The sequence below is a fragment of the Stegostoma tigrinum genome, unplaced genomic scaffold (genome assembly GCF_030684315.1).
Source record: "Stegostoma tigrinum isolate sSteTig4 unplaced genomic scaffold, sSteTig4.hap1 scaffold_240, whole genome shotgun sequence".
In the NCBI taxonomy this organism is placed as follows: Eukaryota; Metazoa; Chordata; class Chondrichthyes; order Orectolobiformes; family Stegostomatidae; genus Stegostoma; species Stegostoma tigrinum.
Genome location: NW_026728174.1, coordinates 1 through 72089, shown reverse-complemented (window position 1 = coordinate 72089; position 72089 = coordinate 1). Strand labels below are relative to the sequence as shown.

The following is a 72089-nucleotide window of genomic DNA, read 5'->3' as shown; positions in this document are numbered from 1 at the left end:
GGGACAATGAGAGAAACAATCGGCTGGATTTTGTGGGGGGGTGATGGGTGAAGAATAACCCCAATATCCAAACCACACGGACCCACCCTGTTCAGTTCTCTCCCTCCACTCTGTGGTCTTTCTCTGAGGCTCTGTCACACCAGCAGCCAGCTCAGCATCAAAGATGTGCATTTGGCCCAGTTTTAAAATCCTTCTGTTTGACAACATTCTCTCCCAGACTTGCTGGCACCAGTTCCCAGATGCGGACCTTATTAATAGCCAAAAGAGTCTACACAGTTTTCCAATAAGAAACAACCTGCAATCGACTTCCAGGCCTGGCCTCAGAAGCCAATAATTGATTTTGCATTTTTTGGAGCACAACAGCTGCTCACAGTCCAGACGTCACCATTCAACTCTCAGATTCAAGCCAAAAATGACTTTTTAAAAACTCAAAACAAAACTCAGCGAGGGTGCTAACACAATACGCAGTGGAAAGACCTCGAACCAGTGAGTACACATTGGAGTTCTGCTTTACTGAGAACACCTCTCATTGCGGTAATCACATTCTGAAGTGGCTTGACAGGGTAAAAGCTGACAGGACTTTCCCTCTCACAGGGCAGTCTAGGCCTCTTTCAGGGAGGAAGCCTGAGGCTCTCTGAAAACTAAACGCAGCACTGGAAGACCCCTGTTTGAGACCTGAGACCTAAACTGAGCAATCACGCAGCCCTCTTGCTGGAATACAGCACCAAAGCTGCCCTCCCCTTTAACCTGTACTCACCGCTTGTGGCTCTCATGGAGAACCATTTCATTCCGGATATCCCTCCCAGTACGCATGCTCACAATCACAATGAGCTGTGCGCATGCTCCATAGCTGAACACGCCGGTTTGAGACAATGGGAACTGCGGAAGCTGGAGAGTGTGAGATAACAAGCTGTGGGGTTGGATGGACACAGCAGGACAAACAGCATCTCAGGGGCACAAAAGCTGGTGTTTCGGGCCTAGACCCTTCTTCAGAAAAGGGGGATGGGGAGAGGGTTCTGGAATAAATAGGGAGAGAGGGGGAGGCGGACCGAAGATGGAGAGAGGAGAAGGTAGTTGGCTGTTGATTTGTTCGCCGAGTTTGGCAAATGAATTGCAAACGTTTCGTCTCCAGTCGAGAAGACATCATCAGTGCGTAGCTGCTGCTGCGGAAGAGAAGATAGGTGGAGAGGAGGCAGGCAGGTCAAAGAGGCAGGGATGGAGCCAGTAAAGGTGAGTGTAGGTGGGGAGGTAGGTAGGGGATAGGTCAGTCCGGGAAGGACGACAGGTCAAGCGGTCAGGATGAGGTTTGTAGGTAAGAAATGGGGGTGTGGCTTAAGGTGGGAGGAGGGGACAGGTAAGAGGAAGAACAGGTTAGAGAGGCGGGGACGAGCTGGGCTGGTTTGGGATGCAGTGGGGGAGGGGAGATTTTGGAGCTTGTGAAATCCACATTGATACCATTGGGCTGCAGGGTTCCCAAGCGGAATATGAGTTGCTGTTCTGTAACCTTCAGGTAGCATCATTGTGGCGCTGCAGGAGGCCCAGGATGGACATGCCATTTGCAGAATGGGAGGGGGAGTTGTTTAGTTCGAACCGAGCATGGGTGATCTGCAAAGTTGTCCCCAAGCCTCCGCTTGGTTTCTCCGATGTAGTGGAGCCACAATGGGAACAGCGGATGCAGTCTAGCACATTATCAGATGTGCAGCCTGGGATCGAGGTGAGGGGGGAGGGTTAGGAGCAGCTGGAGCACTTTCTGCGGTTGCAGGAAAAAGTGTCGGGTGTGGTGGGGCTGGAGGAGAGTGTGGAGTGGACACGAGAGTCTCGGAGAGAGTAGTCCATCCGGAAAGCAGATAAGGGTAAGGACAGGTGTGAGGGATGAGTTGTTCAAAATGTGGGAGACGCGGTCGAGGGAGTTCTCAACCACTGAGTCGGGGGAGGTTGCCGTCCTTGAAAAACGATGACATCTGAGATGTACAGGGGTGGAACTCATCAACCTGGGAGCAGTTGCGGCAGAATTGGGAATAGGGGATGGCATTTTTGCAGGAAGGTGGGTGGGAGGAGGTGTATTACAGGTAGCTGTGGGAGTCATGTGCTTGAAATGGATATTGGTTTCTGGGTGGTTGCCAGAGATGGAGACAGAGAGGTCCAGGAAGGAGGGAGTGGCATTAGAGATGGTCCAGGTGAACTTAAAGGTGGGGTGGAAGGTGTCAATGAAGTGGATGAACTGTTTGAGCTCCTCGTGGATGCATGAGGCAGCGTCGATGTAGTCATCACTGTAATGGAGGAAGAGGTGGAGTTTAGGGCCTGTGTAAGTATGGAAGAGGGAGTGTTCCACATAACCTACAAAGAGGCAGGCACAGCTTGGGTCCATGTAGGTACCCATGGCCACCCCTTTTGTAGGTAGTGGGAGGAATTGAAAGAGAAGTTGTTGAGGGTGAGGATGAGTTTGGCAAGGCGGATGAGGGTGTCAGCGTTGGGGCACTGGTTGGGCCTGCGGGATAGGAAGAAGCATGGGGAATGCGGGTGTATAGGAACTGGACGTCCATGGTAAAGATGAAGTGTTGGGGACTGGGGAATGGTAAGTTTTGTAGGAGATGGAGAGTGTGGGTGGTGTCACAGACGTAGGTAGGGAGTTCCTGGGCTAAGGGTGAAAAAATGAATTCCAGTTCGGTGGAGATAAGTTCAGTGGTGTAGGAGCAGGCAGAGATAATGGGTCAACGAGGGCAGGCAGGTTTGTGGATTTTGGGAAGGAGACAGAAGCGGCCGTTGCAGGGTTGGGGAATGATGAGGTTGGAGGCTGTGGGTGGGAGGTCATCTGAGGTGATGAGGTTGTGGAGGGTTTGGGACATGATGGTTTGGTAGTCGGGCATGGGGTCATGATTAAGGGGGCAGTAGGAGGTGGTGTTGGAGAGTTGGCGTGTAACCTCAGCGATGTAGAGGTCAGTGCACCGTACCACTACTGTGCCTTCCTTGTCCATGGGTTTTATGGTGAGGTTGGGATTGGAGCAGAGGGCTGTACGTTCTGAGGGAAGAGGTTGGAGTGAGTGCGAGGGGTGGAGAGGTTGAGGCATTTGATGTCACGATGGCAGATGGCGATGAAGAGGTCGAAGGAGGGTAGAGGACCTTCGGATGGTGCCCAGGAGGAGGGGGTGCATTGGAGGTGAATGAAGGGTTCAGTAGAGGGAGGGTTAGGCTCACGGTTAGAGAAGTAAGCATGGAGGCAGAGGCGGCGGAAAACCTACTCAACGTCCAAGCGTGACCGGTATTGATTGATGTGTGGGTGAAGGGAGACAAAGGTGAGCCCCATACTGAGGACTGATCGTTTGTCCTCAGTAAGGGGGAGGTCTGTGGGGATGGTGAAGACTCGACAGGGATCAGTGTTTCTGTCTCCTCTGGAGCTGCTAGCTGTGGAGGCTGTGGGTGGAGTGACATCGGAGATGGTTGTGGGTGGAGTTGCATTGGCGGTGGGCAGAGTTGCATTGGCGGTGGGCGGAGTTGGATCGGTGGTGGGCAGAGTGCCGTTTGCGCTGGTGGTGGGAGGAGCCGGGTAGGAGGAGGCAGCTGCGTTGACGGTAGGTGTGTCCTCAGTGTCTATGGTGTTGGACATGGAAATGGAGGTGGTGGCATTCGCTGTCCCGGAAACGGTGTATTCTGCGGCGGAGGATGTGACGTCATCCCCAGTTGCTCCGAGAGTGGCCACATTGCCAAAGCTGGCGGGCACATTTTGGGCGAGTTCTTGTGTTGGGTTGGGGATTTGGGAGGTGTAGGTTGCCCGTTTTGGATGGGAGGCACCAGGAAGTTGACTGTACTTACGGTTTTTTGTCTCCACTGAAGCTGAGTAGAATTGTGAGTTCAGGTTCTGGATCCTATGAAGAATAAAAAAACAGGAGAGGTCCTTTGCAGGTCTGAGAGAGGGAGGCTCTGAGCTGGGGTAGGCTGGATTGCAGTGCCTGCAGTTGCCATCGCATTGCTGCGAGTGTGTTTCAGGAGTCGCAGGGAAAGATGCTTCTGAAGTGTCTTAATGTTCTGGATGTAGACATTGTCACATTTGGGGCCAAGTTGGGAAGGCTTGAATGTGGACTGTAGTCCAATGGGGATGATCTGGTTCCGTAGGCAGGTACTAAGGAAGGTGATGTGGCTGTAGTACCTGGTTTGCTACAGGGCATGGTCGAGCAGTTTCAAGGCCCAAGAGGACACTTTTTGGCCACTTTTCCAGGGTAATGGTGAGACTGCATTAGGCTGTGTGCATGATGAAATCAGAAGCCATCCGGGGATGATTCACCGAACTGATTCCTGTGAGAAGTATTTATCTTCAGAGGAAATCATGACCAGACTGGCCCTGGATTTATTGGACTTTAGGCGAATAACACACCATCTTGTTTAAACGCAAAATATTCCGAGCAGTCTTTTCAAGTTGAATGCTGAAACATTATTTCCATTTGTGCACGAGATTACCACCAGTGGATGGACTGTAAACTGGAGAATATCTCAGTTAGACAATGGTGACTTATTTCTTTTACCCTTTCAAAGGATTGTGTGTTTATGGAAATCTTTCCAGAGAGAGATGGAGGATAAATCATTGAATATTCCTTAGGGAGAGGCAGACAGATTCTTGACTGAGAATAACACACCAATGTTATAAGGGGTGGAGAGGAACGTTTATTTGAGGCCACATCATTCAAGAGCTCACCGCATGGAGGACTTGGTTTGATTTTTCTAATCACTTACTCCTGATCCAAGTTTTCACATGGCCACGAAGGCTCTGCCTTTCAGAATGATGGGTAGAACTTCCAAATACGATTTTTAAACGACACTATGAAAATACTCAGGAAAGCTTCATGGTTTTTCAGGAAGATCAGAGACATAGAACAATGTTAAAATCTCAATAAAACTGCTTTAGTAAACAGATTGGGCTGAATATATGTCTTTAATAGTACAGATTACTTTTATTTGTACTGTTGAGATGACTTTTGTTGGCAAGACCAGTATTTATTGCCTCTGTCTAATTTCCATTCAGAATATGATGGTGAAACCCAGGGACACTGACATATGTTTCATGGAGACGTTCAGGATTCTGAAGAAGTATCAGTGAATGGACAATGATATAGATTCAAGCCAGGATGCTGTGTGGTCTTGGAGATTGTAATCCTTATCACTTGATGCTCACAACATATGGAAATTGTGATCAGAGATAATGGGAACTGCAGATGCTGGAGAATCTAAGATAACAAAGTGTGAAGCTGGATGAACACAGCAGGCCAAACAGCATCTCAGGAGCACAAAAGCTGACATATTATGGAAATTGTGAGACTGCTTTTTCTGTTTTCAAAAATTAAGGTCAGAGAGCCACTCAGCATAAAAACAGGACCTTCAGCTCAACATGTCTATTCCAATCAAAAAAACAAAATTACATTAATCACACTTATCTTGAAGTCGACACCCACTAGGCATGGCATTTTGAGTGCTCTTCCAGCTGCTTCAAAAAATGCTGCGTTATCTTTAATGATCTGTGACCTGAGCTGTGATTTGTCTTTTTCTTTCATATTATGCATGAACTGCATTTTGCAAATATATCCCACAACCTCAAAGACAGCAATTAGCTCTATAGATCAATATTTTTTCTGGAAAATCAGACTTTCTTTTTAATTCATTTGGGATTTTAGTGTAGCTAGACCGGCATTATTTGACCTTAAACTTCCAGCTAGAATTTCACCAAATTGGAAATGTAGTGGACACTGAAAAAGGTAACTTCAGAGTACAATGGGATCTTGATCAGATGGGACAATGGACCAAGGAATGGTAGGTAGATTTAATTTGAATAAATCTGAGGTGTTGCATTTGGAAATCAAATTAGGGCAGCACTTGTACTCTAAATGGTAAGGCCCTGGGGAGTATTGCTGAGCAATGAGTCCTGGTGTGCAGGTGCTTGGTTCCTTGAAAGTGGATTCAGAGATAGATCGGATAGTAAAGAAAGCATTTAACATAGAACATGGAATATTACAGTGCAGTACAGGCCCTTCGGCCCTCGATGTTGAGCCGAAATGTGAAACAATCTGAAGTCCATCTAAACTACACTATTCCATTATCATCCACATGTTTATCCAATGACCATTTAAATGCCCTTAAAGTTGGTAGTCTACTCCTGTTGCATTTGGTACAACTTGCCTTTATTGGCCAGTGCATTGCGTGTAGTTGTTGGGAGGTCGTGTTGCGGCTGTACACTGGTTAGGCCACTTTTGGAATATTGCATGCAATTCTCGTCTCCCTGCTATCGGAAGGATTTTGTGAAAATTGAAAAGATTCAGAAAAGATTTATAAGAATGTTGCCCGGGTTGGACGGTTTGAGCTGCAGGGAGAAACTGAATAGGCTTTTGCCTGGAGATTCGGAAGCTGAGGGGTGACCTTACTGAGATTTATAAAATCAGGAGGAGAATAGATAGGGTATCTAGACAAAGTGTTTTCAGCGGGGTCGGGGAGTCCAAAATTAGAGGGTGCGAGTTTAAGGTGAGCTGGAAAAGATTTGGAAGGAACCTCCGGGGTAACTTTTTCACACAGAGGGAGGTGAGTGTGTGGAATGAGCTGCAAGGGGAAGTAATGGAGTTTGGTACAATTACAACATTTGAAAAGATGGGTATGTGATTAGGAAAGGTTTAGAAGGATATGGGTCAAAAGCTAGCAAATGGGACAAGATTTATTGGGTATATGTAATTGGTATGGATGAAGTGAACTGAAGCCTCTGTTTCCATTCTTCACAACTTTCTGACTCGATGATTTGATGAATTTCTGATGAATAGTTACACACAGGATATTTGTCACTAGAAGTTGATTATCTCATTGAATATCAAGGTGGTGCTTTTGGATTTCCTCCTGTTGGAGATAACTCCTGCCAGACAACGTTGAAGAACTATTCTAGTTAGCCATTCATCAGCTAAACCTGAATGGTGCCCACATATTTTGGAATAATGACATAGACTTTTGCAGGAATTGAGGACTGTGAAGCGGTGCTGAAGAATCGGTTTCAGTACAGTTGGATCAGTGATATTTTAGCCCCCTGTCAATATGGCCTGATTGTTTGTGAGCATTCACAATCCTGGCTCAAACAGAAACATTCTCTTTGGAAATGCATATTCGAGTGGCACAAACATGGAACCAGATCATGGAAACAGCACTGGAGGGGAGTGGGGATTAAGAACTGGCAGGAAAACAAATACATTCTCAAAGTGTGTACATGGGAAGAAGGAGTTTATTCTTCTTTTGAGGAATGACACCATAACAGCTAAAATACTTTATTCTAATGAAGAGAAAGCTGTATCCATTTTATTGGTTTCATTAAAATAATGGCGATAAACAGCTGGAATAATCTTGCACTGACCATGTGAAAAATCCTGGATGTTTTCAGAGACAGCTGGGTTGTCCAAGGCTGAGTAAGTGCTCATACTGTGTGAGTGATGCTATTTATAAAAACTTTCTGAACACAGTTGATGGAACAGACAAACAAGTGCCATTGGCTCGTACTTCGGAATATATCAGACCTTTCATGGCTGCTCCCGCATAGAATCATTCTGTCCCTGGCTCTTTCGTCCATGGGCTTTAATGAACAACATCATCGTACACACCACATTTGATTTTAGTTTTGGTCACTTGAATCAAGAAATGTAAATGTTACTGCTTTAAAGCACATAAACTGCAATGAAGAACTTTGTATCTTCAACATACAATGTTGTTTTATTACAGCAGTGAAAAATCCACACTTTCTCTGCAAGGCCAACCCAATTTTGCTCCAGCATTTTTTTTGTACAATCAGCACAGTAATGACATTTTTTTGAGGGCGGGTAGTGTATTGATGCAGGTGGTTACAGCATTGCACGTGGACAGCAAGGCAGAGCCACTTAACCTGCAAAATGAAAACATCCATCATTCTCCCTCACCACTACATCTTTAGAGCAATTGGTGATGGAGTATACGATAAATAGCCAACGATGTTAACATCCAATCCAGCCCAGTTTCAATTGTGAACCAAAGGTTCACTGAAGGTGTATTGAAAGGGGTTAACTGGAACTATTTGTTCAGTGACTGTGATTGATGTCAGTCTCTATGGATTGTAACTGCGTCACAGAAAGCTTTCCCTCTCCTAGAACTAAGGCGCTCTGTTCAATTACTTATCCCATAGTATAAGCGGGAGCATCAGTGACAGCACTAACAGGGATCGGCAGCTGCAGACAGAGGGGGTGGAGAGATCAGAATCTGAGGACAATAGACTGGAATGTTACAACAATGGATCAGAATCTGAGAACAATAGACTGGAATGTTACAACAATGGATCAGAATCTGAGAACAATAGACTGGAATGTTACAACAATGAATCAGAATCTGAGAACAATAGACTGGAATGTTACAACAATGGATCAGAATCTGACAACAATAGACTGGAATGTTACAACAATGGATCAGAATCTGAGAACAATAGACTGGAATGTTACAACAGTGGGCAGGGGTTTATCCTCGGGTCTTTATTATCTGACTGCATCTTGGTCAACGTTACCACTTCGAATACTAGGTGTACTGATGATTATTCAGGCTGGTTACTCTTCCATTCTCGCTGTTGTTGGTGTTCCTGGTAAGCCTTTCTATCTCTGTCCAGTCACTACTGCTGTAAGGCATATACAACTTTGTTGCCGTTTCTGTTACCTGTGTTTGGAAAAGCTGCCAACAACTATCTTCAGTTTCAATTAAAACCTCGCTTTATTGTCCATGAATTTTAGACTCATCCTTCACAAGCATCTGAGAACAAGGCTTGCTCACAACATTGAGGGCATTTTTTGATTTATGTCTTACTATTGTATCCATCAACAAATTTGTCAAACACCAGCTCCATAATATCTGCACTCTCCCCCTCTGCCTCTGCGCTGTGGCTGGATAAAACATTATCTATGCCTTGGTAAAATTAAGACTTTATGGTTCCAGCTGTCTTCTGACCAGTCTTTCAAGTTACAAATAATTTGATCACACCCTTGTTCTTGTTTTCAAAGTAACTAGCGATAGGGACACCATGTTAGAGTAGTTAAGTCACTCAGCAGGTAATGCAGAGACACTGGTTATTACATGATAGATACTGTTTCAAATCCTACCACAATTGGTGGTAGGACTTTCATTCTAATGATAAGAATTGTAACCAAGGCCAAATTCACTAATAGCAACCATAAAACCAGCAGCAATTTGTCAAAAAAACCTATCTCATTTCACTGATCTCCTCTGGTAAAGAAATCTAACGTTACTACCCGGGCTGGATTAAGGGTGAATTCAGACCCACAAAATGTGTTTGGCTTCAAACTGCCTTGTAGAATGGTCACAGCTAAAGGTAATTAATGATGGTCATCAAATGCTTCTTTTGCCAATGATTTCGTCATCCCGTGAAATTTATTCTAAAAAAAACAGTAAAACCAAAGAAAGAAGTATGTTCGAGATCTGAAACAAAAATAAATCAAAGTGCTGAGGAAAGTGAACAGTTTGGCAGGCTCTGATGAAATAAAAGCGAAGTTAACATTTCAAGTCGACTGAACAAACATCAGAACTGAAATCTGCTGGCAAATATTGTGATTTATGGTGGTGACAGGGATATTTGTTTTGAAGGGGGAAGGAATGAGTTGAATAAATTGAGAAAGAGACAGCGAGAGAAAAATATAAGCAAAAAAAGGGATTGTTGATGATCAGGTGGGATAGAAGTAAAATGTGAAATTAATTACTTTTTTTTTGCCTTTTCCCATATTCCTGAATATCATGCCCATGTAGATATACTTCTAAGTCCCTGCTTAAAGTAAGCTGTGTCACCTCAGTCTGTCTTTCCTGAATGTGGGCATCTTCTTTGTGCATTAATGGTTTGTGGGTGTGACTGGCTGGGCCAGCATTTACTTCCCTTTCCTCGTTGCCCTTGAGAAGGTGTTTATGAGCTTTTTTCTTGCATCTCTACTGTACACATGCTGTGTATTGCTGTAAATAGGTCTGTCCTGTGTCATTTCTGTGAGACTTTGTGGTGATTGATATAACTGAGTGGCTGGTTTGGTCATTCCAAATGGCAGTTGAGAGTCAACCACATTGCTGTTGGTCTGGAGTCACATGTAGGCCAGGCCAGGTAAGGACGGCAGATTTCCTTCCCTGAAGGCCATTAGTGAGCCAGGTGTTTTTTTTTTCCCAATGATCAATGATGGCGTAATAGTTTCATCATTCCAGGTATTTCAATGAATTCAAATTCCACAATCTGCCATGGCGGGATTTGAATTGGGGTGTGGTTCATTACCTGGATCCTTGGATTAATAGTCTAGAAATAATTCCACAAGGCCATCTCATCCCCAACATCCCCTGTCAACTCCAGCAGCAATAGTGGTGTTGCTGTTACTGTGACTGTGGTACAGAAAATTGTGCAATTACATTGTTAACTGCTTCTATTCAGTGTGGGCACATTAAAATTTCAGTTCATTGTGACCGCACAGAGATATAACGGTTTATCAGCCAGGAAAATAAACTAAGGAGAGGAAGGCATTTTCAACACTGAGAGAGTGCGCCATGTATGCACCAGGGAGAGGCCAGTACTGACAATGGCCATCAAGTGAAATGGTTTCATTCCAGAACTTCCTCAGAGATAGTAGGAACAGCCAATGCTGGAATCTGAGATAACAAGGTGGAGAGTTGGATGATCACAATAGGCCAGGCAGTATCAGAGGTTCAGGAAAGCTGAAGTTTCGGGATTTGAAAATGTTAGGTGCATATTCTGGCTGGGAGGTTTGCTGGTGTCACTCAGGAGGATTGAAATTAGCTTGGCAGGGGTGTGGGAATCAATGCAAAGTGAATGGACTGAAAGGGAACTGGAGAATAGGGCCAGTAAGACTCAGAGAAAGAACAGTCTGGGAATGGTTGCTGATCAAAGCGGATCGAGTGGACTGAGGTTCACCTGTTTCAATGCAAGAAGTGGAGGGCAGGTAGGGCAGAAGAACTTGGAGCTTGGATTAGTACTGAGAGCTATGATGTTGTTGCTATTACAGAGACTTGCTTAAGGGAGGGACAGGATTGATCGCTTAACGTTCCAGGATACAGGTGTTTCAGGCAGGATTGAGGCAGGTAGATAATGGGTGGGGGAGTTGCACTACTTGCTAAGGTGCTAATCACAGCTGTACCACGGGAGGACACCTCGGATGGCTCATACAGCGAGGCAATATGGGTAGAACTCAGGAACAGGAAGGGTGCAGTCACAATGTTTGGGGTTTACTATAGGCCTTCATACAGTCAGCAGGAGATAGAAGAACAGGTTTGAAGCCAGACTTTGGCAAGATGTAAAAGTACAAGGTTGTTGTTGTGGGTGATTTTAACTTCCCATACATTGACTGGGACTCACTTAGTGCTTGGGGCTCGGATGGGGCAGAGATTGTAAAGAGCATCCAGGAGGGCTTTTTAAATCACGATGTAGACAGTCCATCTTGGAAAGGGGCCGTACTGGACCTAGTATTGGGGAATGAACCTGCCCAGTTGGTCGATGTCTCAACAAGGGAATAGCTCAAAGACTGTGATCACAATTCAGTGAGTTTAAGGGTCTTGATGGATAATGATAGTTGTAGTTATCGAGTGAAGGTGTTAAATTGGGGAAAGGCTAATTATAACAATATTAGGCAGGAACTGAAGAATGTAGATTGGGACAGATGTTTGAGGGCAAATTCACATCTGGTATGTGGGAGGCTTTAAAGTGTAAGTTGCTGGGAAGTCAGGACAAGTACGTTACTGTAAGGATGAGGGAAAGTACGGCAAGTTTAGAGAACCTTGGATAATGGGAGATATTGTGAGCCTAATTAAAAAGAAAAAGGAAGCATTTATTAAGGGCAGGAGGCTGGGAATATACGAAGCGAGGGTAGAATATAAGGAAAGATGAAAGAAATTTAAATGAGGAGTCAGGGCGGCTATCAAGGGGTCATGAAAAGTCATTGACCAACAAGATTAAGGAAAATCCCATATATACATACAAAGAGCAAGAGGGTAGCCAGGCAGAGGGATGGCCCACTCAAGGACAGGGAAGGGAATTTATATGTGGAGCCAGAGGAGTATGGCGAGGTATTAAATGAGCACTTTGTGTCAGTATTTACCGTGGAGAAGGACGTGGTGGATGATGAGTCTGGGGAAGGGTGTGTAGATAGTTTGGGTCATATTGAGATCAAAAGTGTGGCGTTCCTCAGGAATCAGTGTTGGGACCTTTGCTATCTGTAATATTTTTCTATATAAATAATTTGGAGGAGAATATAACTGGTCTGATTAGTAAGTTTGCTGATGACACAAAGGTTGTTGGAATTGCGGACAGTGATGAGGATCGTCAAAGGACAAAGCTGAATATCGATAGGTTGGTGACTTGGGCAGAGATATGGCAGATGGAGTTCTGTCTGGAAACATGTGAGGTAATGCATTTTGGAAGGTCTAATCCAGCTGGAAAATATCCAGTAAATGGCAGAACCCTGAAGAACACCCATAGGCAGTGGGATCTGGGTGTCCAGGTACACAGGTCACTGAAAGTGGCTACGCAGGTGGAAAAGGTAGTCAACAAGGCATATGGCATGCCGACCTTCATTGGCCTGGGCATTGAGTCTAAAAATTGGCAGGTAATGTTGCAGCCTGTCCTGTATCAGAGACCATTGAAGAGTTCAACACGGGTCTGGAGTCACTTTTAGGACATACAAGGAAAGCACAGTAGATTTGCATCCTGAAAGTACATTGTTGAAGCCCATTGGTTTTTACAATCGATGTTGGCATCAAGGCCCACTTTTACTGACACCAGGTTTGAAATTTTGGTATTTTGTTAATTGTTCTTAACATCCCTTGGCTGCCAAAGCATTAGCCTGGTCTGGATCAGTAATCTAATGATATTTCCACAACAGCACCATGTCCACATGGAGACCCATCAGAAACCACACTGAGCAGGTTATTTCTGTGCTCTCTGACAGCTCTGTCAAAAACAACTTCCAACAATTCGACCACCCTGATGAGACTGAGGGTGTGGCAGTTGGTCAGATTGTAACTATTCTCCTCTTAGGGGACTGGGCACAGCTGAGTGATTGTCCACATTGCCAGGTCGGTGTCAGAGTTGGGGCTGGAATGAAACAGCTTCCCCAGGGGCACGGCTTGTTGTGCAATCAAAGTGGTGTCCTTCCTCATCGGTATGTAAGGATACTAGTGATAGTGGGTCATGTCTTTTTGTGGCCAGTCGATGTTCATGTATCCTGGTGGCTAGCTTTCTGCCAGTTTGTCCATTTGATTGTCCATTTGTCCTGTTTGATTGGGACAACACATTCATCCTAGGACAAGCCAAACAGAGACACGCATGAGAATTCCTAGAAGCATGGCATTCCAACTGGAACTCCATTAACAAACACATTGATTTGGAGCCAATGTATCATCCTCTGAGAAAAAGAACAGGAAATGACATCACCAACCCAAGAAAACCTAACCAGATAAATAGAAAGCGGGACATAACACCAGTGCTTCATCGGAGGCTTGCTGATGATGTTACCTAGAATGGTGATGAAACGTCTGAAAACTAACCTTCCAGCTCAGCAAGCAAACTCACATCCAGAAGATCCTCTGTCTAACCTGTCATCTATTTTCTAATGGTCTGGGTCCATTTTCCCCCTGCCCATCCATACACCTGTCCAAATATATCTTAAAAGATGCTAACGCGTCTGCGTCTACCATCTCCGCTGGCAACGTGTTCCAAGCACCCACCACCCTCTGTGTAAAGAACTTTCCACACATATCTCCCTCAAACTTTCCTCCTCTCACTTTGAACTCATGACCCCTAGTAATTGAATCCCCCACTCTGGGAAAAAGCTTTTTGCTATCCACCCTGTCTATACCCCTCATGATTTTGCAGACCTCAATCAGGTCCCCCCTCAATCTCTGTCTTTCTAATGAAAATAATCCTAATCTACTCAACCTCTCTTCATAGCTAGCACCCTCCATACCAGGCAACATCCTGGCGAACCTCCTCTGCACCCTCTTCAAAACATTCACATCCTTTTGGTAATGTGGCGAACAGAACTGCACACAGTACTCGAAATGTGGCCGAACCAAAGTCTTATACAATTGCAACATGACCTGCCAACTCTTGTACTCAATACCCTGTCCAATGAAGGAAAGCATGCCATATGCCTTCTTGACCACCGTATTGACCTGTGTTGTCACCTTCAAGGAACAATGGACCTAAACACCCAGGTCTCTCTGTTCATTCATTTTGCCTCAGATTTTTCCATTTACTGTATTGTTCACCCTTGAATTTGATCTTCAAAAATGCATCGCCTTGCATTTGCCCGGATTGAACTCCATCTGCCATTTATCTGCCCAACTCTCCAGTCTATCTATATTCTGCTGTAATTTCTGACATAGAACATAGAACAGTACAGCACAGAACAGGCCCTTCAGCCCACAATGTTGTGCCGACCATTGATCCTCATGTATGCACCCTCAAATTTCTGTGACCATATGCATGTCCAGCAGTCTCTTAAATGACCCCAATGACCTTGCTTCCACAACTGCTGCTGGCAACGCATTCCATGCTCTCACAACTCTCTGCATAAAGAACCTGCCTCTGACATCCCCTCTATACTTTCCACCAACCAGCTTAAAACTATGACCCCTCGTGCTAGCCATTTCTGCCCTGGGAAATAGTCTCTGGCTATCAACTCTATCCATGCCTCTCATTATCTTGTATACCTCAATTAGGTCACCTCTCCTCCTCCTTTTCTCCAATGAAAAGAGACCGAGCTCAGTCAACCTCTCTTCATAAGATAAGCCCTCCAGTCCAGGCAGCATCCTGGTAAACCTCCTCTGAACCCTCTCCAAAGCATCCACATCTTTCCTATAATAGGGCGCCCAGAACTGGACGCAGTATTCCAAGTGCGGTCTAACCAAAGTTTTATAGAGCTGCAACAAGATCTCACGACTCTTAAACTCAATCCCCCTGTTAATGAAAGCCAAAACACCATATGCTTTCTTAACAACCCTGTCCACTTGGGTGGCCATTTTAAGGGATCTATGTATCTGCACACCAAGATCCCTCTGTTCCTCCACGCTGCCAAGAATCCTATCCTTAATCCTGTACTCAGCTTTCAAATTCGACCTTCCAAAATGCATCACCTCGCATTTATCCAGGTTGAACTCCATCTGCCACCTCTCAGCCCATCTCTGCATCCTGTCAATGTCCCGCTGCAGCCTACAACAGCCCTCTACACTGTCAACGACACCTCCGACCTTTGTGACGTCTGCAAACTTGCTGACCCATCCTTCAATTCCCTCGTCCAAGTCATTAATAAAAATTACAAACAGTAGAGGCCCAAGGACAGAGCCCTGTGGAACCCCACTCACCACTGACTTCCAGGCAGAATATTTTCCTTCACAGACCCCTTCACTATCAGCTACTCCACCAATCTTAGTGTCATCTGAAAACTTGCTGATCAGACCACCTGCATCTTCCTCCAGATCATTTACACATATCACAAACAACAGTGGCCCCAGCACAGATCCCTGTGGAACACCACTGATCACAGGTCTCCAATTTGAGAAACTCCCTTTCACTACAACACTCTGTCTCCTGTTGCCTAGCCAGTTTTTTATCCATCTAGCTAGCACACCCTGGACCCCATGTGACTTCACGTTCTCCATCAGCCTGCCATGGGGAACCTTATCAAATGCCTTATTGAATTCCATGTACATGACATCTACAGCCTTTCCCTCATCAATCAACTTTGTCACGTCCTCAAAGAATACTATTATGTTGGTAAGACATGACCTTCTCTGCACAAAACCATGTTGCCTATTACTGATATGCCAATTTGCTTCCAAATGGAAATAGATCCTATCCCTCAGTATCTTCTCCAGTAGCTCCACTACCACTGATGTCAGGCTCACCGGTCGATAATTACCTGGATTATCCTTGCTGCCCTTTTTAAACAAGGGGACAACATTAGCAAGTCTCCAGTCCTCCGGGACCTCACCCGTGTCTAAGGATGCTGCAAAAATATCTGTTAAGGCCAAGTCTATGTCCTCTCTCGCTTCCCTCAGCAACCTGGGATAGATACCATCCGGACCAGAGAACTTGTCCACCTTAATGACTTTTAGGATACCCAACACTTCCTCCTTCCTTATGTCAACTTGACCTAGAGTAAGCAAACATCTATCCCTAACCTCAACATCTGTCATGTCCCTCTCCTTGGTGAATACCGATGCAAAATACTCATGAAGAATGTTACCCATTTTCTCGGAATCAGCACATAACTTTCCTTCTTTGTCCTTAAGTGGGCCAATCCTTTCTCTAGTTACCCTCTTGCTCTTTATATATGAATAAAAGGCTTTGGGATTTTCCTTAACCATGTTTGCCAGCAATATCTCATGTCCTCTCTTAGCCCTCTTAATCCTTTGTTTCAGTTTCGATCCACATTCCCGATATTCTTGCAAAGCTTCGTCTGTCTTCAGCCGCCTAGACCTCATGTATGCTTCCTTTTTTACTCTTGGCTAGTCTCACAATTTCAACTGTCATCCATGGTTCCTTCATCTTGCCATTTCTCTTCCTCATTTTCACAGGAACATGTCTCTCCTGCACACTAATCAACCTCTCCTTAAAAGCCTCCCACACACCAAATGTGGATTTACCTTCAAACAGTTTCTCCCAATCTACATTCCTCACATCCTCCGGAAACTTGGTATAGTCAGCCTTCCCCCAGTTTAGTACTCTTCCTTTAGGACCACTCCCATCCTTGTCCATGAGTATTGTAAAACTTACGGAATTGTGGTCGACATTTCCAAAGTAGTCCCCTACTGTAATATCAACCACCTGGCCAGGTTCATTCCCCAGCACCAGGTCCAGTATGGCCCCTTCCCGAGTTGGACTACATACATACTGCTTGAGAAAACTCTCCTGAACACACCTGACAAATTATGCTCCGTCTTGACCCCTAACACTGAGTGAATCCCAGTCAATGTTGGGAAAATTAAAATCTCCCATCACCACCAGCCTGTTTCTCCTACACCTTTCCATTATCTGTTTCCATATTTGTACCGCTATCTCACGCTCGCTGTTGGGAGACCTGTGGTACAGCCCCAACATTGTTACTGCATCCTTCCTATTTCTGAGTTCTACCCATATTGCTTCATTGCTTGAGTCCTCCATGGGGCCCTCCTTCAGTATGGCTGTGTTATCGTCTTTGACAAGTACTGCAACTCCTCCACCCCTTTTATCTCCCTCTCCAACCCCACTGAAGCATCGATATCCTGGGACAACTAGTTGCCGAGCATACTCTTCCCTCAACCAAGCCTCAATAATAGCAATAACATCATACTTCCAGGTACTGATCCAAGCCCTAAGCTCATCTGCCTTATCAACTACACTTCTCGCATGAAAACAAATGCACCTCAGACCACCTGTCCCTTTGTGTTCATCATCTGCTCCCCGACTACTATTCCCTTTAGTCACATTGACTCCATTAACTTGTTCCCTCCAGGCTTTCGTTCCTTCCTCTTTTCTGTCCAATATTCGGTTCCCATCCCCCTGCCACATTAGTTTAAACCCTCCCCCACAGCATTAGCAAAAGTACCCTCAAAGACATTGGTTCCAGTCCGGCTCAGGTGTAGACCATCCAATTTGTAATAGTCCCATCTTCCCCAGAACCGGTTCCAATGTCCCAAAAATCTGAACCCTTCCCTCCTACACCATCTCTCAAGCCACGCATCCATCCTCGCTGTTCTTTCATTTCTGCACTGACTCGCATGTGGCACTGGTAGCAATCCTGAGATTACTACCTTTGAGGTCCTACTTTTTAACTTGGCTCTTCACTCCCTAAATTCTGCTTGGATGACCTCATCCCATTTTCTGCCTATATCATTGGTGCCTATATGCACCAAGACAACTGGCTGTTCATCCTCCCCCTTCAGAATGTTCTGCAGCCGATCGGAGACATCCCTGACCCGTGCACCTGGGAGGCAACATACCATTCGAGAGTCCCGTTTTCGACCGCAGAACCGCCTATATATTCCCCTTACAATTGAATCCCCAATGACTATCGCCCTTCCATTCTTTTTCCTGCCCAAATAAATGAAGACAGCCCCCGCTCGAGGTAAGCTTTTTAAAGTGGGAACAAAAAACGTTACCTTCCCAGCAACCTCCTGGCGCTCTCTCTGTCTGGCTCTCGCTGTCCTCCCGCCTAACAGAAACAACTTAGTCTCCCCTAGTCTCCCGCCTAACAGAAACAACTTCTGAGCGTCCACCCCTTCTCAGCCATCCATTATTTTGTAAGTTTCTATTGGGTTTCCCCTCAACCTTCTAAACTCTAATGAGTACAATCCCAGGATCCTTAGCCATTCATCATACGTTAAAATTCCAGGGATCATCTGTGTGAATCTCCGCTGGACACGCTCCAGGGCTAGTATGTCCTTCCTGAGGTGTGGGGCCCAAAGTCCTGCCCTGCTTTACTCTACCAAATGCAAAACCTCTCATTTATCTAAATTAAACTCCATCAGCCACACCCTGGCACATTGGCCCATCTGATCAATGTCCCTTTGCACTCTGAGATAATCTGTCCACGGCGCCACTTTTTGATGTCATCTGTAAACTTACTAACCATGTCTCTGACATTCACATCCAAACCCTTTATATTAATGATGGAAAGCAGTGAACTCAGCACTGATACTTGTGGCACACCGCTGGTCACTCGTCTCCAGTCTGTAAAACAATCCCCTGCCTTCAAGCCAATTTTGAATTCAATTGGCTTGCTCCCCCAGATCCCATGTGATTACCCATGACTAATCTGTCTACCATTTGGAACGTTATGGAACACCTTCCTGAAGCCGATTTGGAAAATGTCTGCCACACTGCCTTCATCAACCTTCTTTATCACCTCTTCAAAATAATCAAGTTAGTGAGATGTGATTTACACTTCACAAAGCAATGTTTTCTATCCCTATTCACTTCTTGCTTTTCCAAATGCATGTAAATCCTATCCCTCAGAATCCCCTCCAACAACTTATCCAGCTCTCATGTCAGGCTCACTGGTCTCTGGCGCACTGGCTTGCCGGGTCAGTGTTTCCTTTTCCAGTCCCACCTCTCCCCAAATCACTACAAATTTTAAATGTAGCCAGGTTGGAGATGTGGCTGATAATATAGGTCTCAGACTGGGTCAGGGTCAGTGTAAGGAAAGAGTCAGACAGTTTTCTTGAATCTGCTAAAATGACACATTTATGACCAAACTAATTTTACTCAAAATATGATGCAAAGAAGAAAGACACACACACACACACACACACACATACACACACACATATTTGATGACAAGCTGAAATATTAATTTGAAAGAACTTTGTCCATGTAACAGTTGAACTCATGATAAAAGGAAAAATGTGAGAGATTGTCCCAAATGTTATTCTGCTTCCAAATTTATTCTGCTCGCACAAGTTGTTCGCAATGGGATTATTTCCTGGAACTATTAGATTTGGCTGAATTCCCTTTGCTACTGGCAGTGGGAGATTCCAATTAATCCTCATCATGAATCCTCCATGAGTGGTAAAGATGATTAGTGCATTTTCAGCTCTCATACATTGATGCGATGAGGAACAGGGAAGTAGAGAGGGAGCGATAGGCTGTTGCTTTTCAGGTAGGTTGCGTTTCTTTTCCCCTCTCTGAGTTGAATCGCGCAATAATGCTATCCAACCCCCAAACATGAACATGTGAGGTCCTCTTGAATATTGTCCGAGCTATTAGTTTCCATCACATTCCCTGCTCCATGTTGACGCATCATTGCTGCTGTCATACACAGAGTCATTTCCTGAGCAACAAAAGGGCCGACTTGATTTAAAGACATGTTTATATGTGCCTGCATAATTTAAAAATAACACGTCTTGATGTCTTCACAACATCTATATTAAAATGAATGTGTCTTACTCCTAAAGAAATACAGAAATTAGTGGAAAAATGTCAGCAGCCTGGCAGCATCTATGAAGAGAAATTAGAATTAATGTTTCAGGTCAAGTGAACCTTCCTCAGAATCTGTTTTATTTTTTAAATTATTTCCCCAGTTGTATTCTCCCAATCAAGACAAATTATCCATCAGGTATTCACCATTTACACTCTCCTCAAGTTCTAATATAGTCAAGAACATTTCTGGTTCTCAGAACTAAACTGTTAATCCTCCATAACATAATGCCTTCATCACAGGACAGTCTATGGAGAACCATCTTTGAAAAGTTTCAAAGGCCATTGTGATTCATTTTAGTTTCAGGCATCATACCTACAGACAGAGCATGAGTTGGATTCTCAGCAATGCCCTGTACAGAAGCAGGGAAACATGCCTAACATCATACCCAGCACCCTTTTCAAGAAACGGCACTGTTCCATTTACTTTCCAAATCACTTGCAACATCTTCAGACTAACTTTATATGATTTCTGTACGAGGACACACAAATCACTCAGTAGCACCGATCTCTGCGTTACTTCTCCAGTCATACAATTTACTGCTGTTTTATCCTTTCCCCAAAACACAAGTGTCCCATAACCCACACTGTACTGTTTTATGTGCATTGCCGGAAGTTTGCTCCCAAACAACCCCTGTCTACACACCAGTGTAGATCGCCTCCCTCCACTTGTCATCTTATTGGGTGACTATAATGCTGTACTAGCACATTGAGCTCCAATCCTATCAGCCCTTCATCGAAATTGTTAATCTGGGTTGTAAACTGTTGATGAACTCACAACATTTCTTGAGGAATTCCATTAGTCGCTGCTTTCCAACCTGAAACTAAACAATTATCTATATTCTGCATTTCTTCTTAATGAACCAGGACTCGCTGTGTAGCAGCTGGGAAAGGTTGCAGGGCCTCTCCTGTGGTGTGGTTGTCGAGAAGTATCTGAGCTCAGCATTACACCATTAGGGCCATTTGTTGTCAGATCATCAGGTAGAGGTTGTACTCTCAATGATTCTGATCCTTGAGTGTTTAAAAAACAAGCACAGGATATAGACTGACATTTGAGTAGAATGCTGTAAGGTCAGAAATGCTGTATTTTAGATGCAGCAATAAATCCCGTCTGACCTCTCAATCAGGAGCTCAATTTTCCCCGGACATGTATCGAGGAGAAGGGGAGGTTTCCTATCAGTCTGGTTAACATCTGTCCCTTTAAGAACATCACAAATATAGATAAGCTTATGGTTAATTTCATTTTTGGCTGTGGGTGCTGTGTGGAAAAATTGCCACAATTGGTACGCATTAAAAAAAATATCGTTGACGAGTGACCTTACAGACGTTTGCAAAGCCATAAGGGACACAGGAGTGTAAACAGCCAAGGTCTTTTCCCCGGGGTGGGGGAGTCCAAAACGAGAGGGCACAGCTTTAAGGGGAGAGGGGAAAGATTTAAAAGGGACTTAAGGGGCGACATTTTCATGCAGAGGATGGTGTGTTTATGGAATGAGCTGCCAGAGGAAGTGGTGGAGGCTGGTACAATTACAGCATTTAAATGGCATCAGGATGGGTATATGTTTTGGAATGGTTTAGAGAGGAATGGACCAAATGCTGGCAGTGATTTCACGGAGTTAGGATGGAAGCTGCAGAGCAGGACGAACAGAATAGTGTTCTCTGGTTTACTACCAGTGCCACGAGATAGCGAGGCGAGGAACAGGGAGCGGGCGCAGCTGAACACGTGGCTACGCAGCTGGTGTAGGAGGGAGGGCTTCAGATATGTAGATAATTGGGATGCGTTCTGGGGAAGGTGGGACCTGTACAAGAAGGATGGGTTGCATCTGAAATGGAAGGGGACCAATGTCCTGGGTGGAAGGTTTGCTAGAGTAGTTCGAGAGGGTTTAAACTAGTATGGCAGGGGGATGGGAACCTGAGCTGTATACCAGAGGTGAGAGTTGATGCAGGTGAGGCAGTAGCAAGAGGTAGACCAGCTAGTGGGAAGGATTTTCCTGGGAAGGAACCAAGGGATCGGTTAAAGTGTGTTTACTTTAACGCAAGGAGTATCAGGAATAAAAGTGATGAACTTAGAGCATGGATCAGTACCTGGTGCTATGATGTTGTGGCCATAACAGAGACATGGGTTTCTCATGGGCAGGAATGGTTGCTGGATGTTCCAGGGTTTAGAACATTTAAAAAGAATAGGGAGGGGAGAAAAAGAAGAGGGGGTGTAGCACTACTCATCAGAGAGGGTATCACAGCTACAGAGGCTTCCATTGTCGAGGAAGATCTGCCTACTGAGTCAGTATGGGTGGAAATTAGGAACAGCAAGGGAGTAGTCACCTCGTTAGGGGTTTACTACAGGCCGCCCAATAGCAGCAGGGAGATTGAAGAAAGCATAGGTCGGCAGATTTTGGAAAAGTGTGGACGCAGTAGGGTTGTTGTAATGGGTGACTTTAACTTTCCTAATATTAATTGGAACCTCCTTCGAGCAGAAGATTTGAACGGAGCTGTTTTTGTAAGGTGTGTTCAGGAGAGTTTCCTAACGCAGCACATTGACAGGTCGATGAGGGGAGAGGCCATTCTCGATTTGGTGCTCGGAAACGAGCCGGGGCAGGTATCAGATCTTGTGGTGGGAGAGCATTTTGGTTATGGTGACCATAACTGCCTCACATTCTACATAGCTATGGAGAAGGAGAGGATTAGGCAAAATGGGAGGATATTTAATTGGGGAAGAGGAAACTATGACGCGATTAGACATGAGTTAGAAAGCATGGACTGGGAGCAATTGTTCCATGGTAAGGGAACTATGGACATGTGGAGACTGTATAAGGAACAGTTGTTGCGAGTGATGAGTAAATATGTCCCTCTGAGACAGGGAAGAAGGGGTAAGATAAAGGAACCTTGGATGACGAGAGCGGTGGAGCTTCTTGTGAAAAGGAAGAAGGTAGCTTACATAAGGTGGAGGAAGCTAGGGTCAAGTTCAGCTAGAGAGGATTACATGCAGGCAAGGAAGGAGCTCAAAAATGGTCTGAGGAGAGCCAAGAGGGAGCACGAGAAAGGCTTGGCAGAAGGAATCAGGGAAAACACAAAGGCATTTTACACTTATGTGAGGAATAAGAGAATGGTCAAAGAAAGAGTAGGGCTGATCAGGGACAGCATCGGGAACTTGTGTGTGGAGTCTGAGGAGGTAGGGGAAGCCCTAAATGAGTTTTTTGCTTCTGTCTTTACGAAAGAAACAAACGTTGTAGTGAATGAAACCTTTGAAGAGCAGGTGTGCATGCTGGAATGGATAGAGATAGAGGAAGCTGATGTGCTGAAAATTTTGTCAAACATTAAGATTGACAAGTCGCCACGCCCGGACCAGATTTGTCCTCGGCTGCTTTGGGAAGCGAGAAATGCAATTGCTTCGCCACTTGCGAAGATCTTTGCATCCTCGCTCTCCACTGGAGTCGTACCTGAGGACTGGAGAGAGGCAAATGTAATTCCTCTCTTCAAGGAAGGAAATAGGGAAATCCCCGGCAATTACAGACCAGTAAGTCTCACGTCTGTCGTCTGCAAGGTGTTAGAAAGGATTCTGAGGGATAGGATTTATGACCATCTGGAAGAGCATGGCTTGATCAAATACAGTCAACACGGCTTTGTGAGGGGTAGGTCATGCCTCACAAACCTTATCGAGTTTTTTGAGGATGTGACTAGAAAAATTGATGAGGGTCGAGCTGTGGATGTGGTGGATATGGACTGCAGTAAGGCATTTGATAAGGTTCCCCATGGTAGGCTCATTCAGAAGGTCAGGAGGAATGGGATACAGGGGAACTTAGCTGCTTGGATACAGAATTGGCTGGCTAACAGAAGACAGCGAGTGGTAGTAGAAGGAAAATGTTCTGCCTGGAAGTCAGTGGTGAGTGGGGTTCCACAGGGCTCTGTCCTTGGGCCTCTACTGTTTGTAATTTTTATTAATGACTTGGATGAGGGGATTGAAGGATGGGTCAGCAAGTTTGCAGACGACACAAAGGTCGGAGGTGTCGTTGACAGTATAGAGGGCTGTTGTAGGCTGCAGCGGGACATTGACAGGATGCAGAGATGGGCTGAGAGGTGGCAGATGGAGTTCAACCTGGATAAATGCGAGGTGATGCATTTTGGAAGGTCAAATTTGAAAGCTGAGTACAGGATTAAGGATAGGATTCTTGGCAGTGTGGAGGAACAGAGGGATCTTGGTGTGCAGATACATAGATCCCTTAAAATGGCCACCCAAGTAGACAGGGTTGTTAAGAAAGCATATGGTGTTTTGGCTTTCATGAACAGGGGGATTGAGTTTTAGAGTCGTGAGATCTTGTTGCAGCTCTATAAAACTTTGGCTAGACCGCACTTGGAATACTGCGTCCAGTTCTGGTCGCCCTATGATAGGAAAGATGTGGATGCTTTGGAGAGGGTTCAGAGGAGGTTTACCAGGATGCTGCCTGGACTGGAGGGTTTATCTTATGAGGAGAGGTTGACTGTGCTCGGTCTCTTTTCATTGGAGAAAAGGAGGAGGAGAGGGGGACTAATTGATGTATACAAGATAATGAGAGGCATAGATAGAGTTGATAGCCAGAGACTATTTCCCAGGGCAGAAATGGCTAGCACGAGGGGTCATAGTTTTAAACTGGTTGGTGGAAAGTATAGAGGGGATGTCAGAGGTGGGTTCTTTACACAGAGAGTTGTGAGAGCATGGAATGCGTTGCCAGCAGCAGTTGTGGAAGCAAGGTCATTGGGGTCATTTAAGAGACTGCTGGACATGCAGATGGTCACAGAAATTTGAGGGTGCATACATGAGGATCAATGGTCGGCACAACATTATGGGCTGAAGGGCCTGTTCTGTGCTGTACTGTTCTATGTTCTATGTTCTAAATGGGCCCAGATTTATTTAGGATATTTGGATGGAATGGATGAGTTGGACCGAAGGGTCTGTTTTCATGCTGTCTATCTCTGTGTCTCTATTATAGCAACCATGACTGTTTGAATGGGGACATCCTTTTCCTCTGTAACAGCTTTGAAGTTTGGAGTGAGACAACAACAAACAGGATACGAGCTGCAGTTGGCCAGTTGGACCCTCGAGCCTGCTGCTTAATTTAGAAAGATCATGGCTGATCTGTTTGTGGCTGAACACCCCTTTCCTGTTTATTCTCAATAATGGACTCTCTTGTCCATGAAAGGTCAGTTGAGCTCCGCCTTGAATATCTTCACTAACCCAGTGTTCAATATTCCCTGGGGATGAGAACACCACAGACAGCACAATGTTAAAGAGAAAGATATATTCGTATCTCAGTCTTAATTGGGAGACTCCTTAAAGTGTGTTAGCCTCACAGCAAATTACCTCCTCTAAATATTCCCGATACCTTCAGACCAGACAGTGTAAGAAATTGGAGCAGAATTTGCCATCTGGCCCATCGAGTCTGCTCTGCTGTTCGATTATGCTTGACATATTTCTCAAAACAATTCCCTTGCCTTCTCACCATAACCCTTGAACTGCTTATTCATCAAAATGATTCCATCTCCACGGCTGTGTGCGTGTATGCAAGTGTGTGCATGTGCGTGTGTGCGTGTGTGTTTCTGCTTTATGGCAGGAGACAGGGTGGTCATGGAGGATTGTCCTTCAGACTGGAAGCCTGTGGTTAGCAGTGATCCACAGGGATCGGTGCTGGATTTACTTTTGGTTGTCATTTAAATGAATGATTTAGATGAAAATTATAGAAGGCAAGGTTAGCAAGTTTACGGATGACACTGAGATTATTTGAACCATGGACAGACAAAGTTATCCAAGATCACAAAGAGATCCTGAGCAAATGAATGAATCATAAAGATGTACAGTATGGGAACAAATCCTTTGGTCCACATGTCCATGCTGCCCAGGTATCCGAAATTGATCTCATCCCATTTGCCAGCATTCGGCCTACATTCCTCTGGACCCTTCCAATACATATCCCCATCCTTTGAAATGGTGTTTTCACAAGCCTCCAGCACTTTATCTGGAAGTTCATTCATATGGTTTTTAAATCTTTCCCGTTGTTCCATAAACCTGTGCCTTCTAATGTTTGACTCCCCATACTCTAGAAAAAGACGCTGACTATTCACCCTATCCATGCCCTTCATGATTTTATAAACATATATAAGGTGCACATTTTACTCCAGTCAACACGAATGGCTGTGCTTTCTGTTATCCCAGGCCTGAATTCTGAAATTCAACACTGGTCCTTCTCAATCAAGTCACAATTCTAGAATTCACAATTTCTATCTCTGGAAACCACCTGGAAACTAATATCCATTTGAAGCCTACCAACTCCCGCAGCTACCTAGAATACACTTCTTCCCACCCATCTTCCTGCAAAAATGTCATCCTCTATTCCCAATTCCTTTGCCTCCTCTGCATCTGTTCCTGATATGAGGCATTCCACTCCCAGACATCCCAGATGTCTTCGTTTTTCAAGGGTTGCAACTCCCCCTCCACAGTGGTTGAAAATACCCTCGAACGCATCTCTCATGTTTTCCGCAACTCATCCCTCACACCCCCTCCCCTCAATAAAACCAAAACAGAATATTCTCGTCCTTAGGTACCCCACCCGCCCCGACCACCCCCACCAACCTCCGGATCCAACACATCATCCTCCAGCAACTGCGCCATCTGCAATCTGACCCCACCACCAAAGACATTTTTCCCTCGCCACTCTTCCCTACTTTCCGGAGGGACCACTTTCTCCATGAATCTCTTGTCCGCTCCACACTCCCCTCCAGCTCCACGTCACCCGGCTCTTTTCCCTGCAACTGCGAGAAGTGCGGAACCTGCCCCTACCCCACCACCCCGTACCCTCCATCCCAGGCCGCAGGAAAACCTTCCACATCAAACAGATGTTCACCTGCACATCTGCTGATGTATATTGTATTCCCTGTTCCTGATGTGGCCTCCTCTTCATTGGGGAAAACAAGTGGAGCCTTCGAGACCGCTTTGTGGAACATTTACGCTCCACACCCTGGATGACATGTCCATCCTGGGCCTCATCCAATGCCACAACGATGCCACCCAAAGGCTGCAGGAACAGGACCTCATATTTTGCTTTGAAGCCCTGCAGCCTAATGTCATCAATGTGGACTTCACAAGCTTCAAAATCTCCCGACCCCCAACTGCATCCCAAAACCAGCCCAGCTCGTCCCTGCCTCCCTGACCTGTCCATCCTTTCTCCCACTGATCCACTCCTCCCACCTCAAGCCCCGCCCCTACGTCCTACCAACCAGTCTCATCCCTGTCTCCTTGACCTGCCTGGCTTCGCTTGACTGACCAAACTCCACCCTAACTCCCCGCCTACGCTCACCTTTACTGGCTCCGCCCCAGCCTCCTTGACCTGTCTGTCTCCTCTCCACCTACCTGCTCGTTTATCCATCTTCCATCTACCTCCCCCTCTCTCTCTCTATTTATTCCAGAATCCCCTTCTCCTCCCCCATTTCTGAAGAAGGGTCCAGCCCCGAAATGTCAGCTTTCCTGCTCCTCTGATGCTGCTTGGCCCGCTGTGTTCATCCAGCTCGATACTTCGTTATCTCAGATTCTCCAGCAGCAGCAGTTCCTACTCTATCTGGAGACTGCAATGTCAGGGAAAGAAATTCTGCAGACATGTTCTGCACTATGAAGAATCTCGATCAGCCATTACTGAACACCAGACATGACAAAAGAGCATAATTTCCAACCCCAAAAGATCATATTGCAGATCACTATTTCCCACCTCTAAGGTGTGACTGCCCTCCTCCTAAAAGCATTAAATGTTACACAGCAACAAATTATATTCTAGGATCAAAAACAAAGTTGCTGGAAAAGCTCAGCAGATCTGGCAGCATCTTTGCAGGAAAAAAAACAGAGTCAATGTTTGGGGTTCAGTGACCCTTCCTCAGAATTGATGGTGGCTGAGAAAATGTCAGTTCATATGCTGAAAATAGGGAGGTGGGTGGGGTAGAGATTAAACGAGACGCTCGGGCCCATAGAGAGAGAAAGAAGTTGGACAGACAAAGGAGTTAATAACGATCAGGCTGGGAGGGTGAGTAGTTGCTAATAGGGACTGTTAGTGACTAACAACAGGGAGTGTGTAATGGCAGGGTATGTGGTAACAAGGCCTGGTGTGTGCAGTGGGGTGTGGGACATGGGAGAGTTTAGGCCCTAAAATTATTGAACTCAATACTGAGTCCGGAGGGCTGCAGGGTCCCCAAGTGGAAAATGAGGTGTTGTTCCTCCAGCTCGCTTTGGGCTTCACTGTAACACTGCAGCAAGCCAGAGACAGAGATGTTGCCCAGGGAGCAGGGTGATGCATTAAAGTGGCAGGCAACAGGCAGTTCAGAGACTTTTTTTTCAAGCCGAGCATAGATGTTCTACCTCGCGTTCACCAAGTCTTCACTTCATTTCCCAATGTAGAGGAGACCACGTTGTGAGCAGCGAATGCAGTAGCCTAGATTCTGGGAAGTGCGGGTGAAGTGTTGCTTCACCTGGAAGGGATGTTTGGCGATACTGGAGAGGGAGGGAGTAAATGGGCAGGTGTTGCACCTTCACCGGTTACAGGGGAAGGGCCGTAGGGCTGTGGGGAATTGTTGGGGGTGAAGGAAGTGTGTACCAGGGCGTCCGGGAGAGAACGGTCCCTGCGGAAGGCAGGCCTGTGATGCTGCTTGGCCTGCTGTGTTCATCCAGCTTCACACTTTGTTATCAAGGGAGAGGTGGTCTGGTGGTGGCATCTCACTGAAAGTGGCAGAAATGGCGTCTGATGATCTTCTGGACGTGGATGCTGTTGGGATGGTTGGTGAGGCTAAGGGGAACCCTATCGTTGTTGCGGGAGGAAGGAGAAGGAGTGAGAGCAGAAGTGTGTGAGATGGATCGGACCTGGTTGAGGCCCTGTCAACAAAGGAGCTGGGGAATCCTTGGTTGAGGAGGAAGGTGGACATGTCGGAGGCTCTCTTGTTGAAGTTAGCCTCATCTGAACATATGTGCTGGAAACGGAGGAACTGAGAGAATGGGATGGAGGGAGTCTTAGCGAAAATAAAGACCGGAGTTTGTAGGCCTTCTGGAGCTGGGAGGGTCTTTCAAAACATGACAGGATTGTGTGTGGGTGCAGTGGGAATATCACTCACTGGGCTGTGGTGTGGCAGATTGTGTTTAATTTGCACAAATGCAAGACATTTACCGGATTTTATCGGAAGGTGGGTGTGAGGACATATAGCCCAGGTAGCTGTGGGAGGCACTGGATTTGTAATGAATATTCGTGGCCAGTCTATCCCAGAAATGGAAACAGAAATGTTGAAGAAGGGAAGGTCAGAGATAGACCAGGTGAATGTGAGGGCAGGGTGGAAGTTGGAAGCAAAATATGTGAAGCTTTCCAATTCCAGACGAGAGAGAGAAGCAGTACTGATAATATCTCAGATTCTCCAGTATCTGCAGTTCCTACTATCTCCGATGATATCATTGATACAGTGGAGAAAGAGCTGTGGGTGGGGGAGGGTAGCAGAATAGGACTGGGAAAAGGAATGTTCCACGTACCCAATGAAGAGACAGGCATAACTCGGGCCCATCTGGGTGCCCATTGGCAAACTCTCTACCCTGAAGAAAATGAATCTCCCCATCACAGGCTGGTCTGCAATCCACACTCCCACCACCACCACCCCACGCCTCCTGCTGCCCGCACAAGGCAAACCAAGCTCAGGGTCTTTGCCAAAATAAAGGCAGGAAAGTGTAGGCCTTCTGGAGATGGGAGGGTCTTTCAAAACATGTCAGGGTTGTGTGGCGGGTGGAAATATCACTCACTGGGCTGTGGTGTGGCAGATTGTGTTTAATTTGCATAAATGCGAGACATTGCTTTTGGTAAAACAAACAAGGGCAGGACTTACACAGTTTTAATTAGGGCCTTTGGTAGTGTTGCAGATCAGAGAGGAGGCCATCAGGTATAATTCTTCGAAGTCTGTGTCACATACAGACAGGCTGGTGAAGAAGGCATTTGGTGTGTTACCTTCTTTGCTCAGACCTTTGAGTTTGGGAGTTGGGATGTCATTTTCATGTTGTACAGGATGTAGGTGAGGCATCTTCTGAAGTACTGTGTCCAGTTCTGGTCGCACTGTTATAGGAAGGATAATATTAATCTGGAGAGGGATCAGCAGAGATTTACCGGGATGTCGGTGGGAATGGGTGGTTTGAGATATAAGGATTAGATTAGATTCCCTACGGTGTGGAAACAGGCCCTTTTGCAGAACAAGTCCACACCACCCCTTGAAGCATCCCACCCAGACCCATCCCCCTATACCCCACACACTCCTGAACACTGCGGGCAATTTAGCATGGCCAATCCACCTAGCCTACACATCTTTGGACTGTGGGAGGAAACCGAAGCACCCGGAGGAAACCCACGCAGACACGGGGAGAACGTGCAAACTCCACACAGACAGTTGCCCGAGGCTGGAATTGAACCCAGGTCCCTGGTGCTGTGAGGCTGCAGTGTTAACCACTGAGCCACTGTGCTGCCTGTGCCAGGACAAGGGGTGCCATGGGTGTCACTGCCAGAGAGAGATGGTCTGGAATCGGTTTAAATATGAACAAATGGGATGGGTTGGATATATAGATAGAGAGGGGCAGATAGAGAGACAGTGCCATGGAAGGATGTGTTCGCAAGTTTCAGAATGCTGTCATGTAGACATACTCCCTTACACCGAAAACACTGCATGGGTCCAACACTGTCGCCTGATTCAATCCGGATACATCACCCCTTCAGAGTGTTTACAGAGGCTGGATAGGCTGGGACTTTACTGACTTATGCACAGGGAGGATGAGGGGTGACCTGATTGAGGCTTATAAATCATGAGGTGCACAAATAAGTTGAATGTCAGTTACCTTTTCTTGGGGATGGAGGATTTCAAGGCTGTGGGGATGTTTCAAATTTTGAGGATCAAACATTTTAAAAGAGACATGAGGGGCAATTATTTTACAGACAGTGGTTCGCGTATGGAATAAAATTCCAGATGAACTGGTGGAAGTGAGTGCAGTTACAACAATTAAAAGACATTTAGATAAGTACATGAAGAAGAAATCAGTTTGGATGGTGTTGTGAGCTGCTGCCCTCCCAGTCCCTCTCTGAATAAATCCCTGACGGTCCCCCATCCTCTGCTGCTGCCTGTGCATTGGCTTGTGGAGACCAGCAGAGGGTGGCATTGCATCACATCAAACAGCACAGAGGCTGTCAGACCTGCCCCACACAGAGACACACAGATACACACACAAATACACCGATACTTACACAAATAAGGGGAGCCTATCAGAATTTCCCTGGGTCTGTGGTTTGTCAATATTTCATTCATTCCATCTGGTGTGTGTCAGGATTTCTGTTATTCCGTGGACAGCATTTCATTATTTGAGTCACTCCATGAGAGTACATCAGTTATTGCTCTCTCCAGTGAGTGTGACAGTATTTCTGTTGTTCCATGGGGACTGTGACTCTGTGAGATTTTCAATGCTTGATTATTGAAGATGTAAGGACAAGTTGGGAGACTAGTAAATATTACAGGTTAGCTTCAGTATCTGAGCTGTCTGAAGGAGGAGGTGTAGGAGGGAGACTCCGTGCTCCCTTCCTGGGAGCTGGTGGAGACGATGTGTTGTGAGCCCACCCTCCTGCCCACCGAGACCGTGGGGATTCCATTTGTACCGGCTCGATATAAAAGGGAGATGGCATCAGGGGCACGGTTTCTCAGCTGTGCCAGGTGGGAATGGAACTGACAGTGGGGTTAAAGTGAGAAATACCCTTCACTGAACATTGCTCCTTACTCGGTCGGTGGGGCATGTATATTTTGAAATCTCCACACAGGTCGCCTGGTTCTCTCCGGTTCATTCCAGGGCCCTCCCCATGCAGCCGGGGAAGGTGGGTGAGGGAACTGATGTGGGGAACACCACCGCCCTGCTTGGCCTTTTCTGTCCTATTCCAGGCTGCTCTTCCTGGAATGAGGGAAAGTGAGGGAGGGAATGAAGTTGAATGTGCGTGGCCCTGCTGTTAGTGATGGTGTAGGTGAGGGAGAAGTGGTGAGGAATCCGGATTGAATCAGTCGACAATGTTGATTCCATGCAATGTTTTCAGTGTAGGGGAGTATGTCTACATGTCAGCATTCTAAAGTTGTCAACACATCCTTCCATGACACAGTCTCTCAATCTCCCCGTCTCTGTCTGTTTATCCAACCCATCCCATTTGTTCGTATTTAAAGTGATTCCCCACCATCTCTCTCTGGCAGTGATTTTCACACCCATGGCACCCCTTGTCATGGCACATTGGAGATATGGAGCTGTCAACGGATGGGAGCCCCACACCCTGTCACTTCCAGCATGGGCTGCAAGTTTCCCCAGGCTGGGAGGTGATTTAACACAGCGTTACCAGGGACTGCACTGGGGTGGTCTGTACAGATCTACACGCTGGGAGAGTAACTGCTCCGGGTTTACAGATCAGTTCAGTGGTGTTCACTTCACAACCCCCTGTGCTGGAGAGATACCTGGTCCGGGTTTATAGATCAATGCACTGGTGTGGTCTGCACAGCTCCCCGTGCTGGACTGATATCTATTTGACTGGTGAGGCCTGCACAGTGTCCCACTCTGGACAGATTGCCGGGTTGTATTGAGCAGGACACTAGCCTGGTCTGCACAGTGCTCCATGCTGAACAGATATTTCATCTGGGTTTGTGGTGCCTGGGCTGGTTCTGTGAGGTGGATTGAGAATGTGGGATAACTGACAACTTCAGCTGATCTGGCAATGCCTTTAATTTGTGTTTGCCAGTTGTGTTGAGTTTGGGGAGAGATTTCTACTTCGAGGCTGAGTGGGTCTCACCAAAACTGATGGACAGAAGGGCCTTTGTGATGTGGATGTTTGTGACTCCATCACATTCTGTAACCGACATTCCCTGGAACATTCTGTAACGGACATTCCCCGGAACATTTTGTAACCAACATTATTTGTGAACGATTAGATGTCACTTAACTGAACAAAGGATAAGATCCCGAGGGAAAAGATCCCATTCCAGGTAGAAGGATACACTGTTTCAAAATCTGCTCAGGCAGTTAAAGGGGTGAGTACATTTTTCCTGTGTTCATGTTTCTTCACAACTGAAAATTTACCACAGTTTAGACTCAAAGACAGAAATTTCCAAACTCTGTTTGTCTTCAAGAAACTGGGAGACAATCCTTCAGGACTGCAACGTCTTCACCCTCTGTATCAGGAACTGTAAAGAAGTGACCTATGCCTGCTCTGGACCGATCGAGTGTGTGGGAATGTTTTAGAAACCATCTGTTCTTATGGATATCTGTTTGTGTCTTCAGGGAGGGAGAGTTTCTTGTGTTTTACATTACATTTCTTATGAGAAAAATGAGACATTACTATTTGTTATTTCAGCTTCATTTTCTTTTCAATATATCGGTGATACGTTTCAAAATGTGACTGGGTCTTCAATCAAACTGGTAACTTTGCCTCCAGACTGATGTGTAATTTATTTATTTTCTTTCCTCACAGTTAACGTAGTGACGATCTACATCCTGCTTTTCAAAGATTGTGGATTGTCTCCATGTGTCAGACGTTACCTGGGGGCCATGGCAGTGGCGGATCTACTGGTCATTATCCTCGACCTGATATTGAGACACATTCCCATTGTTTATCTGGAACAGTTTTATTTCCTGTGGTACATCCCAGTGTGTAATATCCACGCCGTCCTGCTTTTTGCAGCCACTGACTGTTCTGTCTGGTTCACCGTCACTTTCACCTTTGATCGATTTGTGGCCATTTGTTGCCAGAAGCTGAAAAGTAAATATTGCAGTGAGAAAACGGCGGCTGTGGTTCTGGGAACAGTGACTGTGCTGAGCTGTTTAAAGAACATTTTCTGGTATTTTATGCTCACAGCTCGCTATTGGCTGGCGAACCCCCGCTGGTTTTGTGAGGTAACAGACAGTGTTTATTCCTCTCGTGTCTGGGTCACAATCGAGTTCCTCCACCACATTCTAACCCCGACTCTCCCATTTCTCCTGATTCTGCTGCTCAATGTTTTCACCGTCAGACACATTTTAGTGACCAGCAGAGCCCGCAGGAGACTCCGGGCTCACACCAATGGGGACAGTCAGTGTGACACAGAAATGAGAAATCGAAAAAAATCCATCATTTTACTGTTTGTGATCTCAGCCAATTTCATCCTGTTATGGTCAACGTTAATGGTGTATTCTATCTGGGGCCGAATGTGGATGATTGGGTATGACTCTGTGTACCTCGATGCCTTTGTGCAGGAATTGGGCTTCATGCTGCAGCTCCTCAGTTGCTGCACAAACACCGCGATTTATGCCGTGACCCAGACTAAGTTCAGGCAGGAGCTGAAGAATGTGCTGAAATATCCCTTTACCCAAATTCATCAATCAATCAAATTCACTCATTAATCAATCCATCCAGGATTTTCTCATTTCAGTTCAATGTTTCAGCAATGAAGCAGCCTGTCGCTATGGTAACAGACTGAGGGTAGTGCTGGTTTATCCAACCTTATCCCACAGGGGGTCACAGGGAAACATGTCAATGTTTCTCTCAACTCACAGGCCGAAGAGAAAAGGCACCATTCCACTGACTCTATCCATAACTTCAATTTGTAATTTAATCAAGATATTCATTAAAAAGTGCCAAGCAGCATAGCAAAGAACATTGTTGTTTCTCTTTGTGTTGTAGAAGCTGAGCTGGAGAGAGACAGACCCAGCCCCAGGTCCTGCCCTCAGGGAAGGGGAGGGGAATGGGGTCAAGCTCAGGATTTGGTTTTAAGTCACTCTGTCCTTGCTTTCACCTGTGGGTCACCCATTCTGACCTGGCCTCTCCCTTGTTCCATCTTCCTCCATATGTCCCTTCGAATCTCATCATGTCCCTCTCTCTCCTCATTCTTTTTACTCTCCTCTTTTTTCATGGACCCTCTCTCCCGCATTCTCCTTCACACTCTCCCCTTCCCTATCTCCCTCTCTCTCAGCTTTTGACAGCGTCCATGGCTCACTTCATCTAAATCTTCTCTCACCTCCCATTGCAGGGGGATCAGTGTGGATTGGGGAATAGGATGGTGCTAGGGTTTGGGTGAAGGCCACGCCTGTTGTTAAAGGATTAGTGTAGTGGGGGTGCAGCAGGCCAGTGGTTGGGGAACAATGTGGGTGTAGTATCCTTGGCATTTTCCAGGGGAACAGTGTTGTTGTGTGGCTGAAAGTCATCTCCGTGTGGGTTACGAACAATGGACACTGCTGTGGGAAACATCTTGGTGTGGGTCCACATGCCATTGCCGTGGTCAAGGACTCAGTGTGTCAATCTGGTGGTATTAAACATAGGAGTTACTTAAGAATAAACAGTGAAAGCAGCTTGTGATTGGCACAGCTCAGAGACGACCCAAACAGCAGACCAGGTCTGAGCTATGCAGGTCTGCCAAGGGGGATTGTGAATGGAGGTGGGCAATTAGAGCCATAACAGGAAGACGCATCTCCATAAATATTCCCAGAGGCAATGCTGAGGGAACACAGGACATCATTCCACTGACAAGGCAGTACTGTTTGCTTCCATCCTCAAACAGAAGTTTTGAGTTGATGACCCACCTGTTTGATTTGGTTTGATATATTACTGTCGCATGTACTGCGATACAGTGAAAAGTTTTGTTTTGCATGCAGTACAGGCAGATCACACAGGTATATCTTTTGTATCTTCTTGTTGTGGCCACTTCCTGAAAACCTCAATGTCATTGATGTTGATCTTGAACTAATTTGACTCACTCCATGGAATATCGGGAAACAGCTGAAGGAACTGGATATGACAAAAGCTGTAGGCGCTGACAACCCTCCAGCAATAACACTGAAGGGTCATGCTCCAGAACTGGCACGGACACGAGCCAATCTATGCCAGTATATCTACAGCATTGTCATCTACCCAGAAATGTGGGCAATTGCCCAGCAACGTTCTGAGCGCAAAAGCAAGAAAAAAAACCCAGTCGAGTGAATTTACATCCAGTCAGTTGTCTCCCAATGTTCAATGAAGTGATGGCAGGGAAGTGGACAGGACTCTCAAGCATCACATTCTCAACAATTCGCTGCTCACTGACACTCTATACCTTCTAATGCTCGCTGTCTTTGTTCATAGTCTCAATTTGCTTCTCGTTTTAGATTTATCACCTTCCTTCCGGCAGGGAGGTGGCGTTCAAACACAATCACATCAAACATGAGCTTTCCGAATGGTGGCCCAGAGCCAAGGGACGAGACAGAGAGGGAGACAGAGAGAGAAAGAGAGAGAAATGTGGAGAGAAAGGGGGGTGGAAGAAAGGGGAGAGATGGTGAGAGAGTGGGTGAGGGGGGGGATGGAGAGAAATGGAGAGGGTGAGAAAGGGACAGAGAGAAGGAGAGAGAGAGGATGTGCGAGCTCAGAGATAGAGAGAGGGAAAGAAAAAGCCCCTGTCTCACCACTGACTGGTCCCTTTTGGTTAAAGTGACACAATGCCGACATCTGCTGGCGTCCCCCGCCACTACACAGGGGATGGTGAAGGGTGAAAAGCATCAGAGGTTCAGTCAGAGAGAAAGAGAGAGGAGCTAGCTCACAGCAACAGCAACACACATACAGAGTGTGCTGGTGTAGAGAGGATTGCAACTGTACTGAGACTGGTCTGAATAAATATGCTAATGTTCAGAAATGTTTGTGTTCCCTCTGCAAATGAGGAAATGGTTTGCCTTTGGGCATTGTTCTGACATTACACACAGTTAATAGAGTATTCCCTTTGCAAGTGTATTCAGGTACCTTCGAGTAAACAGTTTTGTGAGGAGGCATGGTGAATCTTAATGCACTTTCTGCAATTTGTCATGTTTTGGAATCTACTCTCCCAGATCCTAAGCGGGAAAAAATTCAAATGTGAAGGGAGTGAGATACGCAGTGGGTTTATTCATGCCTCATTCTGTTCATATCTCAAGGACAACATCTACCGGACAAAACTGCTTTGTGTCTCCAAAGACATTGGTTGAAGAACAAAACAACTGCAACCAGAGAGGTTCGGAGACTGTGATGCCTTGTGAAGCGAAAAAGAAAATCGGTGGCTTGTGTAGTGTCGTGGGGAGGCAAGAGGGAGCGAGAGAATGAGTCTTTGATTCATGACTTTTTAATTCCTTCATGATTCATTTGTTCAAATTTCCCCCCAGGGAGTCCCACTGCAGCCAGAGATAGAAATACAGATGCAAACACACAGAGACACACATTAATAGGACAGGTGTATCACTTTAAACAAAAGAGGGAGCGACATAATGAAAGAGGAGTGGGGGCAAAACACATTTCAATGGATTCACCCTCAAGACAAGAGATAGCCCATTGCACAGAGACACAGGCACAGAGACACACACAAACAGAGAGACAGATACTAATGCACATACTCAGAAACACTAAACAACAACTCATATTCCGCTTGGGAACCCTGCAGCCCAATGGCATTAATGGGGGTTTCACCAGCTTCAATATCTCCCCTTCCCCCACTGCATCCCAAAACCAGCCCAGCTCCCCCGCAGCTGCCTAACCTGTTCTTCCTCTCACCAATCCCCTCCTCCCACCTCAAGCCGCACCTCCATTTCCTACCTGCTAACCTCATCCCATTCCCTTGACCTGTCCGTCCTCCCCGGACTGACCTATACCCTCCCCACCTCCCCACCCATACTGTCCTCTCCTCCTATCTTCTCCTCTGTACGTATTCAGTCTGCCTTCCCCTCTTCCTATTTACTTCAGAATCCTCTCCCCATCTCCCCTTTTCTGATGAAGGTTCTAGGCCCGAAACATCAGCTTTTGTGCTCCTAAGATGCTGCTTGGCCTGCTGTGTTCATCCAGCTCCAGTCTTTGTTATATCAGATTCTCCAGCATCTGCAGTTCCCATTATCTCTCTCACACTCACACATACAGTTACAGAGACACACAGGCATATTTATACACTGACACAAACATACACAGACCTAGAGACACACAGCCACATTTATACACACAGAAAAACAAAAAAAAAACAAAAACATTGATAGACACAGAGGCACACACTGAGGCACAGACATACAATCCGATACTGACATCCACACAGACACACTAACACACAAACACACAGAAACATACACACATACAGCGAAACACAGCCACATATATACCGACACACAGAAACACACACACAGGGAGACAGAAACAAAGCATACACGGACAGATTCTATATGCAGTAACTGACACTGCGCTGAGATTAACCACCGTTAACATAGTTTTTGTTAATCAGATAATGCCCAGTTTTTCATGATGAAATGTCAATGAGAAAGTGGGAAAGCGCCTTGATGTCCCTTACTTTATTGTCAGGGCAAAAGTGAATGTAAACTCACTGACTTTACAAGATACCACGATGTGAAGCTGGATGAACACAGCAGGCCAAGCAGCATCTTTGGAGCAGGAAAGCTGAGTTTTCGGGCCTCGACCCTTTATCAGAAATGGGGGAGGGGAAGGGGGATCTGAAATAAATATGGAGAGTGGGGAGGTGGATCAAAGATGGATAGAGGACAAGATAGGTGGAGGAGACTGACAAGTTAAAGAGGCAGGGATGGAGCCAATAAAGGTGAGTGTAGGTGGGGAGGTAGGGAGGAGATAGGTCAGTCCAGGGAGGACGGACAGGTCAAGGGGGTAGGATGAGGTTAGTAGGTACGGAATGGGGGTGCAGCTTGAGATGGGAAGAGGGGATAGGTGAGAGGAAGGACAGGTTAGGGAGGCAGGGATGAGCTGGGCTGGTTTTGGGATGCGCTGGGGGGGATTGAAGCTTGTGAAATCCACATTGATACCATTGGGCTGCAGAGTTTCCAAGCGGAATATGAGTTGCTGTTCCTGCAACCTTCGTGTGGCATCATTGTGGTATCGTTGTGGTACTGCAGGAGGCCCAGGGTGGACATGTTATCTTAAGAATGGGAAGGGGAGTTGAAATGGTTCGCGACTGGAAGGCCTGGTGGTTTCATGGTGAGGTTGGGGTTGGAGCAGAGGGAGCGGAGGGCTGCAAGTTCTGCAGGGGCGAGGTTGTAGTGGGTGGGAGGGTGGAGAGGTTGAGGCGATTGATGCCTCAATACCTCCCTCACCTTCCTCGACCTCTCTGTCTCCATCTTGGGCAACCACTAGAATCCGATATCTATTTCAAGCCCACCGACTCCCACAGCTCCCTAGTATACACCTCCTACCACCCACCTTCCTGCAAAAATGCCATCCCATAATCGCAATGCCTCCATTGCATCTGCTCCCAGGATGAGGCATTCCACTCCGATACATCTCAGATGTCCTCGTTTTTCAAGTGCCACAAGTCACCCCCCGCAGTGGTCAAGAACGCCCTCGACCATGTGTCACACATTTCCTGCAACTCATCCCTCACGCCCCATCCCCGCAATAACAACTATTGTGATGAGAAAAGGGTGGGCATTGGTTCATAGGTCATTGCCAGGAGAAGAGATTGGGGTGTTTTGCACCCTGTAGCTTGTGGAAAAGAGTGAACATGAGTTCACACAACGACATAAGTCATAGCATGAAGGAAGTGTGAATGCTCTCACAGGCTGTTACTAAGGGAACAGTGTTGGGATGGTTTTGTAGACTATAGCAGGAAGAATATTGTGGGTTCCGGTTCGCAGCATGTTGGTAGGGGAACTGAGGAAGGATGCGTTCACAGGCTGTTGCTTGCAGAACAGTGGAGATGTGCTGATAGGCCGTTACTAAGTTAACAGAGTGGGGCACGTTCACAGGGTTTTGCTGTTAGAGAAGAGAGGGGATGGGTTTACTTGTTGTTGCTGTGAGAAACGATTGCGGATGGTTCACAGGTCAGAGAGAGGGTAACATAGACAGGATGGGCTCACAGGCCACCGCGAGGGTGTCCAAATGGAATAATTTCACAGGTACTTGCTGAGGAAATGGAGTGTGAACGTGTTCACAGGATTTTGCTATGAAAGGGAGTAGGGTGGGTTCAGAGGTTGTTGATTGGAGAACAGAGTGGGGAGGGATTAACTGGCTGTTAGTGTGAGAACAGATTGTGGATGGGATCTCAGGTCACCGTTAGGATGACAGAATGGGGATGGGATTATAGGTCACTGTTAGGATGACAGAGTGGGGATGGGTTCGCTGGTCACTGTTAGGCTAACAGAGTGGTGAAGGGTTCACAGGTCACTGCAGGATGATAGACTGGGGATGGGTTCACAGGTCACTGTTAGGATAATAGAGGGGGATGGGTTCACAGGTTACTGTTAGGATAACAGCGTGGGGATGGGTTCACAGGCCATTGTCAGGGGATCAGAATAATGAAGGGTTCACATGCTTTTTCTAGGGGATCAGCATGGGGATGGGTTTGCAGGCCGTTGCCAGGAGAACAGAGTGGGTTATCATCTCCCAAACCATTCACAACCTCATCACCTCAGGTGACCTCCCACTCACAGCCTCCAACCTCATTGTTCCCCAAACCCGCACCGCCCACTTCTATCTCCTTCCCAAAATCCACAAACCTGCCTGCCCCTGTCCGACAAAACTCATCTCCACCTATCTGGACTCCATTTTCTCCCCCTTGGTCTGGGAACTCCCCACCGACATACATGACACCACCCAGCCCCTCCACCTCCTCCAGAACTTCCAATTCCCCGGTCCCCAACACCTCATTTTCACTATGGGCGTCCAGACCCTATACATCTGCATTCCCCATGCAAATGGCTTATAGGCCGCCCCGCTTGTTCCTGTACTGCAGACCCGACCAATCCCCCTCCACCGACACCCTCATCCTCACCCTCAACAACTTCTCTTTTGATTCCTCCCACTTCCTACAAAGGGGGTGGCCATGTGTACCCGCATGGGCCCAAGCTATGCCTGCCTCTTTGTAGGTTATGTGGAATAGTCCCTCTTCCACACCTACACTGGCCCTAAACCCCACCTCTTCCCGCGTTACATTGATGACTGCATCGGCGCCGCCTCTTGCTCCCCAGAGGAACTTGAACAGTTCATCCACTTCACCAACACCTTCCGCCCCAACCTCAAGTTCACCTGGGCCATCTCCAACACATCCCTCACCTTCCTAGACCCTTCTGTCTCTATTTCAGGCAATCACCTAGAAACCAATGTCTATTTCAAGCCCACAGCTACCTAGAATACACCTCCTCCCACCCACTTTCCTGCAAAAATTCCATTCCCTCTTCACAATTCCTGCACTTCCGCCACATCTGCTCCCAGGATGAGGCATTCCACTGCCGTACATCCTAGATGTCCCCATCCTTCAAGGACTGCAACTTCACTCCCGCCCCCCTACCACCCCCCCACCCCGCAGTGGTCGAGAACGCCCTCATCCATGTCTCCCGCTTTTCCCACAACTCATCCCTCACATCCCGCTCCCGCAATAACCGCCAAAAGAGAATCCCCCTAGACCGCACATACCATCCCACCAACCTCCGGATACAACGCATCATCCTCCGACACTTCCGCTATCTGCAATCCGACCCCACCAACAAAGACATTTTTCCATCCCCACCCTTGTCTGCCTTCCCGAGAGACCACTCTCTCCATGACTCACTTGTCTGCTCCACACTCCCCTCCAACACCACCACATCCAGCACTTACGCCTGCAACCGCAGGAAATGCTCCAATTGCCCCCACACCTCCTCCCTTACCCCCATCCCAGGCCCCAAGATGACTTTCCACATTAAGCAGATGTTCACCTGCACATCCGCCAATGTGCTGCATCCACTGTACCCGTTGTGGCTACCTCTACATTGGGGAAACCAAGCGGAGGCTTGGGGACCGCTCTGCAGAAATCTATGCTCGGTTCGCAATAAAGAACTGCACCTCCCAGTCGCGAACCATTTTAAGTCCCCCTCCCATTCCTCAGATGGCCATCATGGGCCTCCTGCAGTGCCATAACGATGCCACCCAAAGGTTGCAGGAACAGCAACTCATATTCCGCTTGGGAACCCTGCAGCCCAATGGTATCACTGTGAACTTCACCAGCTTCAAAATCTCCCCTCCCCCACTGCATCCCAAAACCAGCCCAGCTCGTCCCCGCCTCCCTAAACTGTTCTTCCTCTCACCTATACCCTCCTCCCAACTCAAGCCTCACCTCCATTTCCTACCTACTAAAATCATCCTGCACCCTTCGCCTTTCCGTCCTCCCTGGACTGACCTATCCCCTCCCTACCTCCCCACCCATAATCTCCTCTCCACCTATCTTCTCCTCTATCCATCTTCGGTTGCCTCCCCCTCTCTCCTTATTTATTTCAGAATTCTCTCCCCATCCCCCTCTCTGATGAAGGGGCTAGGCCCGAAACATCAGCTTTTGTGCTCCTAATATGCTGCTTGGCCTGCAGTGTTCATCCAGCTCCAGTCTTTGTTATCTCAGATTCTCCAGCATCTGCAGTTCCCATTATCTCAGACAAGCCCAATAGGTCTGGCAGCATCTGTGAAGGAAAAAACAGAGTTAATGTTTTGGGTCCAGTGACCCTTCCTCAGAGCTTTGTTTTTGTTCTTGCTTCACAGCATCTGCAATTTTTTCAGTTTTTATTTAGTATTTAACTCACTGCCACATCTCTTCCAGGCATGCCCACCTTGAAGAATTTCTGCTCCTCTCTCTAATGGGATGTCTGTTCCGATCTTTCTTCTTGTCCACCGACATCAATTTCACTGTCACTCCTGGTGTTTGCCCAAGTATTTGCTCAAACCTCCTCGCACGGACATATCACATTCTTCAGTGACTACCTCCAGCTCAGACTTCCCTCACGTGGATTCCAGCTGAAGTTTTATCCATCATGTTTTGAATCCTCCCACTGTCATAGATCTCTGAGATGTTCAACGTTCCATAGATAGCTGCTGTTGCCGCACCCAGAGATCCACACTCACTGCCATGTGGTGCCACATACACACTCTCAACCTTTCTTTCCAATAGCATCGCATCACACTGGCTCAGGGCTGCACCACTCTGTAGTTCCACTTCATCCTCCGGCTTCTTCGTTGTGCTAATAAGAAACTTCTTCTTTTCCTTTCAGGCATCAAGGCCCACAAGATGCAACAACTCAGAGATACCCATGAGCCTTTGGAAACTTCCTCTCCTCCCCGTCCCTCAGCCTCCATCTCCTCCCCCAACTCCAGCTCCTGTCGAGTATTCACCATCCTGCCTAACCTTCTGCTCTCTGATGCTGAACGTTCTGTACTCAGCAAAGGCCTCAGCTTTATTCCTCTGCGTTCTCACCCAGTTCTGAGGAAGGGTCACCGGACCCGAAACACTAACTCTGTTTTTTTCGTTATAGACGCTGCCAGACCGCCTGAGCTTTTCCAGCAACTTTGGTTGTTCCAGAAAATCTTCAACTGTACTTTCCTGCCTTATCCCCAAAACTGCTGATTCCCAAATTAAACAGAAATTTGTTTAATATCAAGTGTGCATTGCCAAAAGAGCTTTTAAATATCTGATTGCAGGGTGTGGTGTGTGTGTGTGTTCTGTGGAGCTGACTTGCCAAGGTGCTCACATTGACGAGACCATTCAGGTGTTCTCACCATGGGAAAGGCTGGAGACGATCATGGGAATTCACTGTCCATCTGCAAATTCATACAGCAGGGAGAGAGCCATCATCTGTTCTGCGTGTGGCAAAGGATTCAAATCAATCATTTATCTCATTGTATAGCGACTTGCTCATTTTGATAAGAAAACTTCTCTATATTCTGTGAACATAGTCTTAAAAGCAAAATGGACTTGGTGTCCACAAAATCCCACAGACACTGGTGAGAAGCGGGTCACCTGCTTCGTGTGTGGGCCAATAGTCACTCAGTCATCTCACCAACTGAGATACTTGTGAGTTTGCTAGTGACTGCAGGGATTTAGATCCTGCAGTTAGTCGCTCCTAGAGTAAATAATGTTCTGATCGCTGGGTTTTGCTTTTGCTCATATTGACAATTCTTGGTATTCTAGATACATGGTTAGTACTTCAGTTTTACTGAATTAAAAACATTATTGTTGATATTCTTTCCCAAATCAGTGTTTAACATCATCTGTTGGATCTCAAAGGATAATCTGGAGAGGGAGCGTTGGTAGGAACAGAACCCGTAGCCTGGACACACTCCTCGGGGACACACTGTGAGAGGCAAATAGCACATTGGTCTTTCCCATCTCTCTGTTCTCACAGAAAAGTCCCCACGTGGGTTAACAGTGAGGTGTGCTGCAAATGTTTTCCAACTGTACTTTTTAATGGTTCCAACTCCTAGGCACAGAACAGAAGCCACTTTCTAAGTCTGTTTCGAGTCAGGAAAAACATGACTGAATCCTGGAAATGTGTGTCAGTTCAGATACTGATGTCAAACTGTCAACTGTTCCAGAATAAAAGTAAACATGTTGAAACTTCTAATCTGAAATTGACTGTTGCCATTACAATGTAACCATGCCTGGTGCTCACTTTTAAAATAGACCTGATCAAAGTCTGTATTAAAATAGATGGAGAATGTTAACCTCAGACACGATGATACAATTGGCATTTCATCTGCCAGGTGAGCAAGGACTTCTAGCATCTTTCTAGGATTGCTCTGTTTTATTTTGTTAAATACCAGAATAAAGAAAAGTACATTAAAAAACATTACAAGTCATAGCAACACGGGAGTAGACTATTCTGCCCATCAGATGCCTCTGCATGTGGGTTATAGTAAACAACGGCGCTTGTCTTAAATGGTATTACGTCCTGTCCAGTCTGTCCAAAGGCCTCAGAAACTGATAGTCAGACTTTGAGGCACACAGTGACTACACCTAGAGAAATGGTGGTTAGCAGCAAGAAAATGCCTGAGGTCAAGATCAGCAGCAGGACAGCAGTAGGTGAAGGGCTCAGAGGTGAAACCTAGCAATCAGACTGGAGGGAGGACTGTGGTGCGGACAGCCCTGACTAGACGAGAGAACACCTCGAGATTTGACTTTATTTATTTACTACCATATGTACGGTGTAAAACTTTGTCTTGTGACCACTGCAGGCAAATCATAGTAAGCAAGGACATACAGGTCAAAGGATGCTGGGACAGAGTGAGGTGTGTAGCTTACGTCACACAGGAGATGTGCTGAGCAAGATCAGCATTTGAACATGATTTGAAGTTAGATAGCCCATTCATCAGTCTAATAAAGTCCGGAAAAAAGCTGTTCTTGAACCTGCTGGTGCGTTTGTTCAAGCTACTGTATCGTCTGCCTGATGGAAGAGGTTGTGGGAGAGCATTACACAGTGGGAGGGGTCTTTTATGATGTTGGTAGCCTTTCTTTGTAGGCATGTAGTCCATGGGTGGAAGGTTGGCTTCCGTGATGGTGTGGCCTGCGCACACCATCTTCTACAGTTAGTTCAGTCCTGGGCAGAGCAGTTGCCGTACCAGGGCATTTTGAACCCAGGGCAGTATGCTTTCTATGATGCATCTGTAAAAGTTGGTGATGGTCCTTATGGACTTGGCAAATTTCCTAAGCTGCCTGCAGAAGAGATGTCATTGTGCCTTCTTGACCGTCACATCTAACTGGTAAGTCCAGGCCAGTTTCTTGATTTTTTATCATCACTCCTGGAAACTTAACTCTCAATTTCCGCTCTGTTGACTTAGATGGGAATGTGTTCTCCTCCCTTCTTCCTGAAGTCAATGATTCGTTCTTTTGTTTTGCTGACATTGAGGGAGAGGCCGTTTATCATTGCATCATGACACCATGCCTCCAGTCTCCTTTCTGTAGGACACAAACCTCAATTCAAGTGGGCAATATTTTCACACTTTGCCACTGAGCAACTTTACAGAAGGTCATGGGCCCAAACAGGCCAAGTAAGGGCAGGGCAACAGGAACTTTTTCAGGCCATTCAGCTCCGAGGCTGCAGAACAGAACTTGCACTGTGTTAGTTACAGGGAATTGCTGAACAAGCACTAGCCTCCACTCGACAGTGCCCCAATTGTAAGATGCAGAGGGAAATTGATACCAGTTAACAGTCTGCACTGGAGGGTTTATTATTGAGGGAGTGGGGAGATGGAAGCTGATGGTGGCGCTGGTGCTGGTCCCTGAGTCTCAAATCAGCAATTATCAATCCTTCAGCTACTTCCTGTAACATTCGGGTGACCACCTGACACTGAAATTCACCGAGTGACAATCTCCTCTTGTAAATCTCCAGTAAATCTGCCTCTACCACCCTCTCTGGCTGCACATTTCAGATAATAACCTTCCCCATTATTTAAGATTTTACTCTGACATTCTAGCCACTTGTGTGAAACAATGTGGAACGGAATGTTTGTCAGTGTTGTCATGGCGACCTATCTGCAGTGACATGACTGGGTTTCAAACTTCACCCTCTCCGCCGCTGCCTCCTCAATCAGCCTGAAACTATGTTCTTTCAAGCACTTGCCCAATTTCCTTTTGATTGCTCCTGAACCTCGGCATTTGAAAGATTTCTCCCCAGCGTAGATACTGGTGTACTAGCAGCTTGGACGAATTAATGAATCCCTTCCCACACACAAGAGCATGTGAAAGCTCTCTCCCCAGTGTGAATTCGCTGATGTATCGACAGGCTGGATGATCGCCTGAATTTCTTGCTGCAGTAAGAGCTTTGGAATGGGGAGTATCCTATGGGAATGTGCTGGCTCTCCCTCAGTCCACACGGACATTTAAAGCTCTTATCCCAGTCACAGCAATGACACTGTCTCAATTTTGCAAATAAAAATATGTACCTCTTCCCACACACAGAAAAGTTAAATGGCCTCTCTCCAGTGTGAACCTGCTAGGCCATCAGCAAGGTGGATGAATGAACAAATGCTTCACCACATTCACTGCAACAGAACAACCTCTCTCCTGGATGACTGCGTCAATGATATTCCAGCTCATATGAATAATTGAATACATTCTCACAGTCTCTACATTTATATGGTTTCTCCCCAATGTGACTCTGCTTGTGTTTTCGCAATCCAGATGATCAACTGTAGCCTCATCCACATCCACAACGTGCTGCAGTTTCTTCACTCTGTGAATGGGGTGCTTTCTGTTTCCAGGAATCAAGCATCACTGTCAGATCCTGATGTGATATTTGAGTTTTCCACTTGTACATGTTCCCCATCTAATATCTGGTGAAACGAATTGAAAAAAGGGAATGAGAGAGAGAGAGGGAGAGAGAGAGAGAAACAACAAAAATACAAAATAAAAACTGAAAGAACACTGGATGCTGTAAATCAGGAACAAAACTGGAAGCTGCTGGGAAAGATCAGCAAGTCTGGCAGCGTCTGTGAAGATAAATCAAAGTTAATGTTCTGGGTCCAATGACCCTTCCTCTGAACGTCCGGGTCACCAGACCTGAAATGTTAACTTCTGTGAAGAAAAATCAAAGTTATCAGATTTGCTGAGCCTTTCCAGCAACTTCTGTTTTTTAAACAAAAATTCAAAGCAAGATTGTGAAATTGAGCTGAATAAAGCTGCTCTTTCATGGGGTCAGCAGGTGAAAGGAAGAGTCTGAAAGCTGCCAGATTTTACCAACTTACATAAGTGTCCATCAGGAAGTGCAACCTACCACCAGGTTTTGGCCGACACAAGAGAAGTTGGGAAGTCAGCAAGGAAGGATTTCTATATTTGCATCTCAATGTGAGGTTTGATGGAACCTGTCACCTCCACAAGTTGGAAAGCCAAGAGCAGCAGGTCTGTGTAAACATTATCTCCAAATTCCCTTCAAGTCACATTCTGATTTGGACATAAGTTGCTGTTCCTGAATTGTTGCTGATGAAGATTCTATAAATCTTTATCAGAAAGCTTATGGTTGTACCTTCACCACCTTGTCTGCAACAGTTCAACAACAAGAATACTATCACCTTCTCAGTGGGGAACTTGGATTAGACAGATCTCCTCAAGTTCCATTTATTGCAATTTTTCTTTGGATTTGGGTTAGTAAGCAGTGTGTTTCCTGTGCATCTGAAATTAATAATTATCTCGTATTACTGTAGCCACAGCGGTTTACTTTAAAACAGGTTTTTGAGGCCTGGCTGTAAATTGGATATCTTTGCGAGCACCTCTTACGGATTTTTTGTTCTTCTTAGATTATTTTCTAACCCGTTAAGGAAAATAATGGGGCCTCAAGGTTTGATAGAGATTTACAAAACTTTCTTTTAAACAGTTGAGCAAAACGCTCATTGCTCAGAGAGGGAGACTTCAGCTTTCACTTTTACTTTGAGTTTTGAGCGGACTTGTGAAGTTATTGGATGAGGAATGCCCTGCAGTTCAGTTCTCTAAATAGTGAAGGAGATATCGTGAACTAGATAACCTTAGAATGAGGAGTTAGAGTTTGCCCACACCAGACGTGTTGTAACTAAACCTTAAAGCCGTTATTTTAAGCTGAGCATATTTAAGCTTGAGTACATAATAGCTCCAGGGAGAAGCTGTAACATTAAAGCATTAAAGCCAAAAGTGTGTTAAACCTACAAAGGTGCAGACACAGAGGCTCTGGTGTGAGTACTGCATAACTCTTGGATACAGGCTAGGCCATTTAGGACTGAAATGAAAAACACTTATTCATTGAAAGGGTCGTGAACCTGTAGAATTTTCACCCATAGAAGGCTGTGAAGCCAAGTCTGAATATATTCAACAGACAGATGGATTTTTTTAAGACTTTAAAGGTGTCAGCAAGTGCAGGGCAAAAGCAGGAATGTTGTACTGAGATGAGGATCAGTCACGATCACGATGAATGGCAAGGCAGACTCAAATGCTGAATGGTCTGTTCCTGCTCCCAGTTACTATGTTTCAATGAGTGCTGTATTGGGTAATGTACAAAAGCTATTTTGTTTCTTTTTAATTTATGACTGGGTTTTTGCAATTTGTGTGGTTATATATTTACTGTGTTTTTAAAAATAAATTACTCAAATTGTATTATAAGTGAATAGTTTGTTTTATTCTATTTTATATTCATCTCTTTTGCTAGTTAGTTTCTATTTAATTGTTAAAGCAAAATCTGCAGCACTATATGCTTATGTTTTAGTGAGAGATAACATTGTTAAACTATTAGATTTCTGCCTGGCTTGTCTAACAATGACTTCAGCTGGGATCATAACATGTGGAGGGTCATGCGGTCTCTTGATAGGATTTTGGAGTTCCTTAGCTTTAAAAAGTATCTGTGTCTTTCTTGTCCAAATAACAGCTACAGAATAGTTCCAGGGCATAAAGCAGAGTGTAGTGGGCATGTTCATTGCACAAAACCTAACAATGGTTTAGATGTGGCTAAGAGTTTTCCGGAAGTGAAAGATAATTCACTGATCAATCTAAAATCTTTGAAAACTAAACCAAGAGAATTAGAAAATAAATTGAAGGTAGAAGTACAAGTAGGATCTTGTGAGGATGAGAAACTTCAAGTCATTTTTCAACATTTAGAATTGGAAGAAAGGAAACTTTGAAGCAGGATATCACAGTTGGAATTGGCTGATATATAGTTATAAATGAAAAGAGACAGGACTTTGAGAAAAATATAAATACCTGAAATTATAGAAAATGAAAAATAGAGAGTAATGAAATTAGAAGGCAAAGTGAACAGGGAATAATGGAGACAGAAAAGCAAGGAGAAATGCAAAAGGAGGTGGATTTTAAAAATCAAACTCCAAAGAGATAAAGAAATTGGAGAACATGAGTTTGTCAAGGAAAAGGTGAGAATAGAGAAGGAAGAAACAGGTAATACCCTGACGGGTAATAATGATTCCATTGAGGGAACTGATTTACCCAAGAATCTATGCTTTGTATCTAAATTAACAAGGATGGAGCCAAGACATGCTTTACCCCATTTAAGAAGGTCGTTGCACAGATTAAATGACTAAAAGTGATTTGGACTCCCATGTTACAAAGTATTTTGGCATGCTATGACAGTATACACCAGCTCCCCAGGAGAACAGTCTGCAATGTAGGAAGCTTTCTAAGTGACAACAATGAATGCTTATCTGCTCGTCTCTAAAGCTTATGAATGGAGGGTGACATTTACTGATACCCCCCCGAAACCTCCATTAGTGTACATGCGCAAAACACACACGTGCAGTACACCAGCCTGTACTGCCAATGAATTCTTACCAACCGGTTGTTAATCTTCAAGCTTACTTGGGCCCCACCGCATTTTGTTTTGTAACTAGTAGGGTTTTCACAAAGTCTGCACAAGTAGAGCTTTCTGCATTGCGTATGTCAGGAAACTCAGCTTTAGTTGAAGTTAGAGAAACATTTTGAGAAGTTATGGGAAATTACCATCATGAAATAATTCAAATAGCAGTCTTTCAAATTTATAAACTTATTTTGATAAGCACCAAGTATTCACGACCAGTGAAGCAGCAAATGTGGCAGATACTGTTACTATCTCACACAGACACATATGTGGAGAAATGAATGTATGGCGATATTTCATCTCACCTGATTTTATGTCACTGGAGATGTTCTTTTCTCTCTCTTTCTCAGTCAATTCTTGTTGGAACCAAAAAGAATGTATTATTTCCTCAGCATGAGGAAATCCTTCTAACACACAGCCAGTATGTTATCACACCCAAAGTGATGGTACAGGATTTAGATGATTGGCACACATAAGAAATGTGAGAATTCAAACAGTGTGAAAAAGGTAGTATTTGCAAACAAGAACAAGGGAAGGTCTCAGACCTGAGAGAGTGAGGTTTATGGGCTGTCATAGAGTCAGATACACAAATGGACTGAAGCTGAAGCTCAAAATGCAGCTTCGATGGTTTGACAGTGACATCACAGGCAGTCTGGCCAGAAGGTGGCCATAACTGGGTGTTAAATATCACAAGTTACAATGAAGTTGAAATGAAAATAAAGGATGCAGCAACTGGATAGAAGGAAGACTGGTGCACTGGCACAAAAGAGCTGTAGATAATCAAAGCAGTATGGAAATTTCATTTCAATAAAACAAACCCCTGTGAACATTGGAAATTTTAAATTAAAACAGCAATCGGACAAATGCGGCAGGTCTGGTAGCATCTGGTGAGGAAGAATAGTTAACATTTCAAACCCTGTGACTGTAGTCCTGTATTCTTTGTTTCCAATTATGCAACGTCTGCAACATTTTGCTTTTATTGGTGGCATGAGGCTTTTCTCCTTGGAGAAGGGAAGTTAACTTGAGATCTGATTTGTGTGTGCAGAATCCTGAGATATCAGAACAGAGTCGATAGTGAGACATTGTTGACTGTGTTGGTGAAATCAGAAGCAGAGGATACCAGTTCAATGAGACTAACAAAGGAATTCTCACATGAGGAGGGTGAAACACCTTTCCCATTGCAAGTGGGAGAATGCATTGTCAGGTTCATTCAGCCCCTTTAGAAGAGAATTGGACAATTACGTGAATGAAAACGATGAGGGATTGGGACACGATGTGGTGCTCATGCACAGACACTGGGGGTCAAATTCTGTCCTTCGATTCTGTAACAAGATGCAGGGAATTCTGGGACTGCATGTGGCTCTCATAACCTCCCCGATCCCCAAACATTCAAATCAGATTAGAGAAATGAATGTGTGCATCACAGGCTGGTGAGAACAAGTGGGTTCAGGGCTGTGTGGGACCTGCACCAGCACCAGCACCAGCACCAGCATGGTGGGAAATGAGGAATTTAAACTGCACCTAAACTGGAAAAATCAGATGCGCTAATGTAGCCTTGATGAAGAGTTCATAAAATGTTCTCAAAATAGTCGCTTTGAACAGCATATTCTAAAGCTAACCTGAGAGCCAGTTGTACTGGACTTGATGTTGTGCAATGACAGAGGTTTAATTAACAACCTCACAGTGAAGGCACTCAGAGGTAGCAGTGACCCTAATCTGATGGAATTTTACAACCATTTTCAGGGACAGGAGTGGGTCTCAGACTATTATTTTAAACTTTAATTAGGGCAGTCATGTGGGTGTGAAATCAGAGCTAGAGTGAAGTGGCAATTTAGCTTCAGAGGTCGTTTGAGATACAGTGGCAAATAATTAAGGGGATACATCAGTATACACCCATCAGATACATTTGAGTGAGAAAGAAAAGTTCCAAGTCAATAAGTATGCTCCAGTAATCATCACACAGATATGGTTACAGGATGACATGGATTTGGAGCAGGATATTGAAGGATTCATGACATTGGAGGATAGGAAACTGGGAAAAAATGGAGGAAATACTACAGCATCTGCGGGTAACTATAAAATCCATTTAAGATGATGTCAACTACAAAAAAACATGCAATTGCTGAAGTATGGGTGGCAGATTAGACAAGACAGAGGGTATAAAATGGCAAAGAATGATTTCAAGATTAATAAGGAGGGAAAAAAAGAGTAGGAGACAAAGTTAAGCAAAATACGAAGACAGTTTAGCGGTTTCTCTGCATATTTCAAACAAAGTTCAGAAAGGAAGTGTCTGGACTAAAGGAGAAAAGCCTGACGAATTGCTAATAGAAAACAAATAGATGGTAGGTGAATTGAACGGGTATTTTTCATTGGCCTTATTCAATAAGCAGGAATTAATCAGGAAACGGAGGAACTGAAGAAAATTACAATCACCAGAGAAACATATTGAGTGAATTGGAGGAGCTACATGCTGAGACACGCTTAGTCCTGATAGACAGTATCCTGGAATTGAAAGGAAATGACCAGAGAGTTGATGTGTTAGTTTTGGTTTTGGATTTGAAAATTCCCTTGATTTGGGGAAGATTCATAGATTGGAAAACAAAGAAATTTAAATCCTTTATTCAAATGGGTATAGACAGTGAATGCAGGTAACTGCACACCAATTAACTTATAACGTATTCCCTGTGATGTATGTTATGATCAAAGATGACATAGCAGGGCATGGAGCAAATTTTAAGGTAAGCAGTCAGTGGTTCGGTAAGAAGAAATCAACTTTAAATAATTTATCGTCATCCTTTCAGGAATTAACACATTCTTGATGAAAAGGAGCCAATGGAGCATAATGGCACAGGTTTCTTGGGATAATTCAAGAGACACTGCAGAAATTCATTCCAAGGAAGAAGAAACTTGCTAAGGTGAGGGGGAGACATTCACTACCGCACGGGATGGTGGGTAAAGATATTCCCATTGGTGAAATTGTTAGCTATGCTGTGAGAGTGAATTGGGATGGCAATCAATATAACCTAAAACAAAATAGTATAGAAATAAGTGTAAAGTACAAGAATTCCTAAATATTTTCAGGGAACTGTTCAACAGCATTGTTTTATTCATTCATGGATTTGCACTTTATTAACTGGGCTAAGTTTTGCTGCCTGTCCTCAAATGATCTTGACATGGTGGCAGTGAGCTCGTGTGCGTTTGGTTTGGAGACACCCACAATGCTGTAAATGAGGATTTTAATCCAAAATATGTTTTCAGTCCAGCGAGTAAGGTTGTACGCCTAGACTTGGTTTTTGGAAATGACGAGGGCTAAGATTACGCAAGGGATCTAGTATTAATCCCAATGGTACACCACAGGACACTGGCCTCCAGTCACACACACAGCCTCCTCCCATCACCCACTGTCTCACCAGTCAGCCAATTTTGTATCTAACTTATCAAGTTACCCTAGATCCGCTGTACTTCGATCTTTAATTTTATCATGTGGACTTTCCTGTTTGGTCTCACTGGTTAGCTCCTTTTAATGGTTTAAATGTTACTTTACTGTCCATAAATAATATAAAGAATGGGTGGTTGGCCCTGGTGTATTAAAATGTGTAACACCATCTTTTCCACTGCCTGTACCAGGGAGCAAGCAGAGGTTTTTTGGAGGGTTGAAGAAACTGATCTGATGATCCTGAGTCTGATGAGTAGCGAAAGGGAGTGGGATCCCAGCCATGGGAACAATCTGATTTGGCCAAATTGTCTTGAGCAGTGACTAGAGAGTGAACAGGAGTGGAGAGCTTGATGATGAACGCGGCAGGCAAGACACTGATCTTGACCATATCATCAGCTCCCTGTCAACCATCTGACTGGAGTTTAAGTGTTTAGAGATGTACAAACGTTGTATTTCTTCAGCTGTTGCATTATTTCTGAGTTAACTTGGCCCCACGTTAATAATGTCATGGCAGGATATTGGATGTGAAGATTTATTGAATTAAACTCTGAGGTACTCTGTGATGAAATAAAGAGTGAATACTGAACATATGTTGAGTACATGGAGGTATTTGTCAATCTATGGGGTTGACTAGGTCTGAAAAGTAACCAACTGGAAAACCTTTTCCAATCACTTCTTGCATTACTACAGCAGACAGGCCTTGTTTTAACAGCAAGTCAATTGTACTACAAATGTTGTAGTAGTTTAAACATACTGTATGTTTAATATATTTGAATTATTTGACTTTTATTGAGAATATTAATCCCTATAACTGGAATGAGATTTATCCAATATTATCACAAACTGACCTCAATTAACACTGTTCATCCCCAAATGTGCTTAACAGCAAATTTCTGTCACGGAAGTAACTTGTGAATTGGCTGGTGTCTTAGCAGATTGGATGAGTGAGTGAATCTCGTTCCACACTTACACCAAATGACAAACAAGAAGCTGTCACATTTCAACCTCAGAAGTGCCCTGTGTACCTCAGATTACCCAGGAATGGCAAGGTATCTTAAATTTTTGGGCATTAAATGAAACCAGCTGATTCAAACTGCCCCTGCCATTCAGAATTACAGGACTGGTGTTCAACAGTACTGGAATGCTTGTTCTGCCATTCACATAACTATGTAATATGAGATATGTGTGATGCTAGGCATGTCTGCCATAATCCCAAAGACTGGCTGATCATGTCAAACAGCATTTCCTTTTGAATGTTTGCAACGGCAAGATACTGATCACACTCAACTAGTCCATGATTGTAAAATGCAAATGACAGTATGACATGCAATTGTGCAATTTGACAACATTTTCAAAATATTTCATAGTTATTAATTACAGTTGCTAATTGCTAAGAATTACACTGACAATCAATTTAGAGTTGTCAGTCCAGCTCACAGTGTGGTCCATTTGCATGCACTGGAATCTGTGTGTTAGTACACAAGACCCTGTTATTTGTTGACAGGCAAAACATGTACAGATGCTGTACCTGTTTCAACTCAACAAAATAGGCATCAGCCATTAGGTGGTTAATTTTTCAGGTCAATGCCAATCACAGGCAATCTGCCTGGTTTAAAATGTAAACAAAGCCGTGAAATGTCTGCTCCAGGCCCACAGGGTTCCTTCTGTTTAAAAATCACAAAAAGTTTCCAAGTGAGGCAGAGTTTCAGCCAATAGGGGAGCTCCAGATCCAGCCCCACCACTCAGTCACCCCAAAGGGTTGGAGGACCGGCTGTTCACGCTTGGTCCTCCAACTAACAAGAACATCATGAACACCCGATATGGGAGTTGGAAAAGATTCCTTCCCCAATCCTTATAAATTAATGGGAAAATAAATTATATTTGGTCTTTTCCATTATTTCTTAAATTCTCCCATTTCTTGGTGTTTTACTACTCGATTATTTAGTGATAATTAACTGAGCTTTTAAAACTTTTCACTTCTAAGTGACTGAGCATAGTTCGCAAACATTAAGAGTTCACTAGATAGTTAAGTACACAGTACTGGGAGGTGTTTCATTCAATAATTCTATTCTATTTTTAATCTTTCATGAGCTGTGTGCTCACAGTCAAGTTGGGGATGTCCTTACTTTCCAGGTGTTTGTTTTGCTGAGCTCTTCTCATTCTCAGCAGTTATGTTTGTATTTCCTCTGTGTGCATCAGTGACATTCAGTTCCGCATTTTTAAAAATATAAACTTGATTCACTGAGGTGTATGGGTTTGATTTAAAATGTTACCAGGATAAAATAGCACAAAGATCTAAAAGATGCAAGAGAAAAATTGGTTTTCTTTTTTAGTGGAATGTGCTTAGCTAATGAATGCTTGTTGGTTGATCGACAACAGTCGAACAGCAAACTCCTATGGTTAAGTGGTTACGCCAACAGACACAGAGAGAATGATGTAAATATAAATATTCCAATCTGAATCCCTCAGATCTGAAACATTTCTGAATGTGTCGTAATTCGCAAAGGCTAGGAAAGTAAAAGTTCAACCACAAATATCACATGAAGGAATAGGTTATACTCACTAGGAAAGCCTGAAGATCTTTTCCTTGGAAAAGAGAACGCTGAGAGATGCCATATTAGCAATGGAAGGTTTTGTTCCAGTTTTGTGTTTACTAATGTAGGGAAAGCAGAAATGTGCCCATTAACTTCCAGCCAGGAAAGGTCATCGTTCTACACCAATTTTGATTTGACTGCACATTTCCAGCTTTCATCATTGTTATTTCTGACTTTATACACAATTGTAAAGGGTTTTCTGATCAAGGGCTAGGATTTCTGAGCCATGGAAGAAAATGGCTGGAACGCACTTCTTGCTCTCCTCAAGATCGACTTGCTAGTTCAGTCCTGGCTGTAACGACCAGCAGCGATACTGTCAGAATCTGACTCCCAGTCAGTTGTGAACTCGCTGATGTTGCAGCAGATTGGATGACTCAGTGAATCCCTTCCCACAAACAGAGCAAATAAATGGCCTGTCCTCTGTAGGAGTGCGTTGGTGTTTCAGAAGGTGAGATGCACATGTGAATTTCTTTACGCACATGGAGCAGGTGAACGGTCGCTCCCCAGTGTGAATTCGCTGGTGTGTGACTAGGGTCGATGATCGTGTAAATGCTTTCCTACACACAGAGCAGGTGAATGGCTTCTCTCCAGTGTGAGTGCGTTGGTGTCTCAGCAGGTTATTGCTACTTTTAAAAGTCTCCTCACAGTCAGAACATTTAAAAGTTCTCTTCGCAGAATGAACTCGCTGGTGTCTCAATAGGTTGGATGAATTAATGAACCCCTTCCCGCATGCAGAGCAGGTATATGGCCTCTCCCCAGTGTGGGTGCGCTGATGTACACAGAGTTCAGATGATTTTCTGAATCCAGTCTTGCAGTGAGAGCACCTGAAAGGTTTCTCATTGGTGTGAACACGTTTATGGGACATCAGGTCCCCAGAACATTTGTAGCACTTTCCACAGTCTGAACATTTAAAAGGTCTGTCATTAGTATGAACCCGCTGGTGAGCAAGCAGGTTGGATACTCTCTGAATCCTCTTCCACACTTGGAGCAGGTGAACGGCCTGTCCCCCGTGTGAATGCGTCCATGCATTTCCAGCTGGGATGGCCAAATGAATCTCTTCCCACAGTACTCACATTTCCATGGTTTGTCCATGGTGCTGGTATCTTTGTGTCTCTCCAGGTTGGATGATTTGCTGAAACCTCTTTTACATAAAAAAACGTGTAATTTCTCTGGGTTGAGAATGGTGGAATGCTTATTCAGGCATCGTAATTGGTTAAAGCTCTTTACACAGTCAGTGCACGGTAACATTCTCATTTGGGTGTTTGTGTGTCTCACGATGAAGTTTTCCCCAACAGACAGAAGAGGCAAGCATTTCTATTTCCACATTGAAAAGCTGATGATAGTCAGATCTGACTAGTGATGTTTAGTTTGCATTTGCCATTCACAAATCAGCTTCGCCCAAACCTCTGTAAAAGAAATACAGAATGTCAGTATTTTGCAACGATTTGTAGCTCAGGTCGTGGGTGAGATTGTTGACTTGCTCACCTTGAAAACAAAAACAAGCCAGCTCGGTGAGCAAGTCAACAACCTCAATGCCAGGATCACGATCAGTCCATTGATGGCAATTCAGAGCAAATAATTCTAGCTTCTCAGTCAGTCAAATTGATATTGCGAAGAGCCAGTGCAGACATGGCTGGTCAAAAGGTCTCCTTCCACACTGTAACATTTCTGTGACAGAATGTTCTTTCCACTCAAACTAATAAAAGCAAAAATAAAGAACAAAGTCATGAGGAAATTCCCAGCGTCAATGAGACATTTTTTTTACTCCATATTCCTTCCTGGGATGAGGGCACCGCTGGCTAGGCCAACACTTATTGCCCATCCCTAATTGCCCAGATGGCAGTTATGAGTCAACCACATTGCTGTGGGCCTCGAGTCACATGTCGGCCAGACCAGGTAAGGATGGCAATTTCCATCCCTGAAGAACTTTAGTGAGCCAGATGATTTTTCCAACAATCGACAATGGATTCACAGTCATCATTAGACTCTTAATTCTAGCTATTTATTGAAATCAATTTCCACCATCTGCCGTGGCAAGATTCAAACCCAGGTCCCCAGAACATCACCTGGGTCTCTGGATTAACAGGCCAGTGAGAATACCACAAGATGATTGCCTCCCCTTATGCTGACATGTTACCATTGTGGAAGGTATCAAATGTAATGGTCGGCAGTGTGTGCCCAGGGACAGCTGGGCATGGAAGACACTTCTCATGGAGGGCAGGCAGGAAAGTAGAATTAAAGTAACAATCTGATCAGCCATGATCTTACCAGAATGATAGAGAAAGCTCGCTGGGCTGACGACTGTTCCAGTTTCTTAAATAAGAATGTTCAGTAATAATACATGTCCCACTCCTACGGGTTTACCCAAGTATTACAGAATGCTGTTTTAGCCAGAATTCCCTGACTCGCCCACTCTTCTCCACGCTGAGCAGCCACAGATGAGAAATCAGGGCTGAAGTGACACAAAACGAGAAGTTCAGCTCTTCTACGTATCAGGAGTTGCAGCCGCAGCCGCAGAAACTCAAGTGAATGTATCCAAGGCCCATGGCAACTCGAGGCTGCAGAGGTCAGCTGTGGCTGGGAATCGGTGAAGCTGCTGAAAACCCCATTGTTAATTACAGTTACACGCCTGGCGCTAGGACCCAGCTGAGACCGTTGGAACCCCACTCACGACAGGAACCCAGTCAAGATCGCGACCACTAAACCGGAACCGCTTCCTGGGCAACGGCCTGGATCTGGAAATACAGCACCTGTAGATTCATTTTTAGTTTTCATTACCTTCCAGAGGTGTTTAGAAACCCCTCCCGGGCCACTGTGGTTTCCATCGCTGCCGTCGCACTTTCAACCTTTACCGACTGCGAATGTGACAAAAGAGCGTCTTCCTCCGTCGCCATGACTCTCAGCGCACACATTCCAAAGAATTCAACGGCACGACGCCTGCGCAGTGCTGTCCTGTAATTGTTAATCAGGGACCTTTACCAGCGCGGGGGCTGCTGGGTACAGGCCCTTCCATTGAAATCCCACAATCAATAAAAATTTTACTGTGATGCAGCAGATGGAGAACGGTGCAGTACAAAAACAATACAGCACAGAAGCAGGCTCTTCAGTCCTCCAAGCATGCGCTGACAGGTTTTGCCCTTCCCTATTAAAACTGTGTTCTCTTACATCCCTCTGTTCCCTTCCTATTCATAGACAATGTATACATAATATTTACTTTTTTCAATATTTCAAGTCTGAATCTATAAATAAGGAACCTAAGGGGCATTTTTTTCAGGTCGAGGGTAGTACATGTATGTAATGAGCTACCAGAGGAAGTGGTAGAGGCTGGTACAATTACAACTTTTAAGAGGTATCTAGATGGGTGCGTGAACAGGAAGAGTTTGCAGGGGTATGGGCCAAATGGTATTAAATGGAGCAGGAGAGGCCTCGAGACTGCATTACCATTTCTCAAATCTCTAATGGGTTCCCAACCTCAACACCAATTTTGCCTCAAATCCCTGCAAAGTCTCCCATTTCTCTCAGGTCACCTCTCAAGCTTTTCTCTTAAGAAAAGAACTTTTTGCTGTTTAACAGAAAGTGCTATAGAAACATAGTAGGTCTGGCAATGTCTAAGATAAGTGAAATCATGTTAGTTTCAAGATCTTAGCACTATTTTTCTCTCTCTCTCTCACCCTCTCTCTGCAGGAATGGCCTCACTGCATCCTACACAGTTGTTACAATTTTTAACAATTATGTAGCAATTAAAGTTAAAATTCTATTTTCTTTCTTTATCATTTGCAGCACCAGCAAAGGACTTTAGACTCATTTCTGTCTTTTTTTATACCAATCCTGAATCAAAAAGAGCTACAATAACTAACTGAGAGACCTGCTACATTTATCCAGCACTTTTTTTTGGACAATTTGTGTTTCTAAATTAATTCCCCTCAATGTGTCAAATGCCTTAAATACTTGCTCACACGGTCTTGGTGTCTGTTGTTTGAACACTGCACTGTGAAGACTTCAAAGCCATTTTATAAGAAGCAAGCCCACAGTAACTGAAGTCCACATGTAAAAATACAAAAATATATTTCCTTCCTAATCTTTTAAGCCTGTTTATTTCTTTGTACTGCTTAGCAGTAAGTCATACAACTGCACCAGAAACCTCTGATCCTTAGAATCTTTTTAACCAGTGTCTGAACATGTAGTCCATAACATGAGAATTGGCAAAAGTTGTAGACACACAGAACAAAGAAAATGTTGTGTGAGACTCAGAAAATAATGGAACATTTCTTATACTGTAGCTGAAAAGAATTGGTTTATTGAAACAGTTTTATTCACCATTTGACCGAGTGACTGGAGTCATACAGGCAAACATCACGAAATTAATTTTCAATGTTAAATCATGGAGCAAGTACTGAAAATGGATTGCAATGTGAATGAGAAGAATACATTGGAACCTTGGGATTTTCTAAAGCAATTACCTTTTACTTCCTTGGACTGTGTGGCGTCAGTGAAAAACCCATTCATCACCTTATAAAGCAGGATTTGAACACTGACTGTGGGAGGCCAAGTTAGCTCAGTTGTCAGAACATACGCTGCTTAAGTGCAGGGTTGTGAATATGAGCCCAACACTGGGCACCACCTGTTTAATTATTTAGTATTTCCCCTCTGCAAATTCCCTTCCTCCAGCTATTCATGATAGGCTAACTCTTTCATCCCATGAATCAGCTTAGCGAATCTCTTTTGCACTGCATTCAACACCAGCATATCCTTTCTTAAATAGGAGTACCAAAACTGTTAATAATATACCAGTATGGCTTCACCAACATCCAATACAGTTGTTACAAGATGTCCTTATCCTCAAACACCAACACCTCGCAATTAAGGCCAAAATTCCATTTACTTTCTTCATAACTTCAGCAGCAGTTTAGGACTTAAGACCCGTCCTTGTCCTTTTCTTACAAATCCTGAATCGAAAAGTTATAATAACTACCTGCAAAATGCCATCCCACTGAAACTTCAACCACTTGCTCGACTTTGTAACCTAAAGTTAAGTCCAGGACCTTTCCCTTCCTTGTTGGGACTTCTACTTAGTGGCTGAAAAAAATGCAGTCCTGGATGTATTTTAAAAATTCTGATAAATCCTTCACACTGTGATGACGACATTAATGTTGAGGAAGTTGAAAGCTCCTGCTACCACAATCCTGCTACTTTTACACTTTCTCAAAATTTGCCTCCTTATTTATTTGTGGAGTTTTCAAAGATGCCACCCCTCCTTATTGCTGTAATAGATTCCCTAAACAAAATAACAATATCTCCTCCTTTACCACCTCCACTGCCTTGCATGAAGGCCCTGTAACCTGGAATACTGAGCTGCTAACCATGTCCAAATGACAGCAATGCCTTTATGGCCCCATTAATTTGTATCCTTGAATCATCTGCCTTATTCATCTGACTCCAAGCATTAAATACCATTCACCCTTAAACTCCCTTATACCTTAAACTGGCCTGTGACAATGCCTTCCAGACTCTTGTCTCTCCTCTTTTTGGCCCTTATTATTATTTTGAACATTCTCTCTGGATTTCAGCCCACTGCTAAGTTATTTACAAGACCCTCAACAGTACTGGAAACGCACCCCCCACCCCCCACAAGGATGCAGGTCCCATTCTGGTTTAGGTGTAACCGCTGTGTGTAATTCTAGTCTTCCTGCTAAAGCAAGGGTGTTGTAAAACTTGAAAAGGTTCAGAAAAGAATTGTAATGGTTATTATTGTAATAGTGTACCATTAGTACATTAAGTTTCAAGCATTATGGGATGACCCTGTTCCCAATTGCTCATATGAAGTGTACTGACTGTCATTCTGAGTGAAAAATAAAAACCACACGTTCCTCGCGCATGTTGGAGGTGAGGATGGAGGAGTTAGGGGAGATGGAGAGCCTTTCAAAATAAACTAGTCTGCTTTTGAGATGAAGACTCAATGCACAGTAGTTTTAATAAAAAGTTGACTTATATTGTTTTTTTTCTCCCAACTAGGTAACCAGACATGTGGTGTTTTCAAACATCATGAGAAACATGCCCAGATAACATGACGTGGATACAGATAATAGGAGCAACAACAAAAATTCCTACAGATTCTTGGGAACTCATTGGTGGTTATCCACAGTGGCTCAGCGGTTAGCACTGCTGGCTCACAATGCCAGGGACCCAGATTTGATTCCACCCTTGGGCAACTCAGTGTGTGGAGTTGGCATGTTCTCCCTGTGGCTGCGTGGGTTTCCTCTGGGTGTTCTGGTTTCCTCCCATGTGTTGGTTAGGTGGATTGGCCAAGCTAAATTGCCCAGAGTGTTCAGGGATGTGTAGATTAGGTGGGTTACCAGGACATGTGTCTGAGTGGCATGCTCTGAGGTTTTCTGTGAATTCTTGGGCCAAACAGCCTGTTTCCATACTGTAGGAATACTCTGAATTCTATGAAAACCAGTCCTAATGAACTAGGAAATCCCTTTTCACAGTGTGCAGGTGCATTGTCTTTACCCAGTGTGAATGTGTTGATATACAGCAATAAAACATCATCATTTTCAAAACCTACCCTACAGTTACATAATTGTTATTAAGATTAATGTAAAAGGACTAATAAATTAGACACCATTTATTTCAATGCCAGAGGCCTAACAACGCAGGCAGATGAACTCAGGGCAAGGTTGGAAATATGGAACTGGGTTGTCATTGCAATTACAGAGACAAGGCTCAGGGATGGACAGGGCTGCCAGCTTAATGTTCTAAGATATAGATCCTATAGAAAGGATAGAAAGTCAAAAGCGGGAGGGGAAGCAAAGCAAGAGAGGAGTGAAAAGTGGCATTTTTGAGCAAGGGTAACATTATGGCTTTACTTAGGCAGGATATATCTGAGAACACATCCAGGGAAGTTATTTGGGTGGAACTGAAAATAAGAAAGGGATGATCACCTTATTGGCCTCCCAATAGTCAGCAGGAATCTGACAAACAATTTTGAAAGAAGATCTCAGTTATCTGTAAGAATAACAGGGTGGTTATGGAATGGATTTTAACTTTCCAAACACAGACTGGGAATTCCATGGTGTAAAAGGTTTGAATGGAGAGGAATTTGCTGAGAGTGTGCAGGAAAATGTTCTGATTCAGTATGTGATGTACCGACTAGAGAAAGTGCAAAACTTGACCTGCTCTTGGCAAATAAAGCAGGACAGGTGACTAGGGTATCAGCATGGGAGGGCTTTGGGGCCAGTGACCATAATTCTATTAGTTTTAAAATAGTGATGGAAAAGTGTAGACTGGGTCTGAAAGTTAAAGTTCTATATTGGAGGAAGGCCAATTTTAATGGTATTACACAAGAGCTTTCAAAAGTTGATTGGGGCAGATATTTGCAGGTAAAACGGAAAGGTTCAGAAGTGGGAAGCCTTCAAAAATTAAGATAACGAGAGCTCAGGGACAGTATATTCCTGTTTGGGTGAAGGACAAGGCTGGTGGGTGTAGGGAATTCTGGATGACTAGAGAAATCAAGGTTTTGGTCAAGAAAAAGGAAGGACATGTCAGGTATAGACAGCAGAGATTGTCATTATACTCTTATAAGGATTCACTCAATGTTATACTTAAGAGGGAAATTAGGACGGCAAAAAGGGGACATGAGGTAGCTTAGGCAAATAGCATTAAAAGGAAAATCCAGAAGGATTCTACAAATAGATTAAGAACAAAAGTATAACTAGGGAGAATAGGGCCCCTTAAAAAGCAGCAATGCCGCCTATGTGTGGATTTGCAAGAATTGGGGAATATAATAAAACAAGTACTATGCAAGTATATCACTATTTACTACAGAAAAGGATATGGAAGATACAGACTGTGGGGAAATAAATAGCAACATCTTGAAAATTAGCCACATTTCAGAGATAGTGATGCTGAACGGCTTAAAACGCATAAAAGTGGACAAATTCCTGGGACCTGATCAGGTGTATCCAAGAACTTGGAGGGAAGCTGGGCAAATGATTGCTGGGCCCCTTGCTGAGATATTTGTATCATCGATAGCCACAGGTGAGGGACCAGAAGTTGGCTAATATTATTCAAGAAAGGTGGTAAGGAAAAGCTAGTGAACTATAGGCCAGTGAGCCTGATATTAGTGGTGGGCAAGTCGTTGGAGGGAATCCTGAGGGATAGTACTTGAAATATTTGGAAAGGAAAGGACTGATTAGGGATAGTCAACATGGCTGTGTGTGTAGGAAATCATGTCTCACTAACTTGATTTTTTTTGAAGAAGGAACAAAGAGGATTGATTAGGGCAAAGCAGTGGATGTGTTCGAGATGGATGTCACTAAGGCGTTTGACAAGGTTCCTCATGGTAGACTGATTAGCAAGGTCAGATCACATGGAATACAGAGAGAACCAGTCATTTGGATACAGATCTGACTTGAAGGTAGAAGACAGAGTGCTGGTGGAGGGTTGCTTTGTAGACTGGAGGTGTGTGACCAGTGGTGTGCCGCAAGGATCAGAGCTGGGTCCACTCATTTCTGTCATTTATAAAGATGATTTGGATGTGAATGTAGGAGTTATAGTTACTAAGTACCAATCCTTGCAGCATACTGCAGGCCAAAGGCCTTTCCAAATGGCCAGCTCTCCCTGGATTCCATGTGATCTCACCTTGTTAATCAGGCTACCATGCGGAATTTTACTTACTGAAATCCATATCAAAAACATCCACCAGTCTGCCATCAATATTCTTTGTAACTTCTTCAAAAAAAAACTCAATCAAGTTAGTAAGACATAATTTCCTACGGACAAAGCCATGTTGACAATCCCCATTCAGTCCACGCTTTCCAAATACAAGTAAATCCTATCCCTCAGAATTGCCGCCAATAACTTACCCACAACCGATGTCAGGCTCACCAAAAGTTTATTGTTCCCTGGTTTTAGGTTACCACCTTTCTTAAACAATGGCACCACATTAGGCAACCTCCAGTCTAACAGCTCACCGATGACTGTCAATGGTGCAAATATCTGAGCAAGGGGCCCAATCACAAGCCGAGCTTCCCGCAAAGTTCGAGAGTACACCTGAAGAGGTCCTGGGGATTTATCCACTGTTATGCTCTGCAAGGCATCCAGCACCATCTCCTCTATAATATGGAACTTTTCAAGATACACATTCATTTCTAAGTTTTCTAGCTTTCATATCCCTTTCCACAGTAAATACTGATGTAAAATACTTGTTTTGCACCTCACCCATCTTGCGCATTCCCATACATAGGCAGTCTTACTGTGCTTTTAAGGGGCATAATAGTGTCAAAATTGGCCTTAGACCCATTTAAAACTTTAACTTTTAGACCAAGTCTATCCTTCTCCGTAACTATTTTAAAACTAATACAACTATGATCATAGGCCCCAAAATATTTCTCCCACTGACCCCTCAGTCACCTGCCCTACCTTATTTCCCAAGAGAAGATCAAGTTTTGAGCAGGGACGAATGACACACAAAACAGCCTAAAGATCAAAGTTCATTCCTTGATTTAAGAGCAAAATCCTTCAAATGTGGTTGTGGTGAACTTGCTGGTGTGTTAACAGTTGGGATGATTCAGTGAATCCCTTTCCACACATAGAACAAGTGAATGGTCTGTCCCCAGAGTGAACTCGCTGGTGTCTCAGCAGGTTGGTTGAGTGAGCAAATCCCTTCCCATACTCGGAACACGTGAACGGTTTCTCTCCAGTGTGAATTCGCTGATGTATCAGCAGGTGAACTGTCTGAGTGAATGCTTTTCCACACTCCCAACAGGTGAATGGTCTCTCTCCAGTATGAAGTCGCTGATGTGTCAGCAGGTTGGATGAGTGAGTAAATCCTTTCCCACACGCAGAACAGGTGAATGATTTCTCTCCGGTGTGAACTTGCTGGTGTCTCAGCAGGTTGGTTGATGAAACGAATCCTTTCCCACAAATAGAGCAGGTGAACAGTCTATCCCCATTGTGAATTAGCTGATGTATCAACAGGCTCGATGACAAAGCAAATTCTTTCCCACATACAGAGCAAGTGAATGGACTCTCTCCTGTGTGAATTTGCTGGTGTTTCAGCAAGTGAGATGTCTGCGCAAATCCTTTCCCACACACAGAGCAGGCAAACGGTCTCTCCCCACTGTGAACTCGCTGGTGTTTCAGCAAGTTGTTTGACTGAGTGAATCCCAGCCGACAATCAGAGCAAATGAATGGTTTCTCCCCAGTGTGACTGCGTTGGTGCATTTCCAGCTGGGATGGGTAAATAAATCCCTTCCAACAATCCCCACATTTCCACAGTCTCTCCCCAGTGTGACTGCGCTGGTGTTTGGACATTTCAGATGAATCTTCACAGACTCCACGCATTTCCCCCTGGTGTGAACAGTGCTTCTTCCTTCAATGTTCAAAATCCTGAGATAATTAGGTTATGACAAACAGATTGAGTGTCAGATCTGGATGTGGTTTTGTTTGATTTCTCTGAATGCAATCCAAATTTCAAACTGAAAAAAATGTAAAGTAGAGAGAGAGAAACCAGAAGAACACACACAAAGATTGTGAAACTCAGAAATTAATCTGGTCAATTGTGGATCCAACACTGAGGGGCACTGCTGGATTGTCAGTAAAACTGAACTGATTCATTAAATGTCCTTCAGGGAAGTCAGCGTTTGCCCAAAACTACAAAAAGAGATAGAGTTTGGGCAGACATGCAGGACAGGCATTTTATACATCTGAAAATGAATTCAATTCCTGTTTTCTCCCCATACCCTCTGATCCTTCTGAAGGACTAAGATGCAGCAAAATACCCGAAATCTGAAATAAAAACAGAAAAAGATGGAGATACACAGCAGATCTGGCAGCATCTGAAATGGTGATAGATGCAGGAACCATTGCAATCTTGAAGAAGCGTTGAGATGATCATCCATTGCACCATAATATAGGTTACACACCGAGTGCCAGAAAATGGGCCTAGTTTAAACAGGTGCTTGATGGCCAGCACCGATACAATGGGGACAGTGTGTTCAACAATGTTACCGGAGTGTCTGACCCCATTTAGTTCCGTGTTTCTCTCCTATTCTCTTTTAGGAAACAGGCAGCAGCAAGTAGTGAAGAATGCAAATGATATTTTGCCCTTCATTGTGACAGGATTCGAGTAAAGGAAGAGGGATGTCTTTCTATAAGGGCCTTGGTGAGACCACACCTGGAGTAGTGTGCACCTTTGTTCTCCCTTCCAAAGGAGGGATGCCGTGGCTACTGAATGATTGTAAAGAAGGTTCACCAGACCAATTCCTGGGATCTCAGGGTTGATGTATGAAAAGAGATTTGATCTTGATTAATCCTTCTTTCTTTTAATCTTTCAGCCACTGACAACATCATGAACTAATTTCACATCCCATTTGCTGATTTGAGTCTTTTACTGCTAAAGCTATACTTTGGTTCCCATTCCCCTGTCATACGAGTTTAAATCCTCACCAGTGGAACGAGCAAAAGCATCAACAAGAATATCTGAGATAATGGGAACTGCAGATGTTGGAGAATCCAAGACAACAAAATGTGAGGCTGGATGAACACAGCAGGCCCAGCAGCATCTCAGGAGCACAAAAGCTGACGCTTCGGGCCTAGACCCTTCATCACCCTTGTGCATGTCCTACCTTACCCAGAAACAAACAAACAGTCTCAAAAGGTTTAGATTCCTGAGACATCAAGTTATATCTCCAGCCAAGCAGTCATCTCATCTGTCCTCTTATTCCCGCCTTTACTAGCACGTGCATTGTAGCAGCTCACACTGTTACGGGATTAGATCACGAAAGGTCCTGTGGGGGTATAAAAGAGTCCTGTTGAGAAGGAACATTAGGGAATTTACTTGGGTTTCTGTACACAGGCAGTTCAAAACACAAGCAGTTTAATAAGAGGCAGTTTTTAAAGACCTGGTTCAGCCACAATCACAAGTTTGTTACTTAATAAAAAGTAGAAGCAAAAGTCTGATCCTACAGCATTCTGAACTGTTCATGTAATTGTAATCAGAAATGCAAACAACCAATTAACGTGAAAGGGTTAGCTGAATTCCTTGAGTAAATGTTTGTCAGCAATAAAAGCAGCTCACTGCATCATTATGGAAGGCAAAGCAATAAATGGTGTTGAACACAACCTCGAAAAGACCAACAACATAGGAAGGGACAAAGGAAGGTTATAAAGAGAGAAGTCAGGGCTGCAGAGAGATAAAACAATTGAAATGTAGATACGGATAATTTGAATAAATTCTTACATCCAAAGATCAACGGAAGAGTGACAAATATAGATTACAAAATCCAAAGTGAAGATATGGTTAGTGCCCTAGTTATTTGAGAAATCTAAACAAATTTTGTTTAATGGCTTGGTAAAGATCTAAAGTGACTGAATTTGACCCTGGGTGGAATTGGAATAGATGCTGTTTATTAAAACAAGAAAGTAATAATGCAAAGTGCTTAGAGTAGAAAATGAATCTTCAATTTAAAAATCATTTGCAGCACGCAAATCGTTGGGGTTGTAAACTGCAGCAGCAAGTCAGAAACACTGTTTATTTGATCTTTTAAGCTGAAGTGAGAGAGGGATTTTCCACAATTTGTCAACTGTATTACAAAATTGTAGTTACTTTATATCAGAGTTGAGTTTAAAAGGCTTTAATCACAATTCCTAACAATCCACACTACAGTTAGTAGAGAATTTGGAAAAGTTCTTACTGGTAAGCTACTATTTTGTTTTTTTGGCAAAAAACATGGCGCAGCTGGCAAATGTCTGAGGAATCTAACTGTCAAAAGCAATGTAAGGTTCCCAAAGACAGATAAAGTAGTTTTCTAGCTAACCTCAGGGGATTATAGGAGGGTTTAGGACTGAACATCGTCCACGATTGTTTGCTTACTGGATTGGATCTCTTGATTTGGGGTGTGTGGCTAACAATGACAACAATATTGCACGTAAATAACATCTAGCGAAAGGAATAAAAATATGACGATCAGTCAGGGAAAGTTTGAGTGTCATTGCCCACTCTTCAAATCTGAGCTGTATTTAAGAGTGGAATTAGGCCTCACGTGAAAGCCAGGTTTGGAGTGGACTCTGGCCTCTCCCACACATGCGGTAACAGAGCTCTGAATAAAGGTCGCTTGTACAACTGAACACAACACAAAACTCCTCCCTACAACAAAGTGGCACTGGGTGTAAGCTTGACAATACTACATTTGAGATCTCGTACTTTAGTGTATCTCTTATCTTCCTATCTTCAGCTTTCAGGTCCTCCTATGTCACTGGTACAATCGGATGTTCACCCTCCCACTCCAGAATGTCCTGAAGCTGCTCCATGTCATCGCTGATCCTGGCACCAGGGAGGCAACATACCATCCTGGATTCATGTCTCTCTCTACCCCTTACTATTGAATCCCCTGTCTCTACAGTCATATTTATCGTTTCCCTCCCCTTCTATGCAGCGGAGTCACTCCGAGTGCCATGAACTTGACTGATGCTGCTTCCCGAGTGGCCACCCCACCACCACCAAACCCCCCCCCCCCCCCCCGCCCCGAGCAGTACCCAAAACAGTATATCTATTTGAGGAGGATGACCACGAGGGACTGCAGCACTTTCTTTCTGAGCCTTTTACTTGTCTGATGGTCACCCATTCCCTTGCTGTCTGTGTCATCATCACCTGCTGCGTGACCAATCTGTTGAGAATGCGACCACAACCTTCTCAGTGTCATGAATGCTCCAAACTGACTGCACCCACAGCTCCAGCTCTGAAAAGCAGTTAACCAGGAGCTGCAGATGGACACACTTCCTGCACAAATAGCCAACAGGAACACTGATAATATCCCGGAGTTTAATGCGGAAAAATGTGAGGTGGTTCACTTTGGAAGGAGTAACAGGAATACAGAGTACTGAGCTCATGGTAAGATTCTTGGTAGTGTGGATGAGCAAAGAAATCTCGGGGTCCATGTACATAGATCCCTGAAAGTTTCCACCCAGGTTGACAGGGTTGTTAAGAAGGCATACGGTGTGTGAGGTTTTATTGGTAGAGGGATTGAGTTTCAGAGCCAAGGAGTCATGTTGCAGCTGTACGCAACACTGGTGCGGCCACACTTGGAGTTCTGGTCGCCGCGTTATAGGAAGGATGTGGAAGCACTGGAAAGGGTGCACAGGAGATTTACCTGGATGTTCCCTGGTATTGAGGGAACATCTTATGAGGAAAGGTTGAGGGATTCGAGGCTGTTTTCATTAGAAGAAGGTTAAGAGGTGACCTAATAGAGACATACAAGATGATGAGGATTAGATAGGGTGGACACAGATCCTTTTTCCCTCGTAGGGAAATGGCTAGCACGAGGGGACATAGCTTTAAATTTAGGGGTGTTAGATATAGGACAGATGTCAGAGGTAGGTTCTTTACTCAGAGTAGTAAGGGAATGGAACGCTTTGCCTGCAACAGCAGTAGACACGCCAAGTTTAAGGGCATTTAAGTGCTCATTGGATAAACATATGGATGGTAATGGATTAGTGTGGGTTAGCTGGGCTTCAGTTTGGTTTCACAGATCGACACAACATCAAGGGTCTATGTTCTATTGTGCAAGAGGAGCACACCACAAATCTGAGGTTTTCTGTTGTGACTTTTCTCCAGATTCAGCAGGTTTCTGCCTGAAAGAGAATTTAATTAAGATAGGTCCTCCCCCTTCATTTCAAACATTACTATTATAAATTAAATGTCCCTAACTTTATTTAAGCTAATATATACTTTAAAAACTGTAAGAAAATTCTTTACAGTATCAATTATCAATTGGCTGTTTCGGTTAGGACTGAGAGACTTTCTGAACTGCCCAAACTGAGACTGAGCATCACACTCAATCTTTCAGCTTCACTTTCTTTCTGTTTCACCCAACTCCAAAGCACTCTCATTTAGCCAAGCAGCACTCACAGTGCAGCCTTTTCATTTTCATTGTCTGCTCACACCCACTGTGATCTCAGCCTACCATACTGTTTCAATTCAGCTCAATGGGAGCTCAGGGAACAGCATCTTCACGTTAAATGCAATAATTTATAACCCTCAGGGCTCAACACAGACTTCAGCAGTTTCAGGATCAATAGAGTTGTCAGGATCTGGAAGATTCCACCTGAAGGGGTACTGGAATTTGTGCCCATAAGGAATTTTAAAAGGAAGTTTGCAGATATTCAAAAATGAAGAATTTATAATTAAAATCATGAAGTGGGCAATTGGGACTAAATATGACAGTTCTTTCAAAGAGACGAGATGCTGTTTGGACAAATCTACCCCTCTCAGGCCAATATCTCCTTTCTCAGCTGCAGGGTATAGAACTGAACACTTATCCCAGGGCCGATCAACCCAAAATTTTAATTTTCTGCTTTCAAGTTACAAACTTACCGGAGTATTCTCCCACGGATAGAATGGTTAAACCTCTTCCCTTTCCCAGTTAAGTGTCAATGATACTCAGATCCTGATCACTCTGCTTAATGGAGAACATGCTTTGTTGATCCTGGTCTGCAAATTATTCTCAAATAATATCCTGTAAAACAAATCCACAAGATACAAATAACTGTCAGCCCTGGATAGAAATCCAGAAAGCACAGCAAGATTGTCTGGAAAAGGCAAACATTTCTCTTGGTTTCTGTTAGCTATGTATAAATCCTCCTCTTCAAATCACCCTGCTCCCCGACACAGAAAGATGCAGAGGTAAAATACACCCACCATGAGAGGCTGAGGAAGTCAGATATTAATAAATTTGACCAGGGAGCACAAGGGGACTCAGAGCACTATCAGTGATTTGATCCCAATCATACGAACACTGGACAAACGGATATGCTTTAATAGATCATAATATTTAAAGCAGGACTTCAGACAGTGAGAGTGCAACAGGTAACATGAAGTTCTAAGGAAGGGTTAGCGGATCCGAAACGTTATTTTTTTTCTTTCACAAATGCTACCAAAACCTACTAAGCTTTTCCAGCAACTTTGTTTTTGAACATAAAAGCTCTGAACGCGTTTTCGGC

At 44.5% G+C, this 72089-nt stretch overlaps 1 protein-coding gene and 1 long non-coding RNA gene across 3 annotated transcripts; both read right to left on the bottom strand.

The window, feature by feature from the left end:
* Positions 1 to 44521: 44521 nt before the first annotated feature.
* On the bottom strand, positions 44522 to 58992 carry LOC132207996 (uncharacterized). The gene is made up of 3 exons (XR_009444105.1): positions 58869 to 58992; positions 56060 to 57496; positions 44522 to 47067 (listed from the first exon to the last, which is right to left on the bottom strand). It is a non-coding gene; the product is annotated as an uncharacterized LOC132207996 (long non-coding RNA).
* Positions 58993 to 62106: 3114 nt separating this feature from the next.
* Positions 62107 to 71605, bottom strand: LOC132207993 (gastrula zinc finger protein XlCGF8.2DB-like). Of its 2 annotated transcripts, none has more exons than XM_059643765.1 (2): positions 71464 to 71605; positions 62107 to 67900 (listed from the first exon to the last, which is right to left on the bottom strand). In XM_059643765.1, exon 2 carries the CDS (start codon positions 66432 to 66434, stop codon positions 65610 to 65612), a length of 825 nt encoding a protein of 274 aa, XP_059499748.1. In that variant the 5' UTR covers positions 66435 to 67900; positions 71464 to 71605; the 3' UTR covers positions 62107 to 65609. The 2 variants fall into 2 exon arrangements, with proteins under 2 accessions (XP_059499748.1, XP_059499747.1); XM_059643764.1 differs by having other exon boundaries at positions 62107 to 67879.
* Positions 71606 to 72089: the final 484 nt, after the last annotated feature.

Bases quoted from the DNA above. Each gene is read 5' to 3' on its own strand.
- LOC132207993 (XM_059643765.1), bottom strand. From the start codon at position 66,434: ATGCGTGGAGTCTGTGAAGATTCATCTGAAATGTCCAAACACCAGCGC.